The 72,089-nt window shown below is 44.4% G+C and overlaps 1 protein-coding gene across 1 annotated transcript; it reads right to left on the minus strand.

Moving 5' to 3' along the window:
• Positions 1-23,406: 23,406 nt before the first annotated feature.
• Positions 23,407-51,143, minus strand: LOC136587909 (protein-glutamine gamma-glutamyltransferase E-like). Its single transcript, XM_066586726.1, has 13 exons — positions 50,977-51,143; positions 45,388-45,564; positions 45,009-45,251; positions 43,114-43,232; positions 40,895-41,005; positions 37,578-37,749; positions 34,352-34,484; positions 33,291-33,394; positions 32,649-32,894; positions 30,362-30,712; positions 28,678-28,835; positions 27,396-27,529; positions 23,407-24,594 (listed from the first exon to the last, which is right to left on the minus strand). Exons 1-13 carry the CDS (start codon positions 50,981-50,983, stop codon positions 24,447-24,449), a joined length of 2,103 nt encoding a protein of 700 aa, XP_066442823.1. The 5' UTR covers positions 50,984-51,143; the 3' UTR covers positions 23,407-24,446.
• Between the last annotated feature and the right edge of the window lie 20,946 nt (positions 51,144-72,089).

Here is a 72,089-nt window from a genome sequence, read left to right on the forward strand (position 1 = left end):
CTAGGTGGGCATGGAGGCTCTTGTACCCTGTTGGGCTGCCACTAGCTTGGGCACAAGATGTGATACGGGTGAGCATGGAGGCTCTACTACCTGTTAGGACACCTCTAGCTTGGATGCAAGATTTAGTACGGGCGGGCATAGAGGCATGCAAGTTCCTTATGGTATCCTGAGGCATGTCTGTCCATATTTGCTGTAACTGAGCCTCTAGATAGTGCAAACTCATAGGCTGTGGAAATTGGCTTCCTAAACAGTCCCATGTTCTATTGGCAATAAATCTGACAAATGAGCAGGCCACGGAAGTGCAGCAATGTTGTGGGGACATTCCTGTGACATCCTTTTTGTGTGTGGCTGAGCATTATCCTGCTAGAAAATGGCTCTTGAAAGTCCTGCAATGAGAGACATCACATGTGCCTGCAGAATGTCTTAAACATATCGCTGAGCTGTCATTTTTCCTGTATCGCTACTGGTGGGGACCGACTGTCATATGTGATGGCCCAGTCATCTTGAATGCATGCTCTCGCACATCCACTGGTCCTAACTAGAGATGAGCGAGCATACTCGTCCAAGCTTGATGCTCATTCGAGTATTAGGGTGCTCGAGATGCTTGTTACTCAAGACGAGCACCACGCGGTACTCGTCTCGATTAAACGAGCACTGACCATTGAATTCAATGGAGCCGGCAATACAGCCGGCTCCATTGAAAGCAATGGGCTGCCGGCGATCGCGGGATGAATTGTCGGGAAGGGCTTAAATATATAAGCCCCTCCCTGCAATTCATCCAGAAATGTGTAAAAATAAAAAAAAATATATACTCACCTGGTCCCGGCAGACGGAGTTCAGCGCGGTCGGCGGCAGTCCTCCTGAACTGCTCTGAACAGCTGTGAGTAGTATTCAGCAGCTGGGGATTTAAAATCCCCGCCTGCTGAATGAGCTGTCTCTGATTGGTCACAGCCTGACCAATCAGAGGCAGATCTCACTCACACCCATTCATGAATTCATTGTTGGGAGGGGGGGGGGGGCACTCTTGCCGCTATTGTGGCTTAATAGTGGGACCTGGGAACTTGAGATGCAGCCCAACATGTAGCTCCTCGCCTGCCCTATCCGTTTCTGTGTCGTTCCCATCACTTTCTTGAATTTCCCAGATTTTCACAAATGAAAACCATAGCGAGCATCGGCGATATACAAAAATGCTCAAGTCGCCCATTGACTTCAATGGGGTTTGTTACTCGAAACGAACTCTCGAGCATCACTGAAAGTTCGACTCGAGTAACGAGCACCCGAGCATTTTGGTGCTCGCTCATCTCTAGTCCTAACACCTCCAAACTGGTCAGAGTGACCCAGGTGGTGGGCAATTTGTCGATACGACCAGCCAGCTTCTGACATCCCAATAATGCGCTCCCTCGCAAACTTTATTAACTGTCCAAAATCTCTTTGACTGTTTCGTAGAGGCGTCTAGTGGTCAGGAAGCGGAAAAAGAGGTCACTACACACAAGTATCCTCTAAGAGTCTTTTATAGACCAAGGGTTGAATCACTTTTAGGGCCTCAGGTAGCAAAACCGTTCATCTAATCACCCCACAACTCTAATCATTTGTACTGTATATCTGCCTGAGATGTAACTGTATGCTGAGTTTTACAGCAAAACGACAACAACTTCTAGGTACTTTTTTTGCAGTGTGTATATTAGAAGGCCTTTAGGGAATGGGGACTGTAATTGTTTTCTAATTATGTATAACATGTAATACAGAAAATATATATACTAATTTAGCCAATAAGTACATCAGATAAATGTCAATATAATATAATTAAAATAAACTGAAACACTATATGGTACAAAGTGGTAAATCAAGAAGACTTAATCCTGTTGAAATACTTGTTTCATATCTTTAATTTCCATACAGATTAGATGGGACTGGCACTGAGGAATAATCTCATTGTCATAAAGAACACATATTTATGAACTGTAGCTTTAAGTAATGTCATTACTTAACAAGTCTTGAAAGCACACTAATTAGAGGGATTAAGTCTGCACTATGCAAAGCATAACATTCTCCAACTTGTTTTAACAATTAGCCATTTGCATAATACTAATCAATATTATTTTGACTCTAACAATCCTTCTCCTATTAATAAATTTAAACAAGTATGCCCTAATTACTACTCCTACTGCCGGCTTAAGTTCCCCACCACACTATAAGTATTGGACTCTAAGGGCTCGTTCATATGATCGTATTTGCGTCATGTATTACGCGCTCAATTTTTGCGTGCGTAATACGCACTGGATAGAGCGCATTGATTTCAATAGATTCGTTAACATGAACACATTTGTTTTCGCTCGATGTGCGATCACGTTACAAAGTACGCGGCGTGTCCTATCTTGGTCCATATTATGCACCGTAGAAGCCCATGGAAATCAATGGGCATTCGTAAGTAGAGGTTTCCTGCACATTTGCTGCATATTTACACACAAAATCCATGTGATTCTGTTCGTTTTTTGCGTGCGCAAAATATGGGGACGTAACCAATTTTTGTTTGTGTAAATATGCAGCGTATTTACACGGCTGAAATGCGATTACTCTCATGTGAACCAGTCCTTACTGTGACAGCATGATCCAGCATTGTAGCCAAATGAAGAAAAGTGGCAGCATCGATTGGTGCAAAGGAAATCACAATCTTTATTCCCCCATAACAGAGGAGACACGACCTTTCGACCTCAGAACAGGCTTCATTTGGCTACTGTACTGGTGGGTATGGTCCGGACCCATGTGGCTGCTGCATTGAACTTTTAATCCCTGCCCATGCTTGGGAGTGAGGGAGTGCTGCTTGTAACCTTGGTTTAGCATGATCCAGCATTGTCATCAAACGGGACTTCCTCATGAGATGTGGACATTTCCCTCAGGACATTGTCTCCCCAGGACAATCCTCTTTTAAAAAGTGCTTGTCATTTATCCACATGATAGATGATAAATATTTAATTGGTGGGGTTCCAACCATCAAGATAGCTGAGTACGAGTCCTTGGCTGCTATTGGAAGTCCCATAGAGTTGAATGGAACAGTAGTGCATATGTGTGACCTGACCACCATTCCATTAGGGACACATGTTTGTGATTGGTGGGGGTCCCAGTGATCTAACACTCACACATTAGTTTATCATCACCTTTTGTGGATAGATACATTATTTTCATGAGAAAACACCTTGTAAATCTATCCCTTTAATTAGCCATCGTGAAAAGCTACTAAAAGAGAGTGGATCTTGCTCTGGTGGACCGGCACATGCATGTGGAAAAAGTGTGGTAAACTGCAGACTCAACAGGTACTGCTAGCCATGTATTTAGGAATAACTAGACCCCAATGCAGGATGACCAGTGGTGGTTGGCAATCCCATGTCAGGGTCTGGTTTACTATGGAAATCTATTAGGGCTTCCACGCACTTGCGTTTTTTTTTACCGTGAATGTCAATGGAACTTTCTAATGTTAAAAACACATCACACAAAAATCACAAAGTACAGAATTGCGTTTTTAATATTAGAAAGTCACATTGACTATTTTGCTGCCGGTTTTCTGCTGCGGAAAACATGGAGTGAAGGCGGCTAAAAACCCGCCTTTATATTTTTAATTCTTTTTTAATTCCTTTTTGGCTCTGGATCAAACCTCTTGAAAGACAGCCACTAAGCCGCAGCCTGAAGTTGTCTTGTCATGGCATGCTTCCTGGCATCTTTAACATCTTTTTGGCAGCTGGATGTTCTTTGCAAAGTAACTGAATTGTTTAGCACAATATAAGAAGCACTTCATAAAATGTGTTTTTACTTGTAGCATTTTGGTGGTGTTTTTCCAAAAAGTATCTTGCTCTTGGTAGATCATTTGTTCCCGTAAATTCTCCATAATCTCTAAAATCGCATTGCACTCACGTGAAAATCATATGGCATGTGGATATGATGTGATTTATTTATACAACAGACACTTCTTTGCGAGGAATTGCCTAAAAATAGGACACATGGGGATATTTCAATCTTGCAGCATCGTTGCAAGAGGAAATTTGGTCATGTGAATAAACACATTGAAATCGATAAAGTATGTTCACGCAGGAGTTCTATCCATACCGCCATCGCCCGTGTGAATGCACCCTAAGGGCTCTTTCACACGATTGCATAAACATTGACGTTTCTACACCCGACCGATATACGCGACCATCTAAGGCATTGGTTTCTGATGCATTTGTTCACACGGTGTGTAAAAATGTTGAACCATCAAAAATGGAACATGCGTGACCAAAATATGCGCCAATGTATGTATGTTGGGCAAAAGGATAGTTCTGGAACAATCTTTTGGCCAAAATACGCCGGAGGGTCCTATAGATTCCTATGGGAGCAGAGGAAAAAAGGGAGGGGGAGGAATTTTTGCAGCGGCCAATGCTGCGAAAAGCTTACAGGTAGTCATTCAGAGGATTTAAGCCGAGCGAGGGTTTTCCGGGGTGTGACAAATTTTTTCGCTGAAAACCACACTGACAGTCATGTGAATGGGCGAGAAATTGCTAATTACCTTGGCGGAAAAAAGTCCTTTCATGCGATATTACGGCACCGACGAGAAAATGTAAAACCGCTTATGCTTGTGTGAAAGAGCCCTAATGCTGTTTTATGGGACTCCAGGTAGCTCCCAAACCAGACTGCAGTATTTATAAGACACTGATCAAACATGTTCGTAGTGTTTATCTGGTGCTTTTGCTCCGCATTTACGCAACACATAGGCAATATATGTTTTCCCATCTATTTCAACATCTGTGCTTTTAGTAGCTTTTGAGCTCCAGGGTTTGGATTGTGCTGGTTTTGTAATAGTGACTAACCACAGAGACAAGTATTTTAACGCTCCTTCCAGTACAAGAGAAGGAACATTCTGGTATTGGTCTTTGGCAAGCTAAAACAGGGAAGTCCTAGTACTATACATGATACTTGTACTATATGTAATATGTGACACAGTACAAACCGGGAAAATAAGTGCAGAAAAAATGATTCATTGTCGCACATACTAGTCAGAAAACTACTAGTTATACTGACTCAAGTTTCAATTAAAAAGTTAGAAAATGAGTCATTAAAAGCAATATACAGTTTTATATTAAAACTAATAAATTTTTTTATAGGGAAAATCCACCTAGTGACAAATGAGATGTTTTCTGAGGCGTAACGTCAAGCTGAAACCAACCCAAATCTGTGGCAAGCAGTGCTGATGTATAGGGATTAGAGATGAGCGAACGTACTCGGATAGGCACTACTCGTCCAAGTAATGTGCCTTATCCGAGTACCTCCCCGCTCGTGCTGAAAGGTTCGGGAGCTGCCGCTTCTGACAGGTGAGTCGCAGCGGGGAGCGGGGCAGAGCGGGCGGGAGAAAAGGAGAGAAAGATCTCCCCTCCGTTCCTCCCCGCTCTCCCCTGCAGCTCCCCGCTCCGTGCCGGCACCCGAACCTTTCAGCACGAGCGGGGAGGTACTCGGATAAGGCACATTACTCGGACGAGTAGTGCCTATCCGAGTACGTTCGCTCATCTCTAATAGGGATGTAATGTGCCCCAGGGCATCCACCACAGCTATCTTCTGGTTCTACACCACCCAAGCTTCCCAGGCTTCTTCTTCTCATCCAACTGACCATTTTCCTGCCATGTTTCTGACAGGTTATTATTATTACGGGGAGAGTACACAGTACTTACATATTGATTTACGAATGCAGAAATAAAAGTGAACCATACAATGATAATTGATTAAGCAACTGAACTTTTAACCTTGAGTACCTAGGCGCTTCTTACTGATAACTAAAATGTAGGAACAATAATATCTTGTGAGCAATCCGTAGTAATAGTAATACACTGTGAACAATATTAATAACACACGGCTAATATCGGTTCCATCTCAGGGGAATACAGATTACAGAATATAATATACAGCTTCCCTTTCAGGGTTAATACTTTTTCACTAGAGTTGAGCGAACATACTCTGGCGAGTTTGATGCTCGTTCGAGCATTAGCGTACTCGATGGTGCTCGTTACTCGAACGAGCATCAAATCGTGTTCCACCCTGCCCCAGCTTTTGGCTCCTCCCCGCTGTGACGTGCCTGTTTTTGCCCCTCTTCGCCGTGACGTGGCACGCATCATTTGAAAATTTTTGGTCTGGCAGTAAGGGGAAGGGGAAAAGAAGAGGAAGAGAGAGAGACTGAGACCAAGGAAAAAAAAAAAGCTCGGCACCCGGCGTTCCACATACAAAAATGCTCCAGTCTCCCCTTATAGCCAATGGGGTTCGTTACTCTAGTAGAGCTCTCGAATTTTACGAAAAGCTCGACTCGAATAACGCGATCCCGAGCATTTGGGTGCTCGGTCATCTCCATTCTTCACCTATAAAGCTGCTTTCACACAGCCGAGAAAATCGTACGAGATTTTTGCGCTGTTGATAATCGCACACGAATATGAGCCACGTTTTTTTGAAAGGAGTCATATACATGAGTGATTTTTTATGTTTTTTTTTCTTCCCACATCGCTGTGCAGAAAAAAAAATCGAGGCATGTCCTATCTTTGGGCGTTGCCTTGCCTATTTCTGTAATGGGACCAGAAAATACATCACAGTGCAAGCGAGGTGCACGCGAGTGCAATGCGGGGTTTCTCTTGCAAAACAATGGGAAACACTTGCTGATCGCAACTGTACTGAAATGATGTGATGTGATTTACTTGCATTCGCTGGTACATTGCATGTTGCCAAGCACGATATCGGTCCGAGTTTCACGGCCCGATATTGCGCTCGCCCATGTGAAATTATCCTAATGCTGTTTTTTATTTTGCCCTTGAAGAATATCTCAGTCAGAAATTAGAAGGGATTCAAACAATAGCCACTTGGCAAAAGTCCAATTTCTTCAGGTTAGTCTTTGTCCGCTGCGCAGGGAGCTGGCTAATAGTTATACCGCCATCTCTTTCTCGCGCTCTCTCTTTCTTGCTAAGAGGCTTAGTTGCAATTGCAACCCAGCAGTGCTGCAATGCTACCCCCCCCCCCCCCCACATCTACCCCTGCGAGTGCCTGCTCAGTGAGCAAACCCCTATCCATGTTGCCAATGGATCTCAGTGTTGCAAGCTGCTTATTTAGATCCAGGATCTGGGCTTCCAAATGTGCAACACGCTTACATCTTGTATAGCTGTTCACGGACTGCATACATGGCACAAGATGTATACAGGACGTCATTGTCAATCATGGGGATCGATAGATTAGATAAAAAGTAATATATGCAAAAAATCCAAAAGATAAGTAATAATTAAAGGGGTTTTGTCATTAGAAAAGAAAAATTCAATACTTACTGATTCCTCCTCAGTCTTCTTACCGCATCTTCTCCTCACCGATCTTCTCCTGGTACCTGCAGTCCCCCGAGTCACCTCACCTCTAGCCGGATGATTCTTCTTCCGTGACAAAGCATACACTGTCCGCATTCTCCTTCCTGCAGGGCAATGTACACTACGTCACTATTGACATAGCGTTCATAGCCTAGCAGGGAGTGCCGAGCTATTGCCGAGACTGCGCATGCGTGCTGTCTCTCTACAATAGTATATGAACTCTCGCAGCGAGAGCGTGCGTGTGCAGTCTTTGCAATAGATTGGCGTTTCTTCCTAGGCAGTGAACGATACGTCACTAGTGGCATAACCTACACTGACTGGCAGGAAGAAGAATGGTGAGACTGTACAGAACATAGCAAGAAGAGGATCCAGACGGCTTGCAGTGAGGTGACCTGGGGAGACTGGGGAAGATCGGGGAGGAGAAGATGCGGTAATAAGCCTGGGGAGAAATAGGTAAGTATTGATTTTTTTTTTTTTTTTAATGACAAAACCCCTTTAAATATAGGTTCCTAAATCTAAAGTCCCTCACTTAAAGGGGTTGTCCCGCGGCAGCAAGTGGGTCTATACACTTCTGTATGGCCATAATAATGCACTTTGTAATGTACATTGTGCATTAATTATGAGCCATACAGAAGTTATAAAAAGTTTTTTACTTACCTGCTCCGTTGCTAGCGTCCTCGTTCCCATGGAGCCGACTAATTTTCGCCCTCCGATGGCCAAATTAGCCGCGCTTGCGCAGTCCGGGTCTTCTGCCCTCTTCAATGGAGCCGCTCGTGCAGAATGCCGGCTCCGTGTAGCTCCGCCCCGTCACGTGCCGATTCCAGCCAATCAGGAGGCTGGAATCGGCAATGGACCGCACAGAAGAGCTGCGGTCCACGGAGGGAGCAGACCCCAGCGGCCATCTTCAGCAGGTAAGTATGAAGACGCCGGACCGCCGGGATTCAGGTAAGCACTCTCCGTTTGTTTTTTTTAACCCCTGCATCGGGGTTGTCTCGCGCCGAACGGGGGGGGGGGGGGTTAAAAAAAAAAAAAACCCGTTTCGGCGCGGGACAACCCCTTTAAGAAGGCAGGCACGCACACTCCCTCAGCTCACACGCTCACTTATGTTTGCTTTGTATAGCACCTATCTAATTTTTCTGCTTCGGCTCTGTTTGGAAAGCTAACAGCTATCAGTAGTGGTGAAGTGGAATTGACGTTCATCAGAGGCGTAACTTGAAGCTCCTGGGTCCCAAAGCAAAACCTGTAACAGGGCCCCCAACTATAAGGGCGAGCACCCACTGGCGTTTTTTTTACCTGCGTTTTGCGTTTTTCCTGCACAGGCATAGAGATAACATGTGTTCCTGTCCACTGGCGTTTTTTTTGCGTTGCGTTTGCGTTTTTAACATAGGAACTGTCAGTTGCATATGTGTCCTTATTTTTCTCCTAATGCACCCATGAATGTCAATGGAAATTAACGGAAAAATCGCGGGAAACGCGGCGAAAACGCTGCGTTTTTTTCCCGCGGAAAACGCAATCGCCAGTGGGTGCTCGCCCTAATGCTTTCTTTATAGTACTGTGCTCCCTATATGGGGAAGAGAAGCCTTATGGGCCCCTAAGGCTCCTGGGCCCAGGTGCAACCGCATCCCCCTGCATCCCCTATAGTTACTCCAGTGTCTCTGGTTTCTTCTCTCCAGGGTGACTTCTTTCTATTATAGACCACTAGACATTGACATTGGAAGTAAGGGGATAGACTGTGGGCAGTGGGAGATGCTTCTGATCACCATTACACCTTAAGGGCTCAGTCACACGGGCGTTTATTGCCGCGATTTGCGCATGTGCATGCGTCCGGCGATTTTTTAAAACCATTGCTTTGCAATTTTATCAGACACATGAGCGCTTTTTATGCGCTCGTCCGATAAATTAGAGAACAGAAATCGCAGATCGCATCTATCTGCGAACTGCGATTCTTGTTCTCTTCTCTATATGCGCTCAATGGGGCCGGCGGCAGCAGCGCCGACCCCATTGAGAACATATAGAAGACAAATCATTCTTCTCTGCCACAGCTGTTCCAGCTGTGGCAGAGAAGAACGATGTTTGCCCATTGAATTCAATGGAGCCGGCAATACAGCCGACTCCATTGAAAGCAATGGGCTGCCGGCGTGCGCTGGATGAATTGTCGGGAAGGGGTTAAATATATAACCCCTTCCCTGCAATGCATCCTGAAAAGTGAAAAAATAAAAAAAAAGGATGTACTCACCTGCTCCCGGAAGCCTGAGATCCCCGCGGCCGTCCTGCAGTGGGTGTGAAGGGAGTGTGACTCAGGCTTGCCCCTGATTGGCTCAGCCTGAGCCAATCAGAGGCTGATCTCAGTCACACCCATTCATGAATTCATGAATGGGTGTGACTGAGACTTGCCTCTGATTGGCTCAGCGCTGAGCCAATCAGGGGCAAGCCTGAGTCACACCCCCTTCACACCCACTGCAGGACGGCCACGGGGATCTCCGGCTGCCGGGAGCAGGTAAGTACATACATTTTTTTAATTTTTTCACTTTTCAGGATGCATTGCAGGGAAGGGGTTATATATTTAACCCCTTCCCGACAATTCATCCCACACTCGCTCGCAGCGCTTGCATTCAATGGAGCCGGCTGTATTGCCGGCTCCATTGAATGCAATGCGCTGGACAGCTCCGGCCCGTTTCTAATGAAACGCGGCTAGGAGCAGATTTTCGGGCGATTTGTCGGCCGATTTTTCGGCGCCGGTCACGCGATTTCCGCATGCGCATCCGTCATGCGATGCGCAAATCGCGTGAAAAAACGCCCGTGTGACTAAGGCCTAAATCTCAGATTTTAAGGGACATTATTCTTTAAAAAGGGCTGGAGTTATCCCTCGCATCTTAATGCAAATGTCCCTTCATTGACTGTGCCTGACTAGCTATATTTTATTCCTTAGATTTGTTGTATAGTTGCCTCACTGCAATTTTTTTCAGAAATCTTATGATTGGTAAGGTGTCTTCAGACATGGCCTTTTATGGAAAAACCCCTTGCAGTTTTTTGAGCCAAAGCCAAAAGTGGATTAAAAAAGAATGAGAAGGACTTCTACTTCTTCTCCCTGCTGGATCCACTTTTGGCTTTGGTTCAAAAACTGCATCAAAAACAGGAAGCACGTTTTGCAAAAAATGCTGTATGTGAAGCCACCCTTAAGCCACTCTCACGCATGCGTTCACAAAATGCTGTGTTCGCAATCTCGGTATTTTACTGTGACTCCGAGCGGTATTTTTGAATGCACATCACAGCGTATGACAGCATTTTTTAATACACCCCATTATTGTGATGGGTGATGAGGTTTGTTAAAAAACGCAAAAACTCACAAAAATAGAGCAGACAGCACTCGAAAATTGCCATGTTAAAAATGCAGTGTTTGAGCGCAGGTCTGCAAGGCCCCATTGAAATCAATGGGAGGATTGTACTGCGATTAACGCAGCGATCAGGCCCGGTGTAAGAGCGGCCTAAGACTATGATGTCAAAAGCACTCAGGATAAGAGTTTGTTCATCTATAGTTAACTACAGTAACGCCAGGAATCTTGAAAACCTGATAAAACTGTCAGTGTATTATAAACTAGTAGTCTCATAACATGATGTAATGTTATGCGCTACTTTCTTAAATTTTATGACTTGTTTCACAATTGAAGTGAATACTTGTATCATTCATACTTTCATGCTTGTTAATGGAGCATGACTAACATAAGGAAAGATGTATGTTCACCACCCTAAGAACAGGGTAATTAGCATTCTTGAGTCAGCATTTCGGGTAATTTGACATGCAATGGAAAAAAACTGAAAGTAGAATTAAATTGGTTGTACCAGAATGTCACGTTATTCCCTATCCATAGGATAGGATAAAACTTGCTGATCGATGGGGGTCTCACTGCAGGGGGTCCCGTATCCCCTGTTCTCCTCATTGCAGGGTTACTGCACACCCCGGGGTAAGGAGGAGACTGAAGGAAGCTCTAGTCGTGCAGTCACATCACTGCTCCATTCAATTTCAATGGGACTGCCAAGCTATTGCCCTACAGGCGATGTAGAGGGAAGTGCAGTGCGCTACAGAGCCCTACAGGCATGGTTGAAGTCTAGAAACTCGCTGCTGCATTATACCGAAACCAGATATCCCTTTTGGACCTTCCTGTCACTGTGCAAGGGAACCCAGTTGCCTGTAAAATGCCATATAGACTGTACAAGAAATCTGGAGTCCATGTTACATATCTGACTGGTGAATAAGGACTGTGATTTAAAGAACAGTTAGCTTTGTTTAACTTACTTACCCGCCTCATGGGACCATCGTTTAGTTTGATGGCCCTGATACAGCCTTTATTTAGTTTGCTGTGTTATCACACCCAGTTAATAAAGTTGACCAAGCAAGTAGCGTTGTGTCTGGTAAGCAGCATTATGAGGCCTAACAAAGGAGTCTACGGTATGCAGCCATGTTATTGATCCAAGATAGTCCTGGACCCAGTGTGGCCCAAACCTTGCCATGAGAGTTTGATGTCACTGGTACCCACCTAAAAGGACAATGGTACCATGATTCCTCATGAACCCAGTCCATGACCCAAACCAAAGTAAGCCTCCCACTCCCGGAGAAGCCTAGACGATCTCACTGGCCTGGTCTTATCCGGAGGATAAGAGGACACCCCAGTCCCAAACCCTTGACATCCCTTTTACTGTACAATTTGTTCCTAGGGGCTTTTCTGACATGAAAAATGCATGTCATAAAGTGAAAAAAAAACTGACACGTGGACCAAATACAGACCGAAAATGGAGTCCAGATGGAGTTGGACACATATGTACCAAATAAAGTTCATCTATTTTAATTATTCTAAGCTCTATGTGTGGATCCATTTTTGTGTTCTCTAACAGTTGTAGTGCACACTCGATATATGTTCTAGAGAAATCTCCTGATTCATATACAAATCAGTGTGCTTTTCACATACGTTTGGATAGATTTGTCTCAACTGTATTACAAAGCACATTTGACTCTGTTTTTCTATACTAATACAGACAAGGGTGGTACAGTATATGTTTATTTTTTATGGGAGTCAATGACAGACGGATGCAACCTTCTAGGCATATGTTTGGTGGACCACATGAAACTTAGGGGTGTGGTGTAAACCCAACCTTACTTCTGCCACCTATTGCTCAGAGATCACAATTATTGTGTTATACAGGGAAGAGCAAAAAATATACATGTACAGTAGATCATTCCTGAGGAAGCGGTTTGACGTTGGTGAGTAGTATGAGTGACATGAGAACAGGATATGTAAATGACCTCCCTGTAAGTGACGAGGTCAGTTTGAATGACCTTAATGACAATGACACAAATAGTGAAAAAATGGTAAAGAACCGGATTCTATTTTTGATCTTAATACTTGCTAATGCTACAAAGACATTTCTGCACTCTGCGAAGGAATGCTTAATGATGATTAATGAGAGCTCTGCGAATGTTATGACGCAAGATGCCCTACGTGGTGGGAGAACAGGACGAACAGCGTGCTAGTAGAAAAGTGTCACCTAGTCCATTAGTTAAAGGGATAGACAACAAAGCACCTCTCTATGTATGTGTATGTTCACATGGCATATTTGCTGAGGAAATCACAAGAATTTCACATCAAAACTGTTGCATAGCCGTGTCGGATTGCTATTAATGGGAATCTGTGCTGCAGTCTGAGCTGTATTCACATGGAAAAGCGTGATATCGGTCTGAGAAACTCGGACCAATATTGCGCTGGTAAACATATGGTTTACTATACAAGTGTGATGTGTTTTGTGAGCAAAGTACATTGTACGTACTTTCACATCTTACAACTGTAAGGTCCACCTAGGCTTAAAAAAAAAAAAAATCATGTTACACCCTCAAAAACCAGGCGTTTTTGTACCTATGTGTCCAGCTCCTCCATTTTCGGTCTGTATTTGGTCCACATGCATTTGTTGTTAAACATTGTCCTACAACTGATGTATAAGCGCCCTGTCTCTTTTTATCTGGATTTAAACTATGTATCCGCAGTTACTTTTTACTAGAGATGAGCAAGTATACTCGCTAAAGGCAATTACTCGAGCGAGCATTGCCTTTAGCGAGTATCTCCCTGCTCGAGACGGAAGGTTCGGGTGCCGGCGCGGGGGAGCGGTGAGTAGCGGCTGTCAGCAGGAGGGAGCGGGGGGGAGAGAGGGAGAGAGAGATCTCCCCTCCGTTCCGCCCCGCTCTCCCCCGCAGCTCCCTGCCTGCCGCCGGCAGCTGAGCCTTTTGTCTCAAGCGGGGAGATACTCGCTAAAGGCAATGCTAGCTCGAGCAATTGCCTTTAGCGAGTATACTCGCTCATCTTTACTTTTTACACATTATATATTTCTTTGTTTGCACGGCCACGTCTGGCCTGTGGAACGCATCACCATTGAAGTCGCTCCTCCCCAATCTGGGCTGGGTTGAGTGGGTGACTGCATAATACTCTACACTGAACAAGCAGCTCCTCCTTATCATAGTCTGTCAGACTGCATTCTATGAGGGTTTACGGAGATGGTGCCCGCCCTATGCCGATTGTGCCTACCTTATGGCGATTGTGCATGCCTTGCGGCGGTTGTGCCTATCAGGTATTGCCTTTTTTGGCTCTTTCAGTGAATGTTTTTTTTTCTCTCACCTCTGTGATTTTAATGTAGTTAATAGTTGATAGCGTAGGTACTGACAGAAGTGTGGTGGCCTCGACGTGACCTATCAGCCTATGTGTTTTGGCCAAAATGTAGAACTAACACCCGCATTTATTATTATATATCAGTATTTTTTGTATGCAGTTTGCTAGAGATTTTGGGGGAGCCCAAGGTGTCAGCCAGTGCGGTCCATTTGGAGATACAGGGCAACCCAATACTATGTCAGTGTGAGTTGCTACCCTGTATGGTGGGGCACACCCATCTTTGGCTGGCTTCTTTGGTATCGTTCACATGTGCAGGCTATGTTTGTTTGCAGTTGCTCCTCCCCAATCTGGGCTGGGTTGAGTGGGTGACTGCATAATAGTCTGCACTGAACAAGTAGCTCGACTTTATCATAGTCTGGCAGACTGCATTCTATGAGGGTTTACGGTGATTGTGCCTGCCCTGTGGCGATTGTGCCTACCTTATGGTGATGTGCCTGCCTTACGGTGATTGCGCCTATCAGGTATTGCATTTTTTGGCTCTTTCAGTGAATGTTATTGTTTTTTTCTCCTCTCACCTCTGTGATTTTACCATTGAAGGTGTAATGCATAAGACGTCACTTCTGGCTTTCCGGTGACGCTGCAACTCTCTTCCCCCCGCGATTTCACAATACTCTCTGGCGTCTCAGCACCATTTTTCAAAGTATAAATACTTTGTCAAACAGCATACCCCTCATATTGAAACAGAGCCAGCCCAGGGTGAGTTCCTCAGCGCTTCTAAGTACATTTGAATTATTTATCCACATATGCAGGCCAATTTATCCACATATGCTTTTTGCCTTCTATATAGTTATGAAAGCGTTCTCAACTTATTCTCACATATATAACAAGGATCCTATATGCTGCGTCTCTCTCATTTAATTTTTTTAGGTTTTTAAACACCACTTGAATATGTTTATTAGAGATGAGCGAGCATACTCGTCCGAGCTTGATGCTCGTTCGAGTATTAGGGTGCTCGAGATGCTCGTTACTCGAGACGAGCACCACGTGGTACTCGTCTCGATTAAACGAGCACTGACCATTGAATTCAATGGAGCCGGCAATATAGCCGGCTCCATTGAAAGCAATGGGCTGCCGGCTAGTGCGGGATGAATTTTCGGGAAGGGCTTAAAAATATAAGCCCTTCCCTGAAATTCATCCAGAAATGTGTAAAAAGTAAAAAAAAATATATACTCACCTTGTCCCGGCAGAACGATGTTAGCCCATTGAATTCAATGGAGCCGACAATACAGCCGGCTCCATTGAAAGCAATGGGCTGCCGGCGAGCGCGGGATGAATTTTCGGGAAGGGCTTAAAAATATAAGCCCTTACCTGAAAATCATCCTAAAATGTGTAAAAATCCCCCCAAAAAAAGGTATACTCACCTTTCTGCTGCAGCCGGAGTTCAGCCGTGTCTGGCCGGCAGTTCTCCTGAACTGCTTTCTGTAGTATTCAGCAGGTGGAGATTTAAAATCCCCGCTTGCTGAATGAGCTGCCTCTGATTGGTCACAGCCTCACCAATCAGAGGCAGCTCTCACTCTGAATTCATGAATGGGTGAGTGAGTGCTGCCCCTGATTGGTCCCTGCGCTGAGAACTGCCGGCCAGATGCGGCTGAACTCCAGCTGCAGCAGAAAGGTGAGTATACATTTTTTTTTTATTTTTACACATTTTAGGATGATTTTCAGGTAAGGGCTTATATTTTTAAGCCCTTCCCGAAAATTCATCCCGCGCTCGCCGGCAGCCCATTGCTTTCAATAGAGCCGGCTGTATTGCCGGCTCCATTGAATTCAATGGGCTAACATCGTTCTGCCGGGAGAAGGTGAGTATATATTTTTTTTTACTTTTTACACATTTTAGGATGATTTTCAGGTAAGGGCTTATATTTTTAAGCCCTTCCCGAAAATTCATCCCGTGCTCGCCGGCAGCCCATTGCTTTCAATAGAGCCGGCTGTATTGCCGGCTCCATTGAATTCAATGGGCTAACATCGTTCTGCCGGGAGAAGGTGAGTATATATTTTTTTTTACTTTTTACACATTTTAGGATGATTTTCAGGTAAGGGCTTATATTTTTAAGCCCTTCCCGAAAATTCATCCCGCGCTCGCCGGCAGCCCATTGCTTTCAATAGAGCCGGCTGTATTGCCGGCTCCATTGAATTCAATGGGCTAACATCGTTCTGCCGGGAGAAGGTGAGTATATATTTTTTTTTACTTTTTACACATTTTAGGATGATTTTCAGGTAAGGGCTTATATTTTTAAGCCCTTCCCGAAAATTCATCCCGCGCTCGCTGGCAGCCCATTGCTTTCAATAGAGCCGGCTGTATTGCCGGCTCCATTGAATTCAATGGGCTAACATCGTTCTGCTCTGCTACAGCTGTAACAGCTGTGGCAGAGGAGAACCATCGTTATGCTGACAGTGCGGGGGGGGGGGGGGGTCTCACTCTTGCCATTATTGTGGCTTAATAGTGAGACCTCGGAGCCCGAAATGCAGCCCTGCATGTTGCTCCTCGCCTGCCCTATCCATTTCCGTGTTTTTTACATGACTTTGGTGATTTGCTAAGATTTTCACAAATAAAAACCTTGGCGGAGCACCAGTCATATACAAAAATGCTCGAGTGGCCCATTGACTTCAATGGGGTTCGTTACTCGAAACGAACTCTCGAGCATCACTGAAAGTTCGACTCGAGTAACGAGCACTCGAGCATTTTGGTGCTCGCTCATCTCTAATGTTTATAGATTTATCTATTTATACGAGGGGCTCCTGATAAGTATTTGGTTTTGTGTCCTTTTTTTGTTTCTATAGTAATGAATGTTACATCACATGAAAGCCTTATGTGTCTAATATATGTTTTCATAATTTTGTGTTTGTAGCTTATGGCAACAGTGATCTAGGCACGCGGGAAAACAAAATGGCGGAGTCTAAGGCGATATTCACAGCACATGAGAGCAGAGGAGTGATAAAAATCTTGTTTCTGCAAGGAAAGTCAGCGAAGGACATTCATGGTTATATGTCGAAGACATTGGGGGATCAATGCCCTTCATATTCTACAGTTAAGAACTGGGTTGCCAAATATAAAACGGGCCACTTCAGCACCAATGATGAGGAACGTCCTGGACGACTGAGAGAGGTTGTTGTTCCAGAGATCATCGATGCTGTGCACAACCTCATACTGGAGAATCAGCTAATTTCAGCTAAAGGAATAGCAGACATCATGGGGATTTCTCATGAACGTGTTTGTGTCATTATCCATGAACATTTGAACATGTAGAAGCTATCTGGAAAGTGGGTCCCCAAATGTTTGACAACAGAGCAGAGAAGCATGCGCGTAAAAATTCCGGGTCCATTAGTCAGAGTTTCCAGACTGATAAGAACTTCCTGGATTGACTGGTCACTATGGATAAGACCTGGATTTATTTGTATGACCCTGAAACCAAGGAGCAGTCAAAAGAGTGGAGACACAGTGGTTCTCCTTGCCCAAAGAAGTTCAGGGTGAAAAACCAGCCACTAAGGTGATGGCGTCTGTGTTCTAGGATAAGGAGGGCGTGCTGCTAGTGGACTACCTTCAAAATGGTTCCACCATCAATGCAAGGTATTACATTGAGCTTTTGAATGAATTGAAGGCAGCTCTAAAGGCCAAGAGGCACGGCAAACTGTCCAAAGGAATTTTGTTTCTGCAAGAGAACGCCTCCGCTCACACTGCACAAGTGACCATGGCAAAACTGGTGGAGCTAGGCTTCCAGCTGGTTGACCACCCACCTTATTCACCAGATCTAGCTCCCTCTGACTATCATCTGTTTCCAAACCTGAAGAAACACCTCAAGGGTATCAAATTTCACACCATTTCTGATGCCATGGCTGCTACGGATGACTGGTTTGAGGCACAACCGAAATCCTTCTTTTTGCAAGGCTTACAGAACTTGGAATACCGATGTAAGCAGTATGTTGGCATGAGTGGAGAGTATGTGGAATAAATGTAAAGTTTCATCTTCCTAACTCATTTCTTTCTGGGTAAAGCCAAAGACTTATCAGCAGCCCCTCGTATTGGCTTTTTAATATATGCATTTTAAATGGAATCTACATGTGTCTTGTCCTTTATATACGCTATGAAAACGTATTCAGTATATTTCTATATGTATAATAATGGTCCTATAAGCTGCATTCTTCCCATTTACTTTTTATTAGGTTATTAAATGCTACATTCATTTATACATATTTATATAGACTTTTAAATTTATGCAGATCTAATGGACTCTGTGTGCCTTTTCTTCTCAATCAAGGTCACTAAATGCTATACTAATTTGTTTTATATTTTATGTATTGACTTTCAAGTACATATAGACCAATGGATTCTATATGTCCCATTTCCCTTTAACGATTTTTTTTTCAAGTAATTAATTGCCACATCTCAAAAAAACTTGCATTCATTGGGACTGACTTTATGTAATTATATATTTCTTATACTTCTTATATTTTTCTCTTTTCCTTTCTGACATTTGTCACCTGTTTGCACTGTAAATAATTTGTGCTTGAAAAGGGAGCAACATCAGCTCCGAAACGCGTTGCATTTTGTACTGTTACCTCTCCAATTTGTATAGCTAGTGGCACGCACCAATTTCAAGCAAGACACTTCCTGAGGCCCTTGTATCCTTTTGCCAAACAACACTCAGAAGTCAGAATCCATACTTCAATGTAGATAATCCCAGTAATCAAGTCCATGTTATTCCTCCATGCTGATTTTAACATGGAGGAATAAAATGAACTTTTACATTTTCTGTACCATATCTGATGCCACTCTTCTTTCCTGATTGCACTTTGTACTGTTGTCAATAAATATTCACCTGATTCAAATATTAAGGACTTATCACTTCCTTATGATCATCCTTTTTTGACTACACAGGAGGTTCTCCTCAGATGTAATTCTCTCTACGTCACTGAATATTTGGTGTTTCTGATGTCTTTGGGTACCCTGATTGCAGGAGTCTTTTTTCTTGTAACAGCTTGCCAGAGTGGAGACCCCCTGGCGACCTGGAAGAATTCATTCAGCTATGCATCCGAATAGACCAGAGGCTTTTTGAGCGGCAAAAGGAAAGACTGGGGTCAACAACCTTACTGTTTGGTCAACAACCCTACCTACTCCATTCAATCCTTGGTGAGTCACCAGCCAACGAAAGAAGCCGCACCAGAAACAACGCAGGTTGATGTCATCCGTAAACCCCTTTCCATCACTGAAAAAGAGGCGCCGTGCTGAAAACCTGTGCCTTTATTGTCGGAGCCAGGAACATTATGCCTTAAACTGCTCAAATAAGTTCCAGCAGACTGTTGCTCTAACCAACGTCAAGACCACGACCAACCCAGTCATCACAAAACAAGTGGATGCTGCCAAACAAGCCTATGAACCTGTAATTCAAGATGGTGTGAAAACCTTTTCTCCACTCCACCATTTTGTCCTCCCCATAGAGATCTTAATGAGAAGTCAGAGGATACAGTGCTCAGTGATGTTGGATTCAGGAGCAGGAAGAAACTTCATTGACTTAAGATTTGCTTTTGACAAACACATTACAACCAAACCTAAGTCCATCCCTGTTGGTATGAAGACCATGGATGGGTCACCCTTGTCCTTGGGACCAGTCACACAGAAGACAATCAAACTGAAGCTCTGCATGAAGCCTGACTATCAAGAAACGATCAGCTTTCAGCTCATCTCATCCCCTAAATTTCCGTTAATTCTCAGGATCCCCGGTTCTCTACTCATAATCCCTCTATCAACTGGGAATCAAGGACTATGGCCTTCCCTTCCCCTAAACCAGTGCAAGACCCTGAGGAATGTCAGCAGCACTGTGAGAAGTTACTTGTTCACTACCAAATGTTCAGGGATGTCTGTAGGAAGAAGAAAGCTGACCAACTACTACTTCATTAGCCCTATTATTGCCCAGTGGAGTTACTGCTCAGAGCTTCTATTCAGTTCATGCGGATTTACAACGTTTCGGAATCAGAGTGGAAGTTATTCCGAGAATACCTGGACGAAAACTTGAAAAAGAGGTTAATTCGACCTTCTTCTTCCCCAGCTGGGGCACCCATATTCTTTGTGGAAAAGAGTGACTCAACCCTGCGACCATGTATTGATTACAGGGAGTTTAATAAGATTACAATTAAGAATCGCTACCCCCCCTCCCCTTGATTCCATAATTACTAGAGAGACTCCGCTCTACTAAGATCTTCACCAAACTAGACCTAAGAGGGGCTTATACCCTTGTACAGATTCAACCAGGGGATGAAAGGAAGACTGCATTTAGAACAAGGTATGGCAATTTTGAATATCTGTTAATGCTGTTTGGCCTCTGCAATGCTCCAACTACTTACCAGCATTTCATCAATGACGTATTTCGAGATCTATTGGACCAATTCATGGTTGCATATATCGATGACATCCTTATCTTCTCTGATAATCCACCAAAAAGGTAAAGACTCTTATACCTTTTCACAAACTTGGACAAAGGTTCATCAGACCCTTCTGAATTGCCGCAAGGATCAGCCAGGTGGGGAGCTCTCTGAATGCCTCAGAGTTCATCCTGTCTTTGACGTGTCCCTGTGAAGGCTTTTCAGAAAAATACCTTCGCTGGAAGACCGCAACCGCTTCCCCCTGCTGTAAAAGTACAGCGGCAAGATTAATTCCTGTTGGAAAAGATCCTGGTCTTCCAAAGGCATTGGGGAAGACTGCAGTACCTGGTGCAGTGGCAGGGATATGGGCCAGAAGAGAATTTCTGGGAGCCGGCCTCCAATGTCCATGCCCCTAGGCTGAAAAAGGGAATTCAATGGCAGGTATCCAGGGAAACTGGTCCCTGGGACATCCAGAGTCCATCCTGGAAGGATAGGGCAACTGTTGGCATTTAAACCCAGGACAAGCACTCCTGATGAACCTAGTCTTTTGACATGCTCCTGTTAAATCTAGTTCCTGCCTCCCTGTCCTGCCCCTGTCTTGTTTTCTAATCCGATTCATTTTAAAATGAATCTGATGCCACTGCATCAGTGCATGCTTATTTTGCTTGTTGCCTCTAGTCTAGCTCCTGCTACTACTTACTATCGATACAACTGCTCAGACACAGATACTGACCTCTGGCTTTCCTCCTGACGACTCCCTCCTCCTCCATTTGTACTGCGGACCTGAGACTACCTGATACTGACCTCTGGCTTTCCCATAACTACTCTGAACCTACACGGCTACTACGCCTGCAGCTCCAACCGAATACCTGAAACGCTACACTGAGCTTATATGAGAATTTTGTTATTCATGAGAGGATTCAGTTGATCAGTGCTGGGAAGGCCAGAGGTTTGAATGCATGAGAGCCTGCAAAGCAAGTATGAGGCTTTCTATTAGCGTGAGTAAGGAAAACTCCATACAAGAAACAGGGACTTAGTGAGATATGTGTGTATTTTTCATGCACAAAGATATCTATAGCCTTTAACAATCCTTATTGCAGTATTAAAGGAGATGTCCCGCGTCGAAACGGGTTTTTTTTTTTTTTAAACCCCCCCCCCCGTTCGGCGCGAGACAACCCCGATGCAGGGGTTAAAAAAACCACCCGCACAGCGCTTACCTGAATCCCGGCGGTCCGGCGTCTTCATACTCACCTGCTGAAGATGGCCGCCGGGATCCTCTGTCTTCATGGACCGCAGGGCTTCTGTGCGGTCCATTGCCGATTCCAGCCTCCTGATTGGCTGGAATCGGCACGTGACGGGGCGGAGCTACACGGAGCTACACGGAGCCCCATAGAGAAGAGGAGAAGACCCGGACTGCGCAAGCGCGGCTAATTTGGCCATCGGAGGGCGAAAATTAGTCGGCACCATGGAGACGAGGACGCTAGCAACGGAGCAGGTAAGTATAAAACTTTTTATAACTTCTGTATGGCTCATAATTAATGCACAATGTACATTACAAAGTGCATTATTATGGCCATGCAGAAGTGTATAGACCCACTTGCTGCCTCGGGACAACCCCTTTAAGGTGGTTTCACATGCGGCGTTTCTTGGAAAAACACCACTCCTGTTCTTGATTCCAATAGTGGATCCAGTAGGAAGGAGAAGTATAACTGCTTCTTTTATACTGATGCATAAAAAAAATTTGTGCAAACACCACACCCGAAAGGAGAGAGAGGCTGCTCACAACTCAGATTTTAAGGGCTTGAGAATACTCCTATCCCAGGGTACCAGACTTTAATTGAGTCAAGAAGAAAGGGGAGACAACAACAAACAGGTCTGACACTATAGGCTTCATATTCATGAATTTTATTTTGCTTTTTAATGATCAGAATAGCACAAAATGATGCAGTAGTATTTGATTTGTTTTTGATTCTATGAAAGTAGAAGCCGGGACACCTTTGAAATCAAAACCTTGCAGGCAGTTGGCTTATAGCCAGACACAGGACAGTGAGGAACAGGAGGAGAGAAACCGCTAATCTCCTGACAAACCTACACAAGATTCCTTTATTTATATCTAAGGCCGCCTGTACACGGGCGGAAATCCCGCCGCGGGATTTCCCGTGGGATTTCCGCCACTGAAAGTTTGCATAGGAGTGCATTACAATACGCACTCCTATGCAGACGGCCGCGGTTTGGCCGCGCGAAATCTCACGCGGCAAACAAACCGCGGCATGTTCTATTTTTGTGCGGGGCACGCACTCACCCGGCCGCCGGCTCCGGTCTGCGCATGCGCCGGCTGCGCCGCAGCCGGCACATGAAAGAGCCGGGGCCGCCAGGCGCGGGTGAGTACGCGCTCGTCCCTGCAGGCTCTCGGGTCGGGTCCCGCGGCGAGAATTCTCGCTGCCGGATCCGACCCGCTCGTTTGCAGGCGGCCTAAGTGGTAAAGGGGTTATCGCTCTAAAAACACTTATCACCTATTCACAGAGGAACCTCCAGCGATGACCAGAATGGTCATCTACTGAATCCCGAGTGACTGTGGCCGTAGTGCTCACGTGTAACCACTACTCCATTCACTCTATTCAAGTGATGCTCTTGGTTCTCTTCCTGAGTCCCATGATCATTCATGCAGGGAACTTGGGGTGCGCTGTTATCATGATCTCTGGGAAACCCAACGATCACACATTTATCACTGATCCTGTGCATGGTAGATAAATGTTTATGGTGGGATAACTCATTTATTTGCAATATGAGACAGAACAGGTTAAGGGCGCGGACACATGAGCGTAGGCGTATTTACGTTCGCACGTGCGCAGCGTTTAATCGCCAGAAAGAACGTTTTTCGGCGATCATGACCAGAGCTAGAAAGTGTATTATCGTTTGTTCCTACTTTGCAAACTATCTTTTCGGCCATCGAATATGCGTTGGCGCGTATTTCGGTCGCATATGTTCCGTTTTTTCTCGGGTTGCCGTTTTTACGCGCCGTAAAATCGCCCGTGCGAACGAATACATTGGAAACCAATGCCTCAGATGGTCACGTATATACGATTGGGCGCAAAAATGCGCCGTTTATGCGCTCGTGTGAACGCACCCTAATAGAAAAAAGTGCTGTGATATTTTTAAATTTTCTATATTTACTGCTTTTAAAGCAGTTTTTCCTTCCAGAAAAATTGATACCATATCAGTCTGGATCTGTGGAGAGTCTAATGGTAACATTATGTTATGGTGTATAGCAGTACAGTCTGGCACACTACATGCTCAGTAACATGCAGTGCACAGGATAGATGGCAGCAGGGAATTTTAATTGCATATTTAAGATAAAAAAAACTTGGGAAACTTGTGGCATAGTTGCCAAATGAAATCTCATTTCTCTTAGGCCCTTTGAAAAATGAAAGCACCAGCAGGAGTGCCTAACCTTTTAATTTGGACTATCGTGTGGCCATAAGTTGCATATCAAAGTTGCAGTAAGCCGCACCAACAGGCACTCACTGTTGCACAGTTCTTTTGGATCATACATTACATGATCCAATGTAAGGGCTCACTCACACGGGTGTATTGTCATCCCGTATTATTTGTGTTCTTTTCACACAAGTTATAAGCGATGGTAATAGCCCATTGATTTCTTTTGGGCCAATCACACCTGTGAAAAAAATCACTGCATGTCCTATCTTGGTGCGTATTATGACCTAATACATGTCAATATATAGACAATGGCGATTGGATATGTACAGACAGAACACCAGTACATGCATACCAGCTTCGTACACGCGTATGAGGAACACTCGCATTGCCCACCCATCTATGCTGAGCTGCGGTTTGCTAAGAAAAAATGAATTTCCAAAGTTGACGTGTAACAGGGTCCTAAGAGAATGTATGAAAGGGATTAAAACTCATTTAAAAGATAGAAAATGTGAAATCATAAGAAGCAATCAATAAAGGATTTTAAAATTGATTTTAAGGAATATTTTAGAATTCCTTTTGCTATCCAGATTGCTTATGCTTCCGCAACATTGATGAAGGTGAATGCCTTGACGTGCTTCATTCTGTGACAGGAGAGCACGACCTGCAGCTGCTTAGACCCTTTCTTATAAGGAGTGATTTCCAATCCAACTTTGGCCTTCTCTTTTGGCTTCAATGAAATCCTGTGTAAAAAGAGAAAACATTTCAGTTTGCTCAGTCATCTTAATAGAATTTTAAAGGCTATGTACATCTTTTGAACTTTTCATTTAAAAAGATGTGGTTTGGGAAATAAAGACTTTTTGTAATTGGTTTTTCATTTTAAAAAAAATCATGTTTGTTTGATTTCTATGCTTGTATTGTATTCTAAGAGACTGCAGACTGGAGGACTAAAATGTTGCAAATTCTGTCAGTGAGAGTAAACTGACAGGTGGTTTCTCAGTTCCTCCCTTAGCCTGCTACCCTGTTGTGAATGCCGGAAGATAGTGGAGGAGAGAGCAGAGAAAGCTACTATTACGGAGGGCTGTAATTCACTCTGGATATATTTTCTACTCCAATTAGCAGAAAGGGACAATGACCAGCAGTTCAGGCCCTTTTACATGGGCTGATAATATTTTGGATTCCAGCAATTATGTGAACAATTATCGTTCAGTGTAAATGCATGTCCAGTCTGAACACTGAATGAGAATTTGTTTGCTTCTTGTTCATCGTTCAGTTTCTGCAGAAAACTGAACAACAAATTGGCCCAGGTAAACAATTATTCATTACTTTTGAACAGTTGTCTGCTTACTGTGAATGGAGGCGGACTGGGTGGAATGATCGCCGGCCTGCTTGGCCTCCATTCTGTTACCATACAGCGCGGCGCGTCGCTCCGGCGTCGGCTCCGGCGGCCTGGAGCCCTGTGTCGAGGTTATCCCAGCAGCTGTGGGCGGCGGCATGGGCGTGTCCGCCCGTAGGGTGCCGCCCGCCCTCCTCCGTTCTTCTTATACAGCAGTGGGCGGAGTTGCCTCCTCCCACTCTCCGCCCCTGGGCGGAACCTTGTGGTTAAAAGACTGGCAGTGAAGTGAGCTAACTGCCAGTTATTGGTTCTGCATGCACCTAGCCAGTCTGTCTGCGGTTCTCCTCAGCCAGTCCCTAGTTGTGGGTCAGCTCCCTCTGGTCCCCTATTACTAAGTCTGTTTTTGTTGGTTCTGTTTGCCTCTAATCTAGTCTGCCCCAGTCAGCACTAGTTGCTATCCAGCACCCTGCCAGTTTGCCTGTGAGTTCCATCTCCAGCCTTGTAAGTTTTGTTGGTCTGTTTCATCTGCCTCCCCTGTCGGCACTCTGTTCCCCCCATTAGGTAGTTTCCTGCTTGTCAGCCGCCAGGTCCCTAGCCAGCGCAGGGACCGCCGTCCAGTTGTCCGCCTGGGGTTAGCCAGGGCCGAGGCAAGTAGGCAGGGACAGTGGGGTGCGGGAAGATCAGGGCACCCCACTTGGCGCTCGGGGGGCAGAGTGCCGTAACACATTCACTAGCAATGCTCATTGCTGTGTAAAAGCATAGGAACGATTAGTGCTGAGACGACCTGTCAGGCATCTTTGACGGAGAGATCGTTGTGTGAAAAGCACTCTTACTCAGATGAGATGGATAGAAAGATAGCTGTGTAATATTAAGTAGGTGTGGTTATGCTACACAGTCTCTGAAAGAGGAGAGGGGAAACTGAGCTTGTGAAGGTTCATGAGAGAGACCAGCTTATCAATGCTGGGAATTCCCCTGAGCCAAAAACTTGAATGTAGGTGAAACCAAGTACGAGGCATTCTACATGCATAAGAAGGAAAACTCAATGCAAAAAAACCAGATACATGCATCATTTTTCGCAGTGACTTAGTAATATATATGTGTATTAATCTTTCATGCTCATAGGCTGCCATAACCTTTAAATCTGAAGCATGTATCTATACTGTGGACATTTAAAGGGTATATCAGCCCCTGAAAAGAGAGGAAAGATCTGCAGAGAATCGATGCCAAAATCCATGTCATTGCCTGTTTACACAGGTCAACCATCATTTCATTTCTATGCCTGTACGATCTGAACGACAAGCAAATGAATTATCATTTAATGTTCAGATTGTGCAGCATTTACATTGAACTATTATCTTTCAGATTCCCACAATCTGAACAATAACGGTTCCATGTAAAAGGGCCATTTATGATGCAGCTTATTCTTCTCTCTCCATTGAGAACACATGCACGCTCATCCAAGCCAAGCATTCATGTGTATGAGGGGATCTGATTTATCACTATAAGGCCCCATTCAAACAGGCATATGCAATTTTGGTCTGTGGAAGACGCATCGTTTTCACTAGTTGTGTATGCACATTTTTTACATCCATGTTGCATCAGTATTCACTGCCTTTTTCACTTGCACAAACAATTAAACAGAAGATGGCTCAACCCCTGTCGTTTATTCCTCCCACTGTCTACTAGTAACATAGATATTACTTACACATCCATTGCGTTTCTATTTTCACTGCATTTTTTACACTCCCATAGACTTTCCCAGGACATGGAGCGTTTTTTTTGTGTGTAAAATAGGACATGATGCGCTCTGTTTTCTTTTGCGTCTGAATATACGAATTTAATTTAATAGGTCCATACTGAATCAGTGTAAAATACAGAAAGAAAACACATGTGACTGAGCCCTAACTACTAAAAACGTTATCTCATGACCCCTGATGTGGACCTTTCGTGATGGTGAGCTCATAATAATGTCCTCTGGTTTGCTCACAGTATTCTAATCTGATGCAGAGCTGTATGTCATGGTATTGTATGATAAATGGCAGATCTCAAATTGTTTATGGTCTATGTACATTTGGAAAGCCCATCATGGATAAAGTTACATGCGGGTAAAGATTTTGGTCCCTGAATTTTGTTGATTATTGAGGACTGTAAAAACCTACTTTTGTTAGTGAATGGATTTCAGCTATTCGTAAGGATTATTCTACTCACGTGCGTTTTATCTGCTGTGTGACCAGTCCACTGCCTTCTACACTTAGCTCACATCCATTGAGGGTTTCATCCAGTGGGTTCTCAATAATAATTTCCGCATTTAAGGGTTTATTAAGGACCGGTTTGTTCAGAACCTTCACAGAAAAGACAAAAACTCATGAAGTATTGAGGTAGCAGAAAGTACATAAAGCATTACAAAACAGAGGAAGGGGGGCAAGAATGATAAAATGTAAAGCTATTTATCATAAACTTGTCCTCATGAATAGAAATACTTTGATATTTGTAAATAGGATAGCAAATGCAATTGCCCTTGACATAGTGCTGCAGATGGACATTGACAAGACTCAGGAGTCATGGTTAGCATCTGATTCCCTCCGTAAATACACACAAAGCTTTAAAAGAGATTTCCTGTCATCTAAAATACTACTAGAGTGATGCACCCCCTTCTATTTTTTCCGGGAGCTGTGGCATGGCTCCATTCGTTGAGTTGGGCCGTGCTGCAGTCTCTTGCCAACTCATAGTGAAGGGGGTGCAGTAGTAAACCAGAGCCTCTGCATTTTCAGGATCTAAGCGGTCACAGGGAACAGACCCCCACTGAGCAGAAAGTGATAGGATAACTTAGTGTTATATTTTATCCCTTGATCATAGGGAGAACAGTATTAATACAGTCAATGGGGACCCCAGAACATGAATTTCAATTTTGTGCAATGGCCCCCTATAAGAGAGAGTAAAACCTAATTGCAAAGTTGAAGAATAGCATGTGAGAAGCAGAAATACGCTTACCATAGCTCTCTAGGTCCTGTGGAACCGATGCTATGGCTTAAGTAAGGAAAAGCTACTCAAAGTGGCCTCCTTCTGCTACGATACATACATGGAGCCATTGTTAGACCTGTAGTCATTCCAGGGACTCTCAACACAGATCGGTGCCTGACTCTCCTGCAAGACTTCCTGGAAGATCTGCCCCTGTCGAAGCAGGAGGAGGCCACTTCTAGTATGCTTTTCTTACTTCAGTCATAGCAGCAGTCCCACGGGACTTAAAGAGAAGTGGAAGAATTATTTCCAACATAGGTCTTATTTTCAGGGAAGCACAGTAACAATGTGTTAAAAGGCCAGTTAACTTTTGATACTTATATACATGACATTGTCGTCTGCTGCCAAGGAGACAAAAAGAAGCTACTGACTGCATTATAAATGGTGATCATCAAATTTCAAAGCAAAACAAAATAAAACCCATCCATATAATAGTTTTATGAATTGCTATACCATATACTGTATCACATACCTTGATAATCATGGAAGGACTTTCCAATGTAATCACTTTGGTCACGAGAAACTTATTATTGTCATCTCCTTTACACAAAGCTGTCACTTCCAAAACTTTATCATCCGTGAGGCAATCCCTATATTTGCTGTATGGGAGAGTGAATGGTATTTCCTTTTCTGCAATACAAGTACAATTAATCTTACCATTTTGCTTTCATCTATTTACTACTTTAACAGAAATATTCCACAGGTTTTTAACATGTTCTTTATTACACACTCTGGCTTGCATTATGGGATAGTTCATAGAGTCAGTATGGCTGTTATTGGGATGCCAGCAGAATATAAGGGCAGAGCTATGGGGGCCACATAGAGAATTCCCCTAAGGCTTGTTCACAAGCGTTGCTGCAGGCAGTCCTTGTACCGTATACATTCAAGCAGTTGTAAAAATACAAGCATTACTCTGGTCGGAGTTGTACATATGAATTACATCTCACTCCAGTGTTGAGAAGTGGCAGATATTTTATTCTTCAGAAGGTATGGTGAGAAGCTCTAGTGTTAGAGAAAGAAAATAATCTTGTAGATGTGATGTCTTTTAAAAATGATGTTATCAGTGCAAACTTTCAAGACTATTTAGGAATGGCGGCTCTGCATGCTTGGCCATGGCTCTATTCAATATAACTTAACAAAGAAAGTGGGAGCAGTACCAGTGTCCTTAAAGTTGTAGTGGGTACTAATAGGTGATGAAAGTGGTTTCTGGTACAACACCTTAACTCCAGTCTTAATAACCCCTGGCTCATTACATGGACATTTCGCACCTATCAGCCTGTGACCTCCGAAGTCATCGCCTTTTTCACTTTCATCTTATAAACCATAGTTTTATTGTTTTAGCTTGTCTTAAAGGAGTTTTCCATGAATATAATCCCCATGATAGGTCATCAATAGTTTATCGGCAAGGCCTGATGCTTGGGACAAAAAAACGATCAGGTGATTGGGAACCCGCTGTCAACACAGGTATACATTAGGATTAAAGCAGAAGCTGCTGCTCTGACCCCAGTGTGTAGTGGTTGGTGCTTGTAATTGCAGGTGCAGCTCCCATTAATTTTAATGAGACCCCAGCCTGCAGTTACAAGCACCGGCCACTACGCCTTCGACCCCAGTTTATGCTGTCAGCGGGGGCCCAACCAGCTGGTCGTCCGGGGTCTCGTATGGTTCATCAATAGTATTTTTGTGGAAAACCCCTTTATAGATGCATCAGTCCCCGTTTACAATGTCTTGACGTAACATCATTTAAAGATTGTGCATTTCTCTCACTTGTTTGTTATCTGTCTGATGAAGGAGCCTCTGTGCCCAAAAAGCTTGCGAATATAATTTTTCTAGTTAGCCAATAATGGTATTACCTCTATAATACTTTTATCTCTTTTATAGAAGAGTATTTAACACGACAACAAAGGATCTAAGTAATGAATGATCAAAACTATGATAAATCAGGAAGGAGAATCTGAGACAAATACAGACAATATTCCTCACTGTACCCCAAAGAAAAAACTGTCACATATCCAAACTACATCAGTTGCTCATTTATCCTTATCGGATTATTAATATATCATATCTATAAGTATACTGTCCAGTAACACTATTGTAAAGCTATGTGCAAAACACACAACAATCCACAATTTCTACATGTGATTATTAGGGTACGTTACCTTCATTAGGACCCATACTGATAGTCACAGCGTCATTTACAACATTTCTCATCACCCGCCTGCGGTAGCCGGTGCTCTTGGCACTGAAATGACATATTACTTTATTGACAGCTGAAGTATTCTTTACGGCTAATGTCAGCTGCACATCTTGGCCAATGACAATGGGATCACAATCCTTGAATTGTGCGCTGAGGTTCACATTAGTCGCTGGTTTCACCCTGACATTTCTAGCGAAAGTCACAGCAGCTGGGGCGGCTCTGCCTCTTCCATCATGCTCATCAGTGGAAGCAGCTCTTCGTCCATATATTTGGTTCACGGCATTGTCGTACGATTCTCTCTCCTGAGCAGATCCTTTCAGAAAAACAAGAACCAACATATTAGATGGCATCAAAGAGAATGAGGCTGCAGCTTCATGGAGAGCATTTTGTAGTATGTATTACCAATGTTAAAGGGAACCTGTCATCAACTATAAGCTCTCTGTACTAAGTTATTGTGGTTACAGTTTAGCTGTCGGGAAGTCCATGGAGCTCTGTCTCATCCTTGCGCTTTCTCCGAATAGCAGTTACACCATTCCCATTATGTTGATATTATTTAGATCATAGAATCCATGTGCACCATTTACTATAGATTCAGTTAGCTAACTTGGCCTGTAAAGGGTTAAACGATGACTTGCTTGCTGGCTTAACACTGCTTGTTTCTTTTTCTTTTCCTCTCCTACTGACACTCCAGCATAAACTTGATTTCGCACTTTATATGTTCCAGCTCCCCACCGCACTGGCTATCGAGGATGTTCGCCTCGTTCCTCCCTGGTCTCTGTCTCAGGTTGCTCTGAACTTGACTCTCTCCAGGCCTGGACTAAACTAGCTAACCCCACCAACTCTCTACTTTTTATTCCCATCCTGTCCACCAATCCTAAACTAGGGGAAAACTAACTATCCAATCCCAGGCTAGCTAGGGGTGACTGACAGGTATGAGAGCGGGTTAGGGTGTCGTATGCACAGTCATTCAGTGTTAGGTGGTAGGAACACCAAAGGTTAACCCATTACTCACTATTGAAAGTTATATGCACATAAATTTACACATTTCCAAAAACATATACACACTTAACATGTGGTAGCAATAGCAGTGTTGTGGGACCTCAACTCTGGGGTACTACACTAGTAGATGGGGAGACTTATAAGTCCATATATGCTCCTCTGGGAATTTTTGCTAATGGGAAGATGGAACAATGCCTCTACAGTGCCAACTATTAGAAAGCAGCATCCCTCAAGTCAATGTCATGACTTTTAACCAGCCTTGTAACAATGACTGGGAATATAAGCCAAAGACAGAATTTTCTCCAGAAGGAAAAGATGACCATGTACAGACAGACTGTTTCGGGGTATTTGTCCATCATCAGTGTGCAGTATGTTTGATGGCTTGGTTGGGTGAGAGGCCTTTTAGGAGGTTGCAGAGGCACAGGCAAAATGACTACTTAAGTCAAGGGACTTCTTCAGCTCAAGTACGCCCGATGTTGCTTCTCCTACCCTAAGCATCTGTGAGTTATATATTGCAAGTTGACTACTGCAAGTAAAAAGACATTTCTCTTATTTCCTGATTGGTCCAAGCTGTCCTGTAGTTGACGAGTCCTAGGGTCCCAGCTGTCCTTGACTGCTCTATCGAATCTATGCTAGCCCTTTCTACTCCTGGGGCTTTACAGTCAAAAAATTCCCATACACATAAAATTACTGATCAAAAATCAGTAGGCTCAGTCAACTTTTATCAGATTTGTAAAGGTACGTTTTCATGGGTCAATTAATATTGCTGGAAACAGCGAATCTGAGCAGTAATCGTCCTGTGTACAAGTGGCCGCTGACAAGGCACTGAGTAAGAAATTGCTCACTTGTCAAAGTCACTTGGTTTTTAGCAGGACTAAAAACCAAGCAACTATGTCTGCTCTGGCCGCCTACCTTCATTCACTGTACTCTTTAGCCTGTGCCACCTCCAATCTCTGAAAGATTATCACTTTTGTGTAGGAGCACAGGAGTGATGGTCTGTGGGATGGCTGTTGGGTACTTATGCGCCCGATAGTCGTCCTATGTAAAGGTACTTTAAGGTCAGCTTTTTAAGTAGAGAAATGGTCAACTATAGGCAACATTTACGGTTATTAACACTTTACTACTAGATAGGTTTTGCTGTCAGATAAAATCCAATTCTTAATTATGGTGCAAAAACGTTTTCCAAGAGCCTTCAAAATGACATTTCTATTACAGATATTGTAGCCTATACTATTATGGCAAAATCTCACCTTCTCTGTATTTGTAATTGGATGTAATATCAGCACGACTGTTGGTGCCAACAGCTTTCGTGCTAGTAAACTTCCCAACAGAAGTACGGTTAGATCTAACTTGCTCCGAATCGCCAGTGTCTTCGTCGTAGAGCCAGGATATAGTATCTGCATTCACCTCCGAGAATACAAAGGGGCAATCATAGCTCATATTAATGTCTCCTTCTTTGACAGCTATTACTGGTGTAGGTCCAAGTCTGAAAACACCTACATACAAACAGACATACAATCAAGTCAAGTTTAGTTTTATATTTCCAATCCCTATGTACCATATAATATAAGTAATACTAGTGGGTTTCACTTAAAAGCTATGCAATGAAAGGTTACATTTTGAGTCTCGGAGTTTGTTAACATGCACCTAATGTGTGCAGATATAGCATTCAGAATAAAGCATGAAAAAAATCCTGATATTCAGACCAACAGCTAAAGGTGTTGTACCAAGATTTCAAGTTATTCCCTATCCATAGTTTTACAGTGTGCCCTATCAACCTCATTTACAGAAGTGCAGCATAGGTAATAATTCATTCAGTTACAGCCCGCCCCTTCTCCATCAATCTCTAGCATTACTCTACACAAGTAAAAAATGTTTTTGGTTATTCCAACCTGCACTTGTTTCTTGTGGTGTTGCATCCAGAACTTGCCATCCATTATAGTATGATCCAATGTCAGGTCTGGCCATCCATGCTTCAACCCATACATGAAAATTCCTGGTGAGAAGATCACAGCATTTCAATGCCAAATCTGATAACAGCATTAATAATAGTAATAAACATGGAATAATATAATAATTAACCCAAATTAAGCAGTGGTTTGTTGGCACATTTCTAGCAACCAGCTCCCAGGACTCATGCCTATTCAGTCATCCTTCCCCAGCTATACCATTGGTTGTGAAATAAGCTCTAATTTAACTTGGATCAGGGGTGTAACTATAGGGAATGCAAGGGAATGAAAGGGAGGCCCCAACTACAATGGCTGCTGTGACTGTCTCTGGTTTCCCTTGCCCCCCCCCCCCTCCCCTCTACTACTACGCCTTGTCAGATGAAATTTCCTGATCATCACTAATGCTACTGCCTGACAGCCACATCATATGTAGAGCATAGCCTGACTCCTCCTCTCATCTCAGGCACTTAGAGCACATGTTATACTAAGTGCCTGAGATGGGGGAGGAGTCAGGCTATGCTCTGCATCCTGCCATGCAATGTGTTGGTGATAATCAGGGAGTTTCAGCTGATGACGTATGGAGTGTGCAGCTCTATTCATACAAGAGGGCACAGAGAGGATCTGTTATTATGAGGGGGCACAGAGGGGGATCTGTAATTACAAGATGGCATAGGAGGACCTGTTAATATAAGATTGCCCAGTGGGAGCTTCTATGAATAGAAGATGGCACAGAGGGGGAAGCGCAGGAGCTATAACATAACCCAATATTTAGAAGCATAGTAAATTTCAGCTGCTGCATGTGCTGCAATGCCACTATGTTAAAATAGATATGGTAGGTATATTAGATATATACATAGCTCGTTGTGGGTGAAAGGGCCCGGGCACACTCTTTGCACAGGGGCCCTCGACACTCTGTGTTCACCACTGAAACCAATGTATAATTGTAACCAGTCATTCCATTTAGTCATCAGCTTAAGTGACTGGTGATCATTTCAGATTCTTACCAAATACTGTCATCGCCTCCCAGATTGTTGCCTTCATAGTCATAATAGGTATCAATACTTAGATTTTCATTTGTGTCATGGGCCGAGGAGAAGTTAGTCACAACACGACAGGGGATTCCAAGGCTTCTGAATACTAAGATAAGAATACAGCCATGTTCATGCTAGTATATCTTTACATTTAGGTTACAGTTTTTGGCATTTCTGCTTCTGGGGTATAAACCACTACATTTACCTGATATTATCCCCCAGCATTGAACAGGAGAAATCTACTAATACATATACATATTAAACAGTCACAAACCTTCAGGCTGGTACCCCTCACGCTCGTTTCCAATTGCACCTCTTGAGAAATCGTGAAGCAAAACGTGTGTCGGGGTGCCCGCCTAAAGGTTTGTGACCGTTTAATATGCGTATTTATTGGTAGATTTGTACTACTAATATATATATAATTTTTGTTCACATAGCACTTTATTATTATATTATTTTATATATTTTAGATGTACTTTGTATTATATTATCACAGGGAGGGTTCAGCTTGTGCCTCTTAAAACGTAACTTTTATTTCAAGAAAAAAATTTAAAGGATTTTTTGGGGCAAATCCTAGGAAGACACAGACACACAAACATAAAACTATTTAGAACAAATCCCCAGTGGTAAGTCGGGCAAAGTAGAGCTGAAAAAGGACCACTCCTGAGACAAAGTTCATACAACAACCGTATCAGGTAAGTAATAACCTATTTCCCAGCGCCCACCAGGTGTTTGTCAATAGCTGGGGACAACTCCGGGATCAGCTCAAGAAAGTGATGTTCCTAGCTTACACTGATTTCCTAATAGGAAGACAGCTGCTAGATAAGTGGGAGAAAAAGTAGGTGCTCCAAAGCTACTTTCCGGTGCACGGTTCTCACTGTAAATACCGCTGTCTAATACGTCATCAACCGTGGACATATACAAGTAACTACCCTCATGGGAGGGGGTGGGGGGAAAATAGGCTGAACTAGATGGACATATGTATTTTTTCAGCCTAACATTCTATGTTCTATGATGTCACAGGAAATCAAGCGTACCCTAAAAACACACAATTTCTAGGTGGGCCTACTATATTCCTTAATATAACTCTTCTAGTTTTACCACATCTTTACACTTTCCCTTGGAAACCTGATCCCCTTCTTCTCACTGTATCCCCCACACACCTTAATACAATTCATACCTGTAAACCGAATACGAATATCAGCTCATACAGGGTGCTGATAAGTCTTTGGCTTTGTGTTCTTTTTTAGTTTCTATGGTAACGAATGTTACATCACATGAAAGCCTTATGTGTCTAATATATGTTTTCAAAATTTTGTGTTTGTAGCTTATGGCAACAGTGATCTAGGCACGAGGGAAAACAAAATGGCGGAGTCTAATGCGATTATTCACAGCACATGAGAGCAGAGGAGTGATAAAATTCTTGTTTCTGCAAGGAAAGTCCGCGAAGGATATTCATGGTGATTTGTCGCAGACATTGGGGGATCAATGCCTTTCATATTCTACACTTAGGAACTGGGTTGCCAAATTTAAAATGGGTCACTTCAGCACCAATGATGAGGAACGTCCTGGACGACCGAGAGAGGTTGTTGTTCTGGAGATCATCGATGCTGTGCACAACCTCATACTGGAGAATCGGCCAATTTCAGCTAAAGAAATAGCAGACATCATGGGGATTTCTCGTGAACGTGTTTGTGTCATTAATTATCCATAAACATTTGAACATGAAGAAGCTACCTGCAAAGTGAGTCCCCAAATGTTTGACAACAGATCAGAAAAGCCTGTAAGTGAAAACCTCCTGGTCCATTTGTCAGCGTTTCCGGGCTCATAAAAACTTTCTAGATTGACTGGTCACTATGGATGAGACCTGGATTGATTTGTATGACCCTGAAACCAATTAACTGTCAAAAGAGTGGAGACACAGTGCTTCTCCTCGCCCAAAGAAGTTCAGGGTGCAAACATCAGCCACTAAGGTGATGACGTCTGTGTTCTGTGATAATGAGGGCGTGCTGCTAGTGGACTACCTTCAAAATGGTTCCACCATCAATGCAAGGTATTACATTGAACTTTTGGACCAATTGAAGACAGCTCTGATCGCCAAAAGGTATGGAAAGCTGTCCAAAGGAATCTTGTTCCTGCAAGACAACACCTCCACTCACACTGCACAAGCGACCACAGCAAATCTGGTGGAGCTAGGCTTCCAGCTGGTTGACCACCCACCCACCTTATTCACCAGATCTCCCTCCCTCTGACCATCATCTGTTTCCAAACCTGAAGAAACACTTCAAGGGTACCAAATTTCAAACCATTTCTGATGCCATGGCTGCTACGGATGACTGGCTTGAGGCACAACCAAAATCCTTCTTTTTGCAATGCTTACAGAACTTGGAATACCGATGTAAGAAGTGTGTTGACATCAGTGGAGAGTATGTGGAATAAATGTAAAGTTTTATCTTCCTATCTCGTTTCTTTCTGGGTAAAGCCAAAGACTTATCAGCAGATCCTCATACCGTTGAGGTGGTTCTTCAGGTTTGGAAACAGATGATAGTCGGAGGGAGCTAGATCTGCTGAATAAGGTGAGTGGTCAACCAGGACGTTCCTCATCATTGGTGCTGAAGTGGCCAGTTTTAAATTTAGCAACCCAGTTCTTAACTGTAGAATATAAAGGGCATTGATTCCCCAATGTCTGCGACATATCACCATGAATATCCTTCGCGGACTTTTCTTGCAGAAACATTTTTATCACTCCTCTGCTCTCATTTGCTGTGAATATCGCCTTAGACTCCGCCATTTTGTTTTCCCGCGTGCCTAGATCACTGTTGCCATAAGCTACAAACACAAAATTTTGAAAACATATATTAGACACATAAGGCTTTCATGTGATGTAACATTCGTTACCATAGAAACAAAAAAAAGAACACAAAGTCAAATACTTATCAGCACCCCATCGTATATATATATATATATATATATATATATATATATATATATATATATATATAGTATCTTATCTGAAAAGAGAATGGCTGGACCATTGCATGAAACAAGCACTTGCGCCTCCTGTGTTACCCCTATATCCTCATAGTACGTAAGCTCTTGCAAGCGGGACCCTCACCCCCTATTCTTCAAATAGTTGGTCATGGCTTGAGTTCATGTTCTAGTAGCACACTCCTACTGGTAGCAGAGCGAAAGTAATTACCTGAGCATAGCGTGCCAGCAAAGACCCAGCATTGGCCATAATTAACAGGACCAGAAGATGCCCATTTCTTCAAGATATCAACACTTCCTGTCCAGCTTGATGGACTCTTACCACCAGCATAATTGCCACTCCAGTTACCCGTGATCACTCCTTTGTCATCATTACTGTTAATCTGACCACAAAAATGAAAAAAATCATTGCAAGTAAAATAAGAATACTGAATTAAATAATCTACTAACGAGATTTATAAATTTAGTATAGTGTAGGCAAAAAGCATTACCTGTAACAACTGGATTTGAGTTTAGAAAATTAACCCCTTAGTGACCAAGCCTGTTTGCGCCCTAATGACTGGACCAAATTTGGGAAATCTGACGTGTCCCTTTAACATAGAATAACTCCACAAAGGTTTTGCATATCCAAGTGATTCTGATATTGTTTTTTCGCCACACATTGTACTTCATTTAGGTGGTAAAAATAGACCAATAGAATTTATGGATATTTAATAAAGGCTCTAAAATTGGGAACATTTAGAAAAAATTGTTATTTTTTCACATTTTCATGAAAATGAGGATTTGCACCCCAAAATGGATACCCCTGTTTTTCCTATGTTAAGAAACATACGCATTGTAGCCCGAATCTTCTGTCTGTATGCAAAATGGGGCCCAAACTGAAAGGAGCAGCCGGTGGCTTTCAGAACAGAAATTTTGCTTGAAGGTGATTTAGGCCCCATTGCCCTCTTGTAGAGCCTGTCAGCTGTCAAAATGACAGAGAACCCCACAAATGACCCCATATTGTGTCATTTTAAATACAGTTTTTTTGAACATCACGCAAATGAATGAAGACTTGCACCCCAAAATAGATATCCCTGTTTGCTCTGTGTTCAGAAACATACCCATTGTGGCCCCAATCTACTTACAGGACACATGGCTAGGCCTATATTGGAGGGAACACCCCTTGGATTTCAGGGCACAACTGAATAAATTCAAGGTCCCACTGCTACAGAAATAAAATTAACTTCCCCCCACTCCTAGGAGAAATTACAGAGGCCTGTTTGTGATGCGCACATGGGGCAATAAAACCGGGTATCCCTCCTCCTCCCATGCTTACCACAAACCCAAAACCTTTTCGGGGGTCATTCTTGACCTTAGTGGTAGAGATCATGTATAAAAAGTGGCGCTCTGTCAGTCTCCGTAAGCTTGCTGAGGTGCGGCGATGTCACATAGAAGGCGGTCAACAAGCTGCTCTTGGAACTGCAGGAAGGCGAGCGTTCTTGGAGCTTCTTGTAAATTACATATTACAGATAGCGATATGAATAATCCCAGTCTCAAATGGCCATATGTGGAATACGCTTGCGGAGGCCCGCAGCAGATCCCAGTTGTGAGCCCAGCCATGGCTCTGCGTATGGCCACAGAAATGTACTGCACATAACTGCCTACTCACACAGGTGGTCATGCGCAGTGCACCTTTTTTGTTTGTTTATATTTGCTGCGCCGTAGCTTAGCAATGATGCACATTCCTGCAGCCTATACACAATGTAGTTGCGTATAGGCTGCGAGTATATCCGCGATCATAGAGCACAAGGGGCTCTATGTCACATATATCTGTGGTAAAATAGAACATACATATTCTATTTTCTGCAACTGGATTGTGTAATTCTGAACCGCTAATGTGAGCGGAATTGTGTAATCCAATGCAATTGATTGATCTGCGTATTACCGCGGTGCAAACACATGCAGAATCCACAATTTCTATCTGGTCAGGTGACACCAGCTTAAGATAGATCGCCACTACCTTTTTTATACCATTTGATAATGGTGATCACATGATCAACGAGGCAACCAGGTTTTTGCGCTTGCATACGCAATTTTGCCAACAGGAAACATGCGCAAAAGCCAGCGAAAATCCTTGGATAAAGATCCCATTGACATCACCGGAGGGTTTAGGTAAGTAATTTCACCTCCCCTCGAGGATCGTATCTGGGAGGGGAAACTTGAATTTTTTTTTTGCTTTTACATGATCACGTGACCAGGGAACACATACTGTGGCCCCCTGTGAAATCTCCAGGCACTTGGCTGCCTTTGGTAGATTTAAAGCTTTCCGGGTCCTCCGCAGCTTTTTTGCGTGCGTCCGCCATTTTGCGACACGTGCTTGCACAGAAGCCGGGGAATGTTCCGTAGATAAAGATACCGTCGGGGGACAAATCTGGGGGGCTTAGGTAAGTAATTTCACCTGCTCTCATTGAAAAGATCTGTGAGGGGAGGTGAAACTTTAACTTTTAAAACTTTTTTTTAACTTTATATGATCATTGCTATCCATTGGATAACAGTGACCATGTGATCGGGGACTGCATACCGCGGCCACTGGTGATATCTCAGCTATGTTTGAAAGCTGGGAGCAGGGAGATTTTAAATTTCCTGAGCCCTCTGTCCTTCTGCTCATGCGTCCGACATTTTGCTGTCCGTCGGAAATGCGCAGAAGGTGGCATCATGTCCTTGCAGAACCAGATCACCATGGGACATTGCGGATGTTGGAGGTGAGTAGTTTCATCTGTCCTCATGGATCTGATCCATGAGGGGAGTGGAAACTTTAACTTTTATGCGATCACTGTTATCCATAGTTCAGTTCAGACTATTATCCTGCAATATTCATCTAGATGAAAACAAAAACCTCTGTGAGGTAGAAGTCACTTTTCCTCAATTTTGAGGAAGAAAATTCCTTCCTGACTCCAAATCTGGCAATCAGAAACTTCCTGGATCAACAACCCTTCTGAAGTAATCATGGACTATAACATGTAATAACTGTTGTACCTAAGTAAAACATCCAGGATCCTCTTGAACTCTTTTATTGAGTTCACCATCACCACCTTCTCAGGCAGAGAGTTCCATAGTCTCAATGCTCTTACAGTAAAGAACCCCCTTCTATGTTGGTTTAGAAACAGAGAGGATACCCTCTTGTTACAGTCACAATACTGGCTATAAATAGATGATGGGAGAGATCTCTGTAACGTCCCCTGATATATTTATACATAGTTATTAGGTCGTCCCTTAGCTATCTTTTTTTCCAAACCAAATAACCCCAATAGTAGTCCCCACATCCATTTATTACATGTGTTGCCCTATATCAAACCAACTCAAGCTCTGATATGTTCTTCTTGTAGACAATATTCTGTGTTGTCTGACCAGTGATTTGTAAAAAGGAAGATGCATCCTATGATCCTATTTGCCTTGATTTTATTTTCTTCAGCCTTATTCATTATTTTAGTGTTACTTTTGATTGAACTTGTTTTCCAGCCCTTTGGGTCATAAGTTGTGGCTTACCATTGCACTGCAAACTCTTGACACTTCTATTGGGTTACCGAGACGAGAAAAATCCACTGCTGTTTGCTTTTCCAAAATCTTGAAACAGATCGGCAGAATGGCATCTTCAAACTGCACAGAATAAAAAGCAATAATAAACTGTCATAGTTCAAAAAGAGCCACTTGTGTACTTTTTAGAATAATGTTACTATTATTTATTAGCATGGTGCTCCCTTCCCTTCTCGAGAGTTAGGACAGGGTTTGTTTATATTGCTCATAAAGGTACCTTTACACAGTACGACTCTTGGATGCATTAGAGCCCGACAGCTGTACTAGCGACTATCACTCCTGGGCTTTACACAGGAACAATAGTATAATCACTCAAGTGAATGGAGGCGAAGCGGCGGGGATTGTTCTGGCCACCCGCCTCCATTCACAGTGAACAGGAGTCACTCAAAGATTGAGCAGCTCCGATTTACAAGACCCAACAGTTGCTTCATGTTCAGTTCTACTAAAAACCAGGCAACTTCGACAAATGAGTGATTTGTCGCTTAGTGCTCTGTCGGCGGCCACTCGTACACAGGACAACTAATGCCCAAATTTGCTGTTTCCAGCAATAATTCAGACAATAATCTCTGTGTGTAAAGATGCCTTTAATTTGCATTAAAAACAATGATGGGTGTTTTTTTTTTTGTCTACATCTTCTTACTAGCCACCAACATGACCCAATTACTGTCTGACTTGTCAGATAGTGCAGAAATATTAGTGCAAGGGAGACACACTGGGGGAGATTTACTAAGCTAAATGTACAATAATACTGGATCAGTTTGTACCAAAAAGTTGGTGCTCATGTCTTGTGCCAGATTTATTATGTGTTGTAGACACTTTCTGCACCTCACTAGACCATGTCTATAAAAGAATTCTAAGTTAAAATGCACCAATGTGCAAAATGCTGGCATAAAGTTAATCCAACCAAGATATGGCAGGAGAAAGAGAAAAATGTATAGCGAGACTTAAGGTGATCTTAGTTTTACTACACTGTACATGTTCCTTTAGAAATATATGTAAGAAGATTACGTGAGAGGAGGCCAGAAATGGATGTAGCTTTGGGTGCTATCTTAGTGGTGAATTGAGGCACTAGCTGTTCGGGTGATTGGACATTTGGAGTGAACTCCTTGTTCTGGATAGAAGGAGGCAACTACATCTAGGTTGTCTTTACAGGTTATTGCACCACACCGGCTCAAAATTCGCTCAAAAGCCATCTTTTGAGCGATAATCATTGTGTGTAAATGTGTGCCCATCGTGCACTTACCTTGCACTTTTTGTCCATTGCTGAGTTCAGCTCCGCTTAAAATCCATTGTCCCTGATAAGAGGGATTGCATGCTATGTTCTCTGTGAGCAGGGCTGCTGACATTCTTTCAGCTGCTGTTCCGCTGGAGAACAATAGTAATGTATTTAGAGAACAGACCGGCTGTTCTTTAAATACATGCAAATGAAGCTAGTTAGCTACTAATGGGCTGATTAGTTCATTAGTAACGAATGCAAAATGATTACTCAAAACTGTGAATTTCTGACAAATTTCGAGCGATCATCTGTGTATGTAAATGCACCTTTATGGGTTTGCCTCAAACTTTCAGTACAGGAGCTTCCTTGGCATATACCTACCCAAGGCGCAAGTTCTGCTGACTTTGGAGCTGTAAAAAGATGCATAAAATTTATCCTACAGACACTGTGATAAATTGGGTGAATTTTCTGCCTGCTTCACCTAGTGTTAGGCTTCTTAAGTTCATTAAACCATCAATCAATGGGATCAAATTCAATGCTGGAAAGGCCTTTATGGACAAAAACAGGCAAGCTCTTGTCAGCTTGTGTAACTCCCACAGAGTTGTATGGAGCAGCAGTGCACATTCTCAGCCACCACTACATGCACAAGGCTCCTCACTGCGGAGGTGCTGGTGAGAAGAACCATGCAGACTGGGACCTCAGTACTGGTGATTGGTGGGGAAAAGTGTAGCTTTAGGGAGAGCAGAGGCTGTGATTGCACCAATGCTGCACGGTAGGTGAGGAAACAGGTACAGATTTTGTATTGGTGCTCAGGAAACTAGAGTTATGTTTCTGTCTAGTGAGGTCCAAATGGTGGAACTCCCAGAAATCCAACATATATCATTTAACCTGTAATAAAGGCTTGTGAGAAAATAGTTTTAATGATCAATAATATTGTATTTTATGCTTTATTTACCTGTCCCAGGTTCCACCCCTGAGAAGAAATATTGTTTTCATTTCCTTTATATATGATGGTGTTGTCACTTAGGACATATTCTTGCCTTTCTGATTCATTTGCCATATACACATCGTCCTCTGAAAAGACAATATTACAAAGGTCATAGAACTCATATACGTACATCTCAAAGTAAATTATATGTAGATTCTGCAGATACTGTATGCAGTTTAGTGCTAATGATAGATAATAGTCAATAGAGTCATTTTTGTGTGAAATTAAAGGGAACCTGTTACCTCCCTACAGCACCATAAACTAATTTATAGTTCTATTAGGAAAAGTTACAGGAAGCTGGGTGAGGTATTTTTTTATACCTGCACTCCCCCTGGTTCCTGATACTGAAGTCTGTGGGCCTCACTGAACATCCCACTCTTATCACAGTGCCATGCACGTGCTCCCCCATACAAGTCTATGGGTACACATATTGCATTCCTCAAATAAACCTGAGGCATAATCTGTTGTAGGGGTGACCCTTCCATCCAAGTGTAATTAAGAGTATGCCTATTGCAAGCAATGGTGCTTTGTAAGTGGAACTGTTGTTGCACCTTTCAGGAGACTGCGCCTCTCCAGCGGAGAAGACTGATGTCCTTCCCTTCCGTATGAATAGTTTTTATGTGATTTTCTGGCTGCGTCTGTGCCATATTATATCAGATGTTCCCCATGCACCATACTACATTGAATGTTACGAGACATTGCCACACATCTGGTCACAAAAGAAGTCAACAAATGCAAGCTGAAGCTGGAAGATGTGGTCACAAGTCCAAGGCAGTCAGTGAGGCATGACATTGAGAACTGCTATTGCACATGGGAAGGGGCAAAAACACTCCTTCTCCTGAGGGCTTTTCCTATAACTGACATCCACCTGGCATGGTTTGAGATCATCAGCACAGGTCTGCAGAGTTGGTTCTGACTCCAATAATGTAGAATTAGAGGCTTGACATGATGGTTCAGAAAGACTAGAGACAGCACCAATAGTAAGATTTGCAGAAGGGAGCCTCCTTTCCATAGGAGAGAGAACAGTCTGGCCTAACAAAGTTTTACCCCCTTATACTTTTGCCAGAAAGCTATTCTGTGGCTAGAGGATAACTTGCTGTGGGAATATCCTGTAACTTGTATTTTAGAGCAGTCAGAAATTATACCTTCTAAATTTCTTAAAAATTTAAGTTACTCAGTTAAACTAATGCACATTTGTAAAAACTGCATAATTTTTATTATGACCCTCCTGGACAAAGCTGAGTGTATTTTTTTACCCAGAAAGAAGGCATTTACCCCACAAACTTGATATATTCACTTGTTTTCTGCTGTTCTGGAGATATATGGGTGCCTTTATGCAGCTCTTCAACATGGCGACATGCTCCAGTCCCAATCAGCAATTGTCATCAGCCATCTGGGCACTTGCACATGAAATAACTCTTTTGATACTCAGCAGAGTGAACTATAACCAATACAGGTATTCGAGCAGTTTGTGGCAACCTCTACTTGGGACCTGAACATGTCGTCATGGTGAAGAAGCTACCTGTATTAGGACGCCCATGAAAGGTTAGGACCAGGTGAGTATAACTTATGGCCTTGTCATCTTTTTCCTGAACGATTACTTAAAGAGTAATTGACATCATCAAACAATTCTTACAATAACATGTTCTCTGATGTGTAAAATAAAAAATGACAACTAGCAATAAGATGGAATCATACAATTATAGAAATCAAGAACAAGCCATCAATAAGCCTGAAGAGCTAACTAGAAGATTATATATTTTACTACATAAACTGTCACCAGGTGTTGAAACTCAGTTGAGGTCCTTTAATTCTAATAGTAATAATGCTTATTGAACAAATAAATGGCACGATGGTCTTACCAGGCGTCCAGGGATTGCAGATTAGCCACATATCTCCGAGCACATGAGATCTGTAACCTTCAGAGAAGAGCTGGATAACCAGTCTGCAGGATCCAATAACGGCATCAGATGGAGATGTGATTGAGACATTCACAGTTTTTGACGTAAGAGAATCAGCAACTGCAGTCCAAGCTCCTCTGGTGGATCCAGTTGTAGACAAGGGGAACGTAGTGCTTAGTTTTTTTTGTGAATTAGCTGATTTTGCTTTATGAAAAAAAGATAAAAGAAGTCCTATTAATGTTGCAAAACATAATTGTAACTGCATTTATAGGAACTGAGAACTGCTTTTGGATTTGGATATCAACTTTGAATAATGAAATACGCTTTAATAGCATTTTACCTATTTCCACCAAAAACTGGATGGTATCACTGGGTTTCGGTGCTCTATTGAAACTGAGGGAGTAAAGAATTTTTTGTCCTCTTCTCATAACAGGTTGGCTGGTCCTGTAGTCACTTGTGTGATGGTCACGTTTGTTCTGTGTTAAATTCCGGCTATAACTTGTAAGCTGGAGTGCGGCTGTGAATATACAATACATTTCAATTATTTGGAAATGTTTTAAAAATCTCTCAGTTTAATGAAGACAAGCGTTCATTATGTCTTCCGCAGCTATAAAAAGGTTTGCTTGAAGCAATGCTATTTTTACATTTTTCTAACTCTGTTAATGGAACATTTGGTTCCTAGCGACCAAAAAACTGGTAAAAATTTAAGGTGGAGCAGATGATAACTTTTATCATCCAAAATTGCTTTTCATGATGCTGCAAATAGAGGAGTAACATAGTAACATAGTATGCTAGGCTGAATAAAGACAAATGTTCATTTAAATCAGCCTGTTTACACCCCCCATTGTTGATCCAAAGAAAGGCAAAAACAAAAAAAAACAGATGAAGCAGAAGCCAATTTACCCCATTTTTGGGGAAAAAAATTATTTCCCGACTCCATAATGGTAGTCAGAATAATCCTTAGATTAACATTTAGAACGTTCCTGTCTAACTCCAAGACCTGCAGTCAGAGGATACGTGTTACCATGCAGCGCGGCACGGGGTCCCGTGGTCGGCGCGCGTCGCTCCGGCGTCGGCTCCGGCGGCCTGGAGCCCTGTGTCGGGGTTATCCCAGCAGCTTGGGGCGGCCGGTGGGCGTGGGCGTGTCCGCCCGTAGGGTGCCGCCCACACTCCTCCGTTCTTCTTATACAGCAGTAGGTGGAGTGGCCTCCTCCCACTCTCCACCAATGGGCGGAGCCTTGTGGTTAAAAGACTGGCAGTGAATTGAGCTCACTGCCAGTTATTGGTTCTGTGTGCACCTAGCCAGTCTGTCTGCGGTTATCCTCAGCCAGTCCCTAGTTGCCGGTCAGCTCCTTTTGGTTCCCTACTGCTCTGTCTATTCTTGTTAGTTCTGTTGGCCTCTAGTCTAGTCTGGCTCAGTCTGCACTAGTTGCTATCCAGTATCCTTCCAGTTTGCCTGTGAGCTCCATCTCCAGCCTTGTAAGTTTTGTTGGTCTGTTCCATCTGCCTCCCCTGTCGGCACTCTGTTCCCCCCATTAGGTAGCTTCCTTCTTGTCAGTCGCCAGGTCCCTAGCCAGGGCAGGGAACGTCGTCCAGTTGTCCGCCTGGGGTTAGCCAGGGCCGAGGCAAGTAGACAGGGACAGTGGGGTGCGGGAAGATCAGGGCACCCCACCTGGCGCTCGGGGGGCAGAGTGCCGTAACAATACCCAGATCAACTACCCTTTTGGTTTTTTAATTTCTATACCCTGTAATGTCGTAGTACTTTAAAAAGTTTCACTCAACATCAGTCCTGAACACTGGTGTAAAACACTGTCTAAGGGCTCAGCCACATGGGCACCGATGTGCCCGTGTTCCTGCAGGATAAGACGGCCGCACTGTAGTTGTGGACGACTGTCTGCACCGCCGGAAGAAAGAACACATGACTGGCTCCATTGCCGGTCATGTGTTTTTTCTTCCGGCGGTGCGGAGAGTCGTCTGCACCTGCAGTATGGCCGCCTTACCCTGCAGGAACACGGGCCTGTCGGTGCCCGGATGCCCCTGTGTGACTGAACCCTCAGAGTCATAAAAGGCCTGCATAACACTCCTATGGTATTATACAGGACTTTTGTATCTCTTAGTCTTACATACCAGTTTTAGGTTTTTTTCTGAATGTTCATTTAGTTCAAACTAATTTCGACCAAACTGAACTTTTCGCAAAAGTTCAATGAACTGACTGAACTGAACTTCGAAAGTTACTTTTTACTGAAAAGACTCCTATCTCTAAAAAATAACCTTTATTGAATATATCCTAAAATGATTGGAGCCATGCTTCCACTACCAAACACACAAACACAAAAACTTCACCGGAGGCAAAGTACATAAAAACAAGAAGTGCAATATATGACTAGTTCCAAATACATGAATTACTAAATTGTGATCCAATAAAAATGAGTATCTACTGGAGTCATAACATTACCCAAAAGGGACGTACAGACTTGAAGATACTACTTTAATAATAGGTAGAGTGTCCCCAAATATAGCACTTTCAGAGATATCTTCTCATAGGTGATTTTGAATTTAAATTGAATTAGGAGTGACTAAAGAGTCTAACGGTTCAATGCGTTTCAACCGTAATAACGCAGACTCATCGGGAACCTAAACAGACATTTTCAAAACAGATGTTCTGAAATCCTTTTTCTTGGATAGATCGAGATCACCTTCAGACTTATTCTAAGGTAAAGTTCTGGCATAGAGTCTGGGTTTAATGACCTCTAGTTTCTGGTAGGTCTGTGTCCCTAGTACATTGCTAGACCTAGCCCAACTTAACTCCTACCCCCACCATAGAGCACAAAATAATAAAGCAGCAGTGTCACTAGCCTTGATGGTAGGCTGGAGAGTAATCAAGGCTGGTGACGCTGCTGCTTTATTATTATTTATAATGGCAGTCAGAATAATCCCTGGATCAACGCTTGAAAGTTCCTACCTGACTACAAGACCCGAATAAACAACCCCGCTGGTTATTTAATGCCTATATCCTCTCATATAGCACTCTAAAAAGACATGTAGTCTCCTCTTAAACTCCTCTATGGATTTTGCCATCACTATGTCCTCAGGCAGAGAGTTCCACAGTCTCATTGCTCTTACAGTAAAGAACCCCCTTCTACGTTGGTGATGAAACCTTCTTTCCTCTAAATGTAGAGGATTCCCTCTTGTTACCGTCACAGTCCTGGGTATAAACAGATCATGGGAGAGATCCTTGTATTGTCCCCCAATGTAGTTATACACAGTTATTTGGTCACCCCGTAACCATCTTTTTTCTAGGGTGAATAATCCCAATTTATCTTGGAATTCCCGTCCTCCCATTCAATTTATTAATTTTGTTGCCCGTCTTTGAACGCCCTCAAGCACTGCAATGTCATTTTTACTTCTGAGGACTGTTGGTGCCCAGGCATTTCAATGAGCTCTGTTCCTTTAGCAATAACAGCTGATAAAGGGGACCTCAGACCACATTCGCAGGGAAAGGATGACTTGTCCGAGTATACTGTATAAATGAGTTGTGTTAGAGACGGCCCATTTTGTAATACAGCCTCTGCAATTAACAACTGATTACTGCAGGTCTGGCTCCTAAAACATAGTTAGTTTTGACAGGGAAAGGACTGTCTAGCCAGACATTTTCATGCTCAATCCACGGCAGTCATGGACATAACAGACATTATGAAAATAACCACCAAGAATGGGAGATAAATGGTGCTGCTAATGGGAAAAGAAAAAGAGGACCAGAGGATCCAGACATTTAGAAGAAATGGTTTAAGCAATGCCTTTCTATATTGGATTGCCTCCTTCTTCAGGCCAGTTACACACAGCATATAATACAACCACTTAAAGCGACCCTCTGGTTTCTGGAAAACACTCTGTCCTGCGATAGGAGGGGACGGTGGGTCTGCTACCTACAGTTATTCCTCTCTGCCACACTTCCAATAGGCAAGTCCATTTTCAACCATTCAACCACTGGCTGCAGAAATTTTTAATTACCTAATGCACATCAGGACTGGCCAATCAGAGAACACGTATAGTGCATTGCTAGTCTCACTCTACCAATGCACTGTGGGGAATAGGTAGTCTAAACATTACCTTGCCTATCTTGGATGTCTGAAAATAGGGCTTAGGGCTGGTGGATGGGAGGGGTGGTAGAGAAGAACAAGAGCAGGTAATATAACTCCCTTTTCTTCTAGTTCTGGGACAGAATTTTGTCACGAAACCAGAGGGTGACTTTTAAGGCAGAAAAGCATAGGAGACCTGATGGTGTGTGACATCACCGGGTCATCTGGTACAGCTTCTATGATAAATAGTCATACTGGATATAATCAGTATTTGCAAAGAATAAAAATTAAAAGCTGATGAAGTTACCCAAATATTGATGTCACTAACAACAGTAAAAACAAAATTATAAAACACGCAAATTAATATTTCTATAGGTAATGCTGCATAAGACCTAAATAATCTCTTCTGGAATATAGTGAACAGACACATAAAAAGCAGACTAATGAAAATAAACGGGCATTAGCACACCCATTGTAATATTGCTAATGAAATGGGTTACATAGTAAAATAATTAGTATATGAGTGATTAATAAGACTTTGTAATCTGAGTTACGTATCGAAGCTACGTGTCTTAAAATGCTATGCAAATCCATCTACAATATTTGTTAGTACGATTATGTAATTGTTCGATAGATCTCCAAGCATATTGTAGGTTTGCAAGGACATTACATTAGATAAATAATGTAATCAGACCTCCAGTTTAGAAAGGACTTAATGCAGTATTTATCTAATTTAAGGGTCAAGAAGCGTATAGTTTCTACTTTGGGAAAACACCTAATAGGTGTGAGAAGACTTATAAATACATGCATGCACCTCTGGGAAATTTATGCAAATGTAAAGATGGAACAAAGCCTCCAAGCGCCACCTGTTAGAAGGTCAATGGCTGCAATTCAATGACGGAACTCTTAACAGGCCTTGTAATACTGACTGGGAACATAGCCAAAGCCTGAGTTTTCTCCAGAAGGAACAGGTAACCATGTACAGACAGACGGTTTTGGGGGTTTTGCCTCTCATCAGTGTGCAGTAGGTTGCTGGCTTGGCTGGGTAAGAAGCCTAAGAGGTTTGTCAGGAAGTGTATAGCTTACCCTTAAGGAGATCACCTAGAAGGTGTAAGGAGTCTTTATGGAGTAATTTATGTAAAGTGAAATATGGACCAATACCTCTACAGCCCTATATATTAGAAGGTAGCATTACTGCAAGTTAATCTTAAAGCCCATTTACACGCAAAGACAATCTTTCAAACGATTGAAAGATTGACAGTTCTAGCAATCATTTTGCATAAAGTACTTATGGGCACTAATGCCCATTAGCACTTTATCAGCTTCATTTGCATGTAAATGAGCCCAGAGCAGCTGTTTGCATGTCCCAGCATGTAGTCTGGCTTTGCACTCAGCTGCATTGTCTTCGCAGGGGTGTTAGCTGAATACAATGTAATCAGCTGTTCCCGTGGAGAACACATCATGCTGTCTGTATTAATGCTTTTCCAGCTAAACGATGAATTTTAAGCTCATCTAAAAATCATCATTCAGCCAAAGAGCATTTACAAGCAACGATTATTGCTTGAATAAATTTGAGCAAAAATCGTTGCATGTAAATGGGGCTTTATTTTATTCAATCCACACCACACCACATAAGTGGATTGAAGTTTTACTATGCTTCCTTATAAACTCTTATATTAAATGTTATTGTTCTCTTATCTCAGCACAAGAAAAGCAATTATAAAGTTAAACAAAGTGCTGCACAGAAAGTTATCATAATGTGCTAAAGCTCAAGTCAAACGCTACTACATCGGTAAAGATGAAGTTATATGGTATATCATTGAATAAGCCCATCAGAGGCGAATACTCACTGGCCATGATGGAGGTCTGCGAGTTTCAGAGTTTCACTCTTGCTCTCTATAGACTTGTTGGTAGTCCGTGCGTAAATTTATGCTCAGATTAAAGTGACGTGACGCCGGTGGGAGTGGCTATGGGTTTTGTGTTTGCCGTGGTCCTTATTTTGTATGTTTGCAATTTCCTTTCTGTAATGAGGAAATATTACCGGTGACTAAGCATATAACAAATATTAGTATAATGTTACAAATCTTGTGCCTGTTTGTTAATAGCAATCCCTTAATCCGGTGGATAACATTCAGTGTGCAGACGTTTTATCCTCAGACGTTTGTAGTATTTTTTACTGTAAACTGCCTAAGCCCATATTCACATGGCTGAGATCGAGTTGTATCTGAGATTCTCGGGCGCAATGCGCATCGCACAACATACGGATACCCCATCTGAATGCTGAGCGAGGTATGGGACCCTACTAGAGATGAGCGAACATACTCGTTTCGAGTAATTACTCGATCGAGCACCGCGGTTTTCGAGTACTTCAGTACTCGGGTGAAAAGATTCAGGGGGCGCCGGGGGGCGGGGGGAGGCGTGGCGGCGCGGGGGTAGCAGCCGGGGGGGACAGGGGGGAGCCCTCTCTCTCCCTCTCCCCCCCACTCCCCGCTGCAACCCCCCACTCACCCACGGCACCCCCCGAATCTTTTCGCCCGAGTACGGAAGTACTCGAAAATCGCTGTACTCGGGCGAAAAAGGGGCGTGGCTGAGTACGCTCACTCATCTCTAGACCCTACACATTATATGTGCTATTATTGTGCGAGAATTGTAGGAAAATAGGACATGCAGCGGTTTTTCAAACTCGGACCACAAGTCAAAGTGAATAATCACTCATGTGAAATAACCCGTTCAAATGAATGGGTTCATTTTCAGTGCTAGTTCTGTCCGTGTCGGTCACAGACAGAAATCGCGTGAGAATATATGGAGATATTTCCCTAGAAGCAGGGATTCCATGGGAGAATGTATCCATCTTATATAGCACATGTATTTTCCTCCGCATTGTATGGAGTTTGTCATTAATGGGAGTTAAGATGTTAATTCCACATTAGGCTACGAGCCCCCTTTGGGTAAATTAAGGGAGGAATATGGATAATTTGTATATCCCAAAATCTTCCCATAGGTTGCTTTCACATGGCCGAGAAAATTGTGTGAGATTTGTGCGTTGCAAGACGTACAGATCTCGCACAAATATGAAGCCCAATCTTTTGAATGCGGTCATATAGATGACCAATTTTTTTCTTGCATCGCGGTGCGGGAAAAAATTGTGGCACGTCCTATCTTTGGGCATTCTTTGGGAATGCCTCTCCCGTTCTTTTTAATGGGGCTGCAAAACACATTGCATGGCGTGCGATGTGAGGATTCCAATTTGCAACTCTACTGAAGGGATGGGAGGCATTTTTGAGACAAAAACGCCTTGCATTTACAGATACCTCGCACATTGGCAAGCGCAATATCGGGCCGAGTTTTATGGCCTGATATCGCGCTGCCCCGTGTGAAATGAGCCTCAATCTCAGCTTCTGGAATCTATTTGGACTCCGCAGAGGTATTTGTTCAGTAGGAGTGACTAACAAGACTTCATAATCTGAAACACTAACCAAGCAATCTCCGTAACAATATTTGACCTAAGCTGATTAATGTGATGACATAATGGTTGGGTAGATCTCCCAGCATATTGTAGGTTTACAGAGACACTGATTTAGATAAATAACATAATCAGATGCACAGTTTAGAAGGGACTTAATTAAGTCTTGTCTAAGCTGTCCAGTGAATTGCATAAATAATACAAACACATGCACAGTTGAGGGAGGACTTTATTAAGTCCCTTCTAATCTGTGCGCCTGATTACCTTATTTATCTAATTTATTGCACAGCTTGGGGGTGTGCATTGATTACCAGGGACTCTGGTACCTCATAGGGGGCTCAGGGCAGCTTCAGGGTTAGTAGCTTCTTCTCTTCTCCATTTTTTCTGTGTCGCTGGTTCCTCTCTCCTACCCTCCTATGGAGTGACAGCCTACTGGGTATGTCCCATGCAGATAGCCTATGAAGGACTAGCATTTACAATTGCCTCCTGGGATGTAGCTAAAGGCTTAGGAACGTGGGTGAAAAAGTTCAGCTCGGGGACCCCCCTTACCACACTTGCTGACTGCTGGAAGTGGTCTGCTCGGAGCTTTCTGCAGCACCACCGGGAGGCCAATCCATGCAACACTAGAAACCAGGGGTGTTGCTAAAATCTGAAAAGATTAGGGGCATAAGCTCCAAAACTCATCAGCCCCCTCCTTCACCAGTAAAAAATAAATACACCCCCATATCTATCTATCTATCTATCTATCTATCTATCTATCTATCTATCTATCTATCTATCTATCTATCTATCTATCTATCTATCTATCTATCTATCTATCTATCTATCTATCTATCTATCATCATATCACAGCTGCCATATCTACAAGACAGCCTTTATAACACAGTGGGCTTAGTTAGATCCAGCGGTTAGGCTCTAGGATCTAGGATACCGCACTATAATGCAGTCACCATATAACAGACCCTGGCTTTACACAATGATAGTGACTACAATAAATCTAGGTTACTATTCACAGTATGACTGTTGGCAGTATAAGCACATGGCAGCTGTCCCAATGATTATTGCCCCTGGGCTTTCACACATTAGCAATTGTCGATCAGTAAATGCAGATGGAGTGCGCTGGAGATCTCTTCCAGCCACCCGCCTTTCATTCAAAGATGAAGAACTGCCTGTTTACCCTGACAGCGAGTCGCTCACAAGTCATTTAGTTTCTTTGAGCCGAACAGAGCGACATGCAACTACTGTGTGATTTCTTGTTCAATATCTTGTTGGGACCTACGTGTACACAAGACTGCTAGCACTGCAAATCCCGCATTTGAGCAATTTTTTATGGCCAATTGATATCCCATGTAAAGCTGCCCTCACCTCCAGTAATAAAAGGTGACATCTCTCTGATTGGTGACATCCATTGTTGATGAATATTTTCCATATCAGTATCCAGCTCAATGTTATCCCTCAAGATCGAATTCAATACAGGCTGCAGTCATCTGTACCTGTACTCATACCTGAACCATACATCCTGCAGTCATCTGCACCTGTATCCATACAGAAACCATGCAGCCTGCAGTCATCTGCACCTGTACCCATACCTGAACCATACAGCCTGCAGTCATCTGTACCTGTACCCATACCTAAACCATACAGCCTGCAGTCATCTGCAATTGTACCCATACAGAAACCATGCAGCCTGCAGTCATCTGTACCTGTACCTATACCTAAATCATACAGCCTACAGTTATATGCACCTGTACCTATAGCTAAACTATACATCCTGCAATCTGCACCTGTACCCATACTTAAAGGGGTTGTCCCGCGCCGAAACGGGTTTTTTTTTTTTTCAACCCCCCCCCCGTTCGGCGCGAGACAACCCCGATGCAGGGAGGTAAAGAAAGCTCACCGGAGCGCTTACCTGAATCCCCGCGCTCCGGTGACTTCTCTACTCACCGCTGAAGATGGCCTCTTCCTCCGTGGACCGCAGCTCTTCTGTGCGGTCCATTGCCGATTCCAGCCTCCTGATTGGCTGGAATCGGCACGTGACGGGGCGGAGCTACACGGAGCTACACGGAGCCCCATAGAAGACTGCAGAAGACCCGGACTGCGCAAGCGCGGCTAATTTGGCCATCGGAGGGCGAAAATTAGTCGGCACCATGGAGACGAGGACGCCAGCAACGGAACAGGTAAGTATAAAACTTTTTATAACTTCTGCATGGCTCATAATTAATGCACAATGTACATTACAAAGTGCATTATTATGGCCATGCAGAAGTGTACAGACCCACTTGCTGCCTCGGGACAACCCCTTTAAGGGCTTTAACAGACGGCCGTGTTTGCAAAGCTTTTTGTACACGTTAAAATCATGTGCGCAAACCGCAACAAAGCAAAGCCATTGATTTCAATAGGTCTTTTGGGCGTATTTCTCACGCGCAATTCCTATGGTGAGAGAAAAAATAGGCCTTGCCCTATCTTTCTGCCCTATGTTCACACGCAAATACGCTCCGTAGCAGTGAGCATTTGTGTGCATGCGCTTGTCTGTTTAAGCCTTAAACCATACAGCCTGCAGTCCTCTGCACCTGTACCTAAACTATACAGCCTGTAGCCATCTCTACCCATAACTAAACCATACAGCCTGCAGTCATCTGTACCCTTACCTAAACCATACAGCCTGCAGTCATCTGTACCCATAACTAAACCATACAGCCTGTAGCCGTCTGTACCTGTATCTAAATTATACAGCCTTCAATCATCTGTACCTGTACCCATACCTAAACTATACAACCAGCAGTCATCTGCACCAGTACCTATACCTAAACCTTATAGCCTGCAGTCATCTGTACCTATAACTTAACCATGCAGCCTGCAGTCATCTGTACCTGTACCAATACCTAAACAATACAGTCTGCAGTCATCTGTATCTGTACCGATACCTAAACCATACAGCCTGCAGTCATCTGCACTTGTACCCATACCTAAACCATACAGCCTGTACCTAAACCATACAGCCTGTAGCCATCTGTACCCATAACTAAACCATACAGCCTGCAGTCATCTGCACCTGTACCTAAACCATACAGCCTGCAGTCATCTGTACCCATAACTAAACCATACAGCCTGTAGCCGTCTGTACCTGTATCTAAATTATACAGCCTTCAATCATCTGTACCTGTACCCATACCTAAACTATACAACCTTCAGTCATCTGCACCAGTACCTATACCTAAACCATATAGCCTGCAGTCATCTGTACCTATAACTTAAAGGGGTTGTCCCGCGAAAGCAAGTAGGGGTATACACTTCTGTATGGCCATATTAATGCACTTTGTAATATACATCGTGCATTAAATATGAGCCATACAGAAGTTATTCACTTACATGCTCCGTTGCTAGCGTCCCCGTCTCCATGGAGCCGTCTAATTTCAGCGTCTAATCGCCCGATTAGACGCGCTTGCGCAGTCCGGTCTTCTCCCTTCTCTTGGGTCTCGGCACGAGCGAAGTTCTGGCTCCGCCCCCTTCTACGTGTCATCGCGTAGCTCCGCCCTGTCACGTGTGCCGATTCCAGCCAATCAGGAGGCTGGAATCGGCAATGGAACGCACAGAGCCCACGGTGCACCATGGGAGAAGACCTGCGGTCCACCGTGGGTGAAGATCCCGGCGGCCATCTTAGCAAGGTAAGTAAGAAGTCGCCGCAGCGCGGGGATTCGGGTAAGTACTATCCGTTTTTGTTTTTTTACCCCTGCATCGGGTTTGTCTTGCGCCGAACGGGGGGGCTATTGAAAAAAAAAACAACATTTCGGCGCGGGACAACCCCTTTAACCATACAGCCTGCAGTCATCTGTACCCATACCTAAACAATACACTCTGCAGTCATCTGTATCTGTACCGATACCTAAACCATACAGCATATAGTCATGTGTATCTGTAATAGATGCGTGGTTTTGTGCGCACCTATGTCTGCACATGCACACGCTCGTCTGAAAGCACCCTTATACAGGGGTAGCTTTATTAAAATAAGAGTATTTGCAACAATAAAGAATGAAATGTTCCATACTCAGTTACAAATATTGCATAAATTACAGTTATACATAAGAATGGGCACGTGGTGGCATCAAACAATGGATCTCAAAATTCACCGGGGCAGCACTATTGTAATAAAGTGGTAAACATTAGGGTTGATGTACTGAGCCATATATTTTAAACACATTCTCTTTTTGTTTGTATGTTTCTTGCTTTTCAGGTATTCTCCTTCAGAATTGACTAGAGGCCCTCAAATAACAGAGTGTCCCCTATAGTGCTGCCTCATACTCTTTTTCACTGTTTTCTCTTCATCATAGATATCATTTGCGTACCTGGGTTCAACTACCAGATTCACCTTTTTTGGTGGGGCTGAAACATACTTCAGTGCTATATAATCTAGAGGCAAACTATTTTTAAGTAGGACTATCTGACTTAAAAACTAAGACAGCTATAGGTTGTTTCACGCCACCTCTTGTATTATCCATTATATTCTCTTTATATATTTGCTCATTCTAGTCTTATTGTATCTAGGTTAATAAAAGTTAAGTTTGGGGTACTCCTGTGATTTTTCAAATAGAACTCCGTTCACTTAAAAACATTTTCTTGATAAAATAGGAAAGTTCTTCGTATCCACTGAATAATATTGATACAACTCATTAAGAGAAATGGCTAAAACATCCTTCACAGATAAAACCTCATGTTTAAATGATACAATAGTTTGGCCTTTCCATAGAACTGCTTTAGCAGTTTATCATCTTCCATACCATGATTTTTGAGTTCGTATTGTGCATTCCAGACATCCATACTGCGCTGTATTAATGTTTATTTGTTTAAGTCCAGTAATTTTCTTGGCCAAAGGATTTATTTTTGTCCATCCATGTCATGCAAAGTAATAACTCCATATCAGATGTTGCACCGTTTCTTTATCTTTACATCTTTCACTTGGACAAGCAGCAGAGATGGTCAATCCTCTTCGATGTCAGAATGGAAGACATTCATGTACACAGTACAGAGACGCAACTTGAAGCTCCTGGGCCCCAATGCAAAACCTGTAACAGGACCCCCAAACATAATGCTTCATTCATTGTACTTGGCTCCCTATATGGAGAAGAGAGGCCTTATGGGCCCCTAAGGCTCCTGGGCCCGGGTGCAACCGCATCCCCTGCATCCTCTATAGTTACGCCCCTGGCACAGTACCAGGCTAGATCCTTCTGTGAATTAAAAAGATAATTAATATTTACCATTTTCCAAACTTTTTATTTTTTTCCTCATTAAAATTATTGACATGGATGATAAAACCATGTTCTTTTATACTTTTTAGCATTTTAAATTATTTTTTAAATATGTTGTGCTTTTACCACAAAAATTGTATTTCAGGGGGTGTCTTATACTCACTTAGCAGGCGCCATCTAGGTCCCTCCCGCTGGGTTGCGGCACTCTGGCAGGCTTCCGTGTAGTCCTCAATGCCAACAAAGTATCTCTTGCTGGTGATGGAGCTTGAATATCCTGCTTCCAGCAAGTGATTGCTCTCATTGGTTCAGGAGCACCACCTCAGCCAATCAGAGTTGGCGCTCGATGAACCAATCACATCCATTTAATGATGTCATTCAATGAATGGCTGTGATTGGTCACGTAATGTAGCTAGGGCATATTTTTGAGGTAGGGTTCAAGCCCCTTCTCCTGAAAATAAGGGTAGGTCATATCAGGATAGGTCCTTTTCCAGGGGAAGCACTTTGAGACAAATAATTATTGGTAAAAAGAGTGCTAAGACGCATACAAAAAACTTGGTTAAAGGAAAATCTTTAAAATCAGGGAAATCCTTACAACCCATTGCGTTGGGTTTCATTATGTTTTCATTCCTGAGCTTTTTCATTTTGGAGTTGCATAAAAAAGTAAAACAAGCTTTGTTAATTTTTTTTTTTAATAATCGTTCTGGAGGGGAAAAAAACATGATTTAAAACAACATAATAGGTAAAATCACCATTTTAGTGAATAAAACCTTCCCCTCCATCGCCAGCTTTTTCATTTTCCACATATATATCTTTTTATTTATTTTTGCTCCACCAAGTCCCAACTGATAAAACCATTTTTTGACTCACCAAAGGAGATACCTAAAATTTGCGCAGACTCCGACACAGGAACGGGAATGTCCATTAAAAGCATTTCACCGATGTTTAAAATACTGCCTTTACTAAAATTAACTTTAGAACTGGAGGGACAGCTAAAAGATTGTATTTGCTTCAAAACCTTGTGAAGCAATAGGGTGTCCCTGCAAAAAACTGCAACATCATTCATGTACCTCACTACTTTAACCTCAATTCTCCCTCCACCTGGCAAGGGGATTCCACGGATTTGCTTGTCTCTACATAATACGCACAACAGGGGCTCTAATGCACAGATAAAAATTAGTGGGAACAAGGGACACCCCTGCTTCACATCGGAGTTTAAAAGGACATCCTGTGTCTTAAAACTATTTACTAAAAATTACTTGTGCAACGGTCATAAAGAGCTTTAAGAAAGAATAAAAACCCTTCATGCATAACTATTTTCTCTACAACCGTAAAAAGGAAAGACTCTGTCAAGCCTTTCTCAAAGTCTACTGATAATATGGCCATTAGAGATGAGCGAGCACCAAAATGCTCGGGTGCTCGTTACTTGGGATGAAAATTTTGCGATACTCGAGGGTTCGTTTCGAGTAACGAACCCCATTGAAGTCAATGGGCGACCCGAGCATTTTTGTATATCGCCGATGCTCGCTAAGGTTTCCATTTGTGAAAATCTGGGCAATTCAAGAAAGTGATGGGAACGACACAGCAACGGATAGGGCAGGCGAGGGACTACATGTTGGGCTGCATTTCAAGTTCCCAGGTCCCACTATTAAGCCACAATAGCGGCAAGAGTGGCCCCCCCCCTCCCAACAATTTTTACTTCTGAAAAGCCCTCATTAGCAATGCATACCTTAGCTAAGCACCACACTACCTCCAACAAAGCACAATCACTGCCTGCATGACACTCCGCTGCCACTTCTCCTGGGTTACATGCTGCCCAACCCCCCCCCCCCCCCCACACACACACACACACGACCCAGTGTCCACAGCGCACACCAAATTGTCCCTGCGCAGCCTTCAGCTGCCCTCATGCCACACGCTGGCCTCATGCCACACCCCCCTCATGTCTATTTATAAGTGCGTCTGCCATGAGGAGGAACCACAGGCACACACTGCAGAGGGTTGGCACGGCTAGGCAGCGACCCTCTTCAAAAGGTGCGGGGCGATAGCCCACAATGCTGTACAGAAGCAATGAGAAATATAATCCTGTGCCACCGCCATCAGGAGCTGCACACGTGGGCATAGCAATGGGGAACCTATGTGCCACACACTATTCATTCTGTCAAGGTGTCTGCATGCCCCAGTCAGACCGCGTTTTTTTATAAATAGTCACACGCAGGTACAACTGGGAATCCCCAACTCCGCAATGGGAATTCCGTGTGCACCCACAGCATGGGTGGCTCCCTGGAACCCACCGACTGTACATAAATGTATCCCATTGCAGTGCCCTGGACAGCAGAGCTAACGTCAGATTAAATGCAGGTGGGCTTCGGCCCACACTGCATGCCCAACCTGACCAAGCTTTTTAATTCATAGACACAGGCAGGTACAACTCCCTATTGTGAAGTCCCAGTGGACCGACAGCATGGGTGGGTGCCAGGAAGCCACCAGCGGTACATAAATAAATCCCATTGCAGTGCCCATCACAACTGAGGTAATGTCATGTTTAATGCAGGTTGGCTTCGGCCCACACTGCATGCCCCAGTCAGACTGTGGTTCTTTAGAAGTGGACACATGTAGTTACAACTCCCTGTGGACCGACAGCATGGGTGGCCCCCTGGAACCCACCGGCGGTACATAAATATATCCCATTGCAGTGCCCAGCACAGCTGATGTAACGTCAGCTGTAATGCAGGTGGGCCAAAAATTAATTGGATTACACTGTAGGCGAGGGCCCCAAAAAATTGGTGTACCAACAGTACTAATGTACCTCAGAAAGATTGCCCATGCCCAACCAAGAGGGCAGGTGAAACCCATTAATCGCTTTGGTTAATGTGGCTTAATTGGTAACTAGGCCTGGAGGCAGCCCAGTTAAAATAAAAATTGGTTCAGGTGCAAGTTTCAACGCTTTAATGAGCATTGAAACGTATAAAAATTGTTTAGAAAAATTATATGACTGAGCCTTGTGGGCCTAAGAAAAATTGCCCGTTCGGCGTGATTACGTGAGGTTTCAGGAGGAGGAGCAGGAGGAGGAGGAGAAATATTATACACAGATTGATGAAGCAAAAATGTACCCGTTTTTGATGGTGATAGAGAACGATGCTTCCATCCGCGGGTGCAGCCTACGTATTGCTTAGGTATCGCTGCTGTCCACTGGTGGAGAAGAGAAGTCTGGGGAAATCCAGGCTTTGTTCATCTTGATGAGTGTAAGCCTGTTGGCACTGTCGGTTGACAGGCGGGTACGCTTATCCGTGATGATTCCCCCAGCCAGACTAAACACCCTCTCTGACAAGACGCTAGCCGCAGGACAAGCAAGCACCTCCAGGGCATACAGCGCGAGTTCAGGCCACGTGCCCAGCTTCGACACCCAGTAGTTGTAGGGGGCAGAGGCGTCACCGAGGACGGTTGTGTGATCGGCTACGTACTCCCTCACCATCCTTTTACAGTGCTCCCGCCAACTCAGCCTTGACTGGGGAGTGGTGACACAGTCTTGCTGGGGAGCCAGAAAGCTGTCAAAGGCCTTAGAGAGTGTTCCCCTGCCTGTGCTGTACATGCTGCCTGATCTCCGCGCCTCCCCTGCTACCTGGCCCTCGGAACTGCGCCTTCGGCCACTAGCGCTGTCGGATGGGAATGTTACCATCAGTTTGTCCGCCAGGGTCCTGTGGTATAGCATCACTCTCGAACCCCTTTCCTCTTCGGGTATGAGAGTGGAAAGGTTCTCCTTATACCGTGGGTTGAGCAGTGTGTACACCCAGTAATCCGTAGTGGCCAGAATGCGTGTAACGCGAGGGTCACGAGAAAGGCATCCTAACATGAAGTCAGCCATGTGTGCCAGGGTACCTGTACGCAACACATGGCTGTCCTCACTAGGAAGATCACTTTCAGGATCCTCCTCCTCCTCCACTCCGGCCATACACGCTGAAAGGATGACAGGCAAGCTGCATGGGTACCCTCAGCAGTGGGCCAAGCTGTCTCTTCCCCCTCCTCGTCATGCTCCTCATGCTCCTCCTCCTCCTCCTCAATGCGCTGAGATATAGACATGAGGGTGCTCTGACTATCCAGCGACATACTGTCTTCCCCGCCTCCGTTTCCGAGTGCAAAGCGTCTGCCTTTATGCTTTGCAGGGAACTTCTCAAGAGGCATAGCACCGGAATGGTGATGCTAATGATTGCAGCATCCCCGCTCACCATCTAGGTAGACTCCTCAAAGTTTCCAAGGACCTTGCAGATGGCTGCCAACCAGGCCCACTCTTCTGTAAAGAACTGAGGAGGCTGACTCCCACTACGCCCCCCCATGTTGGAGTTGGTATTCCACTATAGCTCTACGCTGCTCATAGAGTCTGGGCAACATGTGGAGCATAGAGTTCCACCGTGTGGGCACGTCGCACAGCAGTCGGTGCACTGGCAGATTAAACCGATGTTGCAGGGTCCGCAGGGTGGCAGCGTCCGTCTTGGAGTTGCGGAAATGTGCGCTGACCCGGCGCACCTTTCTGAGCAGGTATGACAAGTGTGGGTAGCTTTTCAGAAAGCGCTGAACCACCAAATTAAAGACATGGGCCAGGCATGGCACGTGCGTGAGGCTGCCGAGTTGCAGAGCCGCCACCAGGTTACGGCCATTGTCACACACGACCATGCCTGGTTGGAGGCCCAGCGGCGAAAGCCAGTGGTCGGTCTGCTCTGTCAGACCCTGCAGCATTTCGTGGGCCGTGTGCCTCTTCTCTCCTAAGCTGAGTAGTTTCAGCACGGCCTGCTGACGCTTGCCCACCGCTGTGCTGCCACGTCGCGCGACAGCGACTGCTGGCGACGTGCTGCTGCTGACACATCTAGATTGCGAGACAGAGGTTGCGTTGGAGGAGGAGGAGGGTGGTTTAGTGGAGGAAGCATACACCGCTGCAGATACCAGCACCGAGCTGGGGTCCGCAATTCTGGGGGTGGGTAGGACGTGAGCGGTCCCAGGCTCTGACTCGGTCCCAGCCTCCACTAAATTCACCCAATGTGCCGTCAGGGAGATATAGTGGCCCTGCCCGCCTGTGCTTGTCCACGTGTCCGTTGTTAGGTGGACCTTGCCATTAACCGCGTTGGTGAGGGCGCGTACAATGTTGCGGGAGACGTGGTCGTGCAGGGCTGGGACGGCACATCGGGAAAAGTAGCGGCAACTGGGAACTGAGTAGCGCGGGGCCGCCACCGCCATCATGCTTTTGAAAGCCTCCGTTTCCACAAGCCTATACGGCAGCATATCCAGGCTGATCAATTTGGCAAAGTGCACGTTTAACACTTGAGCGTGCGGGTGCGTGGCGGCGTACTTGCGCTTGCGCTCAAACAGTGGTGCTAGCGACGTCTGGACGCTGCGCTGAGAGACATTGCTGGATGGGGCCGAGGACAGCGGAGGTGAGGGTGTGGGTGCAGGCCAGGAGACGGTAGTGCCTGTGTCCTCAGAGGGGGGTTGGATCTCAGTGGCAGGTTGGGGCACAGGGGGAGAGGCAGTGGTGCAAACCGGAGGCGGTGAACGGCCTTCGTCCCACCTTGTGGGGTGCTTGGCCATCATATGCCTGCGCATGCTGGTGGTGGTGGCTCCCCAGCTGATCTTGGCGCGACAAAGGTTGCACACCACTGTTCGTCGGTCGTCAGGCGTCTCTGTGAAAAACTGCCACACCGTAGAGCACCTTGACCTCTGCAGGGTGGCTTGGCGCGAGGGGGCGGTTTTGGAAACAGTTGGTGGATTATTCGGTCTGGCCCTGCCTCTACCCCTGGCCACCGCACTGGCTCGGCCTGTGCCCACACCCTGACTTGGGCCTCCGCGTCCTCGCCCGCGTCCACGTCCTCTAGGCCTACCCCTACCCCTCAGCATGCTGTATTACCAGTAGTGCAGAAACAGAACGCTGTAATTAAATGTGCCACTTATTGGCCTGTGGTTGGAAGCTGACTTCGCTTACAGAACGCACAGCAGAGCCAGGAAATAATTTAGCGCAAGCGTGCTGTAACACTTAGCTGGCTGCGTATGAATTTGGACAACTACCCTCAGCAGAGACCCAGTACACTGAGGACGGTCACAGGCAGCCCAAATAGAATTTTTTTTTCCAAAAGTTTTTGGAAAGGCCCACTGCCTATATTCAAGAAATATGTGTTCTGTCCCTGCCTCAGCAGCACTACTGGCCCTGGAGTATGTAAAATAACTGCAGAGTGTTGCACTGTGGACGGGAATACAGCGCTGATGTAACAGCCAACACAGAGCCAGGAAATAATTTTGCGCAAGCCTGCTGTAACACTTAGCTGGCTGCGTATGGATTTGGACAACTACCCTCAGCAGAGACCCAGTACACTGAGGACGGTCACAGGCAGCCCAAATACAATTTTTTTCCCAAAAGTTTTTGGAAAGGCCCACTGCCTATATTCAAGAAATATGTCTTCTGTCCCTGCCTCAGCAGCACTACTGGCCCTGGAGTATGTAAAATAACTGCAAAGTGTTGCACTGTGGACGGGAATACAGCGCTGATGTAACAGCCAACACAGAGCCAGGAAATAATTTTGCGCAAGCCTGCTGTAACACTTAGCTGGCTGCGTATGAATTTGGACATCTACCCTCAGCAGAGACCCAGTACACTGAGGACGGTCACAGGCAGCCCAAATAGAATTTTTTTCCCAAAAGTTTTTGGAAAGGCCCACTGCCTATATTCAAGAAATATGTCTTCTGTCCCTGCCTCACCACCACTACTGGCCCTGGACTATGTATAATTACTGCAGGGTGCAATGCTCTGCACGGCCCATATACAAAAAAAAAAAGTGCAACACTGCAAAAAGCAGCCTCCACACTATTGCACACTGTTAGATGTGGCCCTAAGAAGGACCGTTGGGGTTCTTGAAGCCTAAAATACTCCTAACACTCTCCCTACAGCAACTCCAGCAAGACAGCACTTTCCCTGAGCTATGTCAGAACGCATCTGTGGCGAGCCGCGGGAGGGGCCGATTTTTATACTCGGGGGACACCTGATCTCGCCAGCCACTCACTGCAGGGGGGTGGTATAGGGCTTGAACGTCGCAGGGGGGAAGTTGTAATGCCTTCCCTGTCTTTCTATTGGCCAGAAAAGCACGCAAATGTCTCAGAGATGAAAGTGAAAGTAACTCGAACATCGCGTGGTACTCGTTTCGAATAACGAGCATCTCAAACACGCTAATACTTGAACGAGTATCAAGCTCGGACGAGTACGTTCGCTCATCTCTAATGGCCATCTTTCCTTTTCTTGACTTGGTATCACTAATAACATCTTTAATAAGGTTAAGATTCTCCCACATACTCCACACACTTGATTAGAGTGAATAGGTTTACTTCCAATGGCTTTAAGTCTATTTGCACATATTATAGCTCTTTGGAACAGTGATGGGTCTATGTTTTTTATATGTGTTCTGTCTCCTTTGTTATATATCCAGGAGACCTCACCCTTCTTCCATGACCCTGGGAAGATTTGGAATTAAAAACGTCAGTAAAAAGGGAGAAAAGATTATCTCTTAAAATTTCATAAAAGGTGACATGAAATTCAATTGGCATACCGTCAGGGCCAGGTACCTCACCTGGTCTAAAACTCTGAATGGTCTCTAAAAATTCCTGCTCTGTAATCACCTGTAATAAAAAATCTTAAGAGACAGAATTTAAAACATTGGTAATCTACTTCAATGAGTCGTTCATAAAACTTATATCAACACTTTTTGTATTAAAAAGATCCACATAAAAACATGCACCTTTTTAAAATACCCTGTACATTTTTAATTTCATAAAGATCATTATTAATTGCTTTCCTGTAACTAAAAAAAATAATACCTTTAGCAGGTCTCGTCCTCTTCCAGGTGTTTTACTTTTGAACCGAATATGATCTCTCTTGCTTTCTGCTGCAGGCATTTGGCAATATCAAAACTAAGGGTCAAAAAAAACATTGGTATAAAGATCATACTTAAGAGGCAGCACCTTGTAAGAGCAAAATATAAAATCTATCCGGAAGCTGCAATATATGTTGCTCCAGGTAAAGCCAACCTTTTCTGGAAGTTGGTTATTATATTTTTTAAATGCATCATTAAGTCTAAAATCCAACTCAACATTTTTAAGCAAAGATGACATTTTGATATAGTTCCACTTACTGAGCTAGAGAACTGGCGTTCCCCCCTTAAAATACAAGCAAAATTGCCTGCTAAAATGGAGTGACAAAAACACCCTACGGGTGAAGTCACACGAACGTATATCGGCTCGGTTTTTACGCCGAGCCGATATACGTTGTTCTCGTATGCAGGGGGGGGGCGGAGGATGGAGGAGCCAGGAGCAGGAACTGAGCTCCCGGCCCCCTCTCCGCCTCCTCTCCGCCCCTCTGCACTATTTGTAATGGGAAGAAGTTCCGAGAATTAGCCCCGCCCCCGCCCAACCTCTCCCCATTGCAAATAGTGCAGAGGGACAGAGAGGAGGCAGAGAGGGGGGCGGGAGCTCAGTTCCTGTACTTGGCTCTTCCATCCTCCCCCCCTGCACACGAGGACAACGTATATCGGCTCGGCGTAAAAACCGAGCTGATATACATTCGTGTAACTTCACCCTAACACTAATTTATGGACCATATTAATTTATTTCTCTATTCATCCTGTTGTAGTATTCTTTTAAGTGCAAATTAACCACATCCATGTCTTTGCCTTGTCATATGTATGCGTGTATATATATATATGGGTGCCTCTTCGGATCTATTTCATTATGCCTGAAGCAGAACCCTGAGAGGTTGGAAAGCTCACAATAACATCATGTATTTTTGTGAGTCATAAAAAGGTATCATATCTACAAGATTACTTGGTTTCTCTTATAGAGAACAATCACATTTTGCTCTAATAGCTAACATGGTAGCAAACTTTTAATAAACAAACCCTGGAATTTTGACCTTACTTATTTTTGGTTTTTGACATTGTTTACCATAGGAGGTAGATAATTAGATACTTTGATAGTTTGGAGATTTTTGTATGTAGCAGTGAAAATTATGTTATTTCTCTCTTATTTTATGGGGAAAAGGTGATAGATCAATTCTTTACTAGTTAGATTCCTTTTAGAAGGCACGATTTACGTTTGCACAAGCAATCAAGCTGGTGACGCCATCACCAGCTTGTTCTCTCTCGTGCAGCATGTTACACGATCAGTGTTTAAAGTAAACAAGAAGTGAATGAGCCAATAATGATCTTTATTAGGGCTCCCACCCACTAGCGTTTTTTTCTCCACTGCGCTGCGAGAGTAAGTGAAAACTCTTGCAGAGCAGTGCAAGAAAATCGCTGCGATATCACTGCGACAGTCTTCTCAACGGGGCCAGCGGCAGCAGTGCTAGCCCCATTGAAAAGATATGGAGAATGCGGCGGACATCTGCCACAGCTGTGACAGCTGTCACAGCTGTGGCAGAAATCAGCGGCATACTATCCGATTGCTTTCAATGGGATCGGCACTGCTGCCGATCCCATTGAAAGCAGTGGTTTCTGACAAGCCCTGCAGAATGATTATCGGAGAAGGGCTTGAAATATAAGCCCTTCCCCGATAATCATAAAAAAGTGGTTAAAAAAATAATTTATAAGGTACTCACCTCTCCTGCTGTCAGCCGCGTCCTCCTCCGGCTGGCTCCCCTGCACTGCTACTGAGCTCTTTCAGCAGACGGAGATTTAAAAATCCCCACCTCCTGAAAGGACTGTGCGGATTGGCTGAGGGCTCAGCCAATAGCAGCTAGTGCTTAGCTAGTGCTTATCATCCTCCTTTTCCATGAAGGAAACTCCAGCCACCTGTCACAGCTGTGACAGCTGTGGCAGAAGTCCGCGGCATTCTCCATATCTTTTCAATGGGGCTAGTGCTGCTGCCGCTAGCCCCATTGAAAAGACTGGCAATGTCGCAGTGATATCCCAGCGATTTTGGGATATCTGCCTGCGTTTTTCTTGCACTGCAAAGCAAGACTTTAACTTTAGAATCGCATCGCAGTGGAGAAAAAAATGCCAGTGGGTGGGAGCCCTTAGGGATGAGCGAGCACACTCGTCCGAGCTTGATGCTCGTTCGAGCATTAGGGTACTCGAGATGCTCGTTTCTCGAGTTGAACACCACGCGGTACTCGAGTCAATTGCATTTACTTCCCCGCATGTTTAGCGCCATTTTCTAGCCAATGAACATACGGGGAAGGCATTACCACTTCCTGCTGTGACGTGCCAGCCCTATCCCACCGCACAGTAGTGAGTGGCTGGGCCGATCAGATGACCGCCGAGTACTTAAAGTGGTCCCACAGTTGCCCAACATTTGGAAAGTTCCCGGAGTCCGGGTGATGAGGCTGGGGACTTCCGGCAACTGTCTCAAGACCTTTTTGTGGGTGAGGATGATGATGAGACACAGTTGTCTGTCAGTGAGGTAGTAGTAAGGGCAGTAAGTCCGAGGGAGGAGCGCACAGAGGATTCGGAGGAAGAGCAGCTGGACGATGAGGTGACTGACCCCACCTAGTTTGCTAAGCCTACTGAGGACAGGGCTTCAGAGGGAGAGGCAAGTGCAGCAGTAGGGCAGGTTGGAAGAGGCAGTGGAGTGGCCAGGGGTAGAGGCAGGGCCAGAGCGAAGAATCCTCCAACTGTTTCCCAAAGCACCCCCTCGCGGCAAGCCTCCGTGCAGAGGGCTAGGTGTTCAAAGGTGTGGATGTTTTTTAGTGAGAGCACGGATGACTGACGAACAGTGGTGTGCAACCTGTGTCGCACCAAGATCAGCTGGGGAGCCACCACTACCAGCCTCACCACCACCAGCATGGCCAAGCACCCCACAAGGTGGGACGAAGGCCATTCACCACCTCCAGGTCACACCACTGCCTCTTCCCCTGTGCCCTAACCTGCCACACAGATCCAATCCCCCTCCCAGGACACAGGCACGATGCCTCCCGCCCTGCAACCACACCCTCACCTCCACCGTCCTCCACTCCATCCAGCAATGTCTCTTAGCGCAGCGTTCAGCTGTCGCTAACACAAGCGTTGGAGCGAACGCGCAAATACGCCGCCACCAACCTGCACGCACAAGCTTTACTTGGCGGGCAGGGCCACTATATCTCCCTGACGGCACATTGGGTGAATTTGGTGGAGGCTGGGACCGAGTCAGAGCCTGGGACTGCTCACGTCCTGCCCACACCCAGAATAGCGGGTCCTACCTCGGTGCTGGTATCTGCGGCATTTTATGCCACCTCCTCCGCCACCTATACCTCTCAAGCAGACCGACTGACAGAGCAGACCGACCTCTAGCTTTCGCTGCTGAGCCTCCAACCGGGCATGGTCGTGTGTGACAACGACCGTAACCTGGTGGCGGCTCTGCAGCTCGGCAGCCTCACACATGTGCCATGCCTGGCCCACGTCTTCAATCTGGTGGTTTGGCGGTTTCTAAAAAACTCCCCCCACGTGTTTGACCTGCTCGGCCAGTTGCGCCACGTCTGCGCACATTTCCGCAAGTTCACCATGGACGCTGCCACCCTTAGGACCCTGCAAAATCGGTTTCAGCTACCAGAGCACGGACTGCTGTGGGACGCGCCCTCACGCTGGAATTCTACGCTTCACATGTTGGCCAGGCTGTACGAGCAGCGTAGAGCAATAGTGGAATACCAGCTGCAACATGGGCAGTGTAGTGGTAGTCAGCCTCCCCAATTCTTTACTTAGGAGTGCCTAAGTTATCTGCCAGGTCCTCGAAAATTTGAGGAGTCTACCCAGATGGTGAGCGGCGATGCGGCAATCATTAGCGTTACCATCCCGCTGTTTTGCCTGCTGAGAAGTTTGCTGCAAAGCATAAAGGCCAACGCTTTGCAGTAGGAACAGGAGACGGGGGATGACAGTATGTCGCTTGATAGCCAGACCACCCTCATCTCTAGAGTTTAGCGCGTTTTGGAGGAGGAGGAGGAGGAGGGGGGAGAAGAGACAGCTGGGCACACTGCAGAGGGTACTCATGCTGCTTGCCTCTCATCTGTTCAGTGTGTATGGGCTGTAGAGGAGGAGGAGGATCCTGAAAGTCATCTTCCTAGTGAGGACAGCGATGTGTTGTGTACTGGGACCCTGGCACACATGGCTGACTTCATGTTAGGCTACGTTTCCCGTGACCCTCGCGTTAGACGCATTCTGGCCAACACAGATTACTGGGTGTACACCCTTCTCGACCCACGGTGTAAGGAGAACCTTTCCACTCTCATTCCCGAAGAGGAAAAAGGTACGAGAGTGATGCAATATCACAGGGCCCTGGTGGAAAAAGTGATGCTAAACTTCCCATCTGACAGCGCTAGGGGCAGAAGACGCAGTTCCGAGGGCCAAGTAGCAGGGGAGGTGCGAGGATCAGGCAGCATGTCCAGCGCAGGCAGGGGAACACTCTCCAAGGCGTTTGCCAGCTTTATGGCTCCCCAGCAAGACTGTGTCACCACTCCCCAGTCAAGGTTGAGTCAGAGGGAGCACTGTAAAAAGAGGGTGAGGGAGTATGTAGCCGATCGTACCACCATCCTCCATGATGCCTCTGCTCCATACAACTATTGGGTGTCAAAGCTGGACACATGGCACAAACTAGCGCTGTACGCCCTGGGGGTGCTGGCCTGCCCTGCTGCTAGCGTCTTGTCAGAAAGGGTGTTTAGTGCAGCTGGGGAAATCATCACGGATAAACGTACCCACCTGTCAACTGCCAGTGCCGACATGCTTCCACTCATGAAGATGAACTAAGGCTGGATTTCCCCAGACTTCTCTTCTCCACTGGCGGAAAGCAGCGGAACCTAATGATTCTTTTCGCTGCAACAGGAGAAAAAAGCATTCTCTATCACTAGAAAAAAGAGGGAATTAGCTTTGCCAATCACTCTCGAATATTATTACTGCTCCTCCTCCTACTCCTCCTCCTAAAACAGCATGTCAGCACGCTGAACTGCCAATTTTTCTGTGGCCCAAAAGGCTCTGTTTATAATTTCTTGTACAATTTTTCAAAGTTTCAAAAGTATTGATACTTTAACAGAACCCAATTTTTTTCACAGGGCTGCCTCCAGGCTCTGTTACAAATTAAGCAACAGCAAGCTGTATCTTTAAAAAATGTTTATGGGTTTCACCTGCCCTCGCGGTTGAGCAATTTTTCAGGGGTGCACTTGTACTCTTAGTACACCAATTTTTCTGTCCCTCGCCTATACTATTATCTAACTGACTTTTCCGGCCTTCGCCTACACTCATGGTACACCAATGTTTCAGTGGTTTGCCTATACTTCTACTACAGAAATGTTACTGGAGTCTGCCTATACTTCTGCTACAGGAATGTTACAGGGGTCTGCCTATACTTCTGCTACAGGAATGCTACTGGGGTCCGCCTATACTTCTGCTATAGGAATGTTACAGGGGTCTGCCTATACTTTTGCTACAGAAATGTTATTGGGGTCTGCCTATACCTTTGCTACAGAAATGTTACAGGGGTCTGCCTCTACTTTTGCTACAGGAATGTTACTGGGGCCACCTATACTTTTACTACAAAAATGTTACTGGGGTCTGCCTATACTTTTGCAACAGAAATATTACAGGGGTCTGCCTATACTGTGGGTGCACAAAGACTTCCCATTGCAGTGTTTTTTACCTATCTGGCACATATACACTGACTGACTAGGGCAGAATTGTGGGCCGAGGCCAAGTTCCTTGGCGTGGTGAAACTCTCCCATGTTTGGGCAGTCTGATTTCTTCCTGTGCAATACCATCTTTGTGCACTGACAGCATAGGCGAGCCCAAGGAACTCAAAAAGTTCCCCTTGCGGTGTTGAGCTAACTGACACCTCCAAACAATGAATTGTGTGGGGACACATGGATTTCCCATTGCTATGTAACTCAGGGCACCTTGTGTCACACAAAGTGGAGGCTGGTACCGACCTGACCCAGGGCCCGCTCACGTGCTTCCCACACAGAGTATTGCGGGTCCTACCTTGGTCATGGTTTCTCGGGCTTATTATGCCACTTCCTCCTCCTGCTTGGGGTCTGGGGATCTGCATTGGTCGGAATGTATTATCTCTCATGCTACAAATTACCACAGTTATCCGAGATACAGGATTGGAGCATTCACAGGAAGTGTTAGTGATTTCATGAGACTTTCACAGGGTCATTGTATACCTGTGGTGGTTACTTTTGCGAAACCTCCTGCTTCAAACGAATCTTTGGTGTTAGTATGTGCTGCTGCATTGTGGAGATGTGTAGAAGTGCTGTCACCTGAGTCCCCTTTAT

Source organism: Eleutherodactylus coqui, chromosome 13 (genome assembly GCF_035609145.1).
Source record: "Eleutherodactylus coqui strain aEleCoq1 chromosome 13, aEleCoq1.hap1, whole genome shotgun sequence".
NCBI lineage: Eukaryota > Metazoa > Chordata > Amphibia > Anura > Eleutherodactylidae > Eleutherodactylus > Eleutherodactylus coqui.

Bases quoted from the DNA above. Each gene is read 5' to 3' on its own strand.
- LOC136587909 (XM_066586726.1), bottom strand. The intron at 43,233-45,008 runs GTAAGACCATCG...TTGTCTTTTCAG, and splicing joins CTGCAATCCCTGGACGCCTG to AGGACGATGTGTATATGGCA. The intron at 28,836-30,361 runs GTAACGTACCCT...CTTGTATTGCAG, and splicing joins CAGTATGGGTCCTAATGAAG to AAAAGGAAATACCATTCACT.